Raw genomic sequence first — 72089 nt, forward strand, 5'->3', positions numbered from 1 at the left:
AAATACATCATAGAATTTTCCTCTCTAATAGTTCCCCTGACTTGGGACTACTTAACCAAGATACTACTTACTATTAGTAAGAGGGAAAAGTTTGGTCCAGTGAGTTACATTTGTATACAAGTAAACTTATGAATTATTAGTATGCTCTGTGGCATGGTTCTGGCATGTGCTAACAAGCACTCTCCCAGACAGTGCCAGGTTACAGATCATGGGACAGCATAGGTGAGGGACTGTTCCCAACAGGTGACGTGGATGGGACCATTGTGTTCGTGGAGTGGCAGAATAGACTCTAGCTATACAGACACAAGCTATGCAGGTCCAAACATTAAGTCTGACCCATAAAAGTTAATCTAAGGGAGATGTAGTTATGTTCCATCTTACCAAATATAGTAGTAAGGTTTTTTTTTTTTTGGGGGGGGGGGAGGGAAGAGTTGTATTTATATTTTGCCACACACTGTTTTTCTGAAGTTCAGTATTTTAGCCAATAGCACTTAAGAAAATTGCATTTACTTTGGCTTCGAGCTGGGTTTCTTCTGTTGAATATGGAAGATACTGCTTCCTGATGCTTACCTATGACAAACGCTAATACTCAGATGAATCTCAGCAAAGACTCATATATTTTCTTGTTCCATTGTGACAATTAACTTATAACATTATACCTACAGAAATACAGAAACCACTAATGCCAATATTGTTTCAAAGTCCTTTCTTTATGGAATTTTCATTTATCAAATAAAAGAATGAGAATTTCTGAACCAGACTTTAGGGATTTACATATTTAGGGACCTCAATTAGCTGAAACAAATATAAATGTTGCAGTAGAGGTGATCTCTGCCCTAAAGATTTAGAAATCTGAAAGGGCTGGAAAAGGCAAGCATTAGCATGATCATTTCTGTTGCCTATGAGGACATAGAAATCTGTATCAGTCAGGAACTGGATGCAAGTCTCCCAAGTCCTACTCCTTTGCCTGATAAAAGACCAACCAGTAGTGACAATGAACTATTTTTTTTACAAAAAGAGAGTCATTAATATTCTTCCACTGAAATCAAAGTTAGGGTTTACAGCGAGTCTCACAACTTTTAAGGGATCCTGAAGAAATCCTGCTGAGCCAAGAATATAGTTTTGAGTTTTCGTCTTCCCACTGAAGTTACATCTATAATTTCGGAGCTCTCTGTGCCATCTCTGTATCCACACTACTGAGTCATGAACTCTTTAAAAAACAGGACATAAAGCTAGGGAATTCACTCATATAATACCTGGGGGTTATATCTTTGATTTTTGGCACTGCCCCAAGCAATGAAGGACTTTTAGACACGCTAATGTAATATTTGCATATGAGCCAAAAGACTTCTTTTCTTCTTTTGGCTTGTCTTTATTTACCTTATAGCTTAGGCATTCTCAAAATGCATTTGTGTTGACGAGCTGAGACAAAGTAGATTATTAGTGCTTTTTTGCTTTTTGAGCAATGAAAACAAGCAAACTAAACAAAAACACTTTTGAATTTTTCTAGCTTTATGTTGTGGGTTCATGGCTCCTTCAACATTGTGCTGTCAGCGTATTTTACTAGGCTTTATCATTTTTATAGATCATGAACAGTAGAGGCCTAAATGTTGACCTCTGTTGGGCCCCAGTAAATCTAGTTTTCCACAATCTAACATAGCTTCTCTGTTTTCTGTTTTTCCATCAGCGCTTTATCCACTCCCATGTACTTCCCTAGATCCTGGCAACTTTTAGCTTAAACAGAGACCAGTAGTATGGAACTTTGTCAAAATGTTCTGAAGACCCAAATAAATTATGCTGTGTTTTATCAGCTTTGTCTGCAGCCTCCTGAAGCATCAAGTTAGCCAAGACCTTTTCTTTCTAAATCATTCTTGTTATCTCTGTTAGTTTAGCACTATGTATTTACTTTTATAACATGTCCTTTACTGTATTCCATATTAAATACCATAGTGATGGGACTGCAGTTCCTTGAGAATGCCCTTTTCAACTTTGTGCAGTGCTGTACTGTATTATCCATTCATTTCAGTCTTGGTATGTTAGCTGAATAGAGCAAGCTTTCCAGTATTCTACTGGAAAGCAACTGCAAGTGCCTTTTTTTTCCAGATCTATATTTAAGGGCCCCCAGCTCTTCAAAGATTTTCACTGCTGCTCCACAAAGCTTTAACAGGTTCATCTTTACATCATTTACAATGACTACTGTGATGCCAATGAAGTAAAGTAATCTTAACAGCAGAAGATTTCAAAATGTTTTCAGCAAAGTGTAAAACCCTTGAAAGAGAGTCACGATATGGTAGGTTCCTCTTTTGTCATCAGAGGACAGGTATGCCACAAATTAAATCATGCAACTATCAGGATGTACAATAAAGCTTTCATTCCAGATTGGATTTCCAAAATTTTAAAGGAAGTTCTTTTGGGGCTAAAAGACATTTTATAATGTTTGAAATAATAGGTTATTTTGTGAACCTCAGTGACTTAATATGAAGCCAAGATTTGAAGACTATTTGAACAATTCATTTTTCCAAGTGTATATAAGAAAGTTTCAGTTCTTAAAAATCCATTCCTGGAGCCCATTTGTAAAAAACTTATGGATTTTTCATGTTTTAACTGTCATTTTCTTCAGGCTTAATTTTTATGTCAAAGACAGTCAATTGGTAAGGTAAAGAGCAATTGTCAGCTCAGTTTTGTCCCTGTTTTTTTTTTTTTTAACTGTGATGCCCTTTCATCCCTACCTCCTGCTAGGAATATTGGCGCTACCTTCAGATTTAGGGCATTTCCTCATCTTACAACCACCTGTAAATAAGATGGTATGAATAAACCTTTGGTTTGTTAAACCAGTATTATGAGCAATACTTATCTGTCAAGTCAGACTGCCCTTGTAGCTATGTTTCTGTTAGTTCTCAGCAGCCAGTCAAGGATCTTTTATGAAAAGATATTTTTTTTTAGCCCTGAAGGCTCAATTTGGTTTCTAGACATAGATATCTAGTGCCATTTGAGAAAATTTAAGACACTCTAGTTGACCTCCAGGTACCATCCCCCTCCAGAGAATGTTGGTCTTTTGTAGATTCTGTCATGTCCACCAGACCCTTGCAGATGTCTTAGACATCTCCACTGGTACTACATAATTGAACTGTGCCCTCACGATAGAGTACATGCCACCTAACATGCAGTGAAGATGTCTTTGACTGGGTAGTCACTTTAGATTTTTTTCTATAGTCAATTGAGAGAAATAGGCTTTTCTAGTGCACAGTTCATTTTACCTGTTTTAGATATTTACTTTAGGAAGAAATGAATCATGTCCAGGAGTGCTTATTTTTCTCCATCAATTATATAGGACTATCAAGTTATATAAAGGAAGCTCATCTGTAGACATCAGTGGTCAATTCAGTCACCTTAACATAGGCATCTACAGCCTTTTGAGATGTCATAGGACCTTCCTCCTCCCTTCAGCTGCAACTCTGGAAAGGGAGAGACCTCTTGGGAGTCCCGTGGATCTTGTGATGCCAATTTCTCTGTGGTTTCTCACATCTCCAGATATGTGGGATGCCCCTGTTTTGGCAAATGAATTGAAACCTGATCGATGCAGTTAATGGAGTCTGTAAGACATAGCATAGTTCTTTATTTTAGCAGGATCATAGTAGGTCTCTGGATTCCATTTTATTTATTGATGACAATTCATTTTCTCAATTTATGTGTTTAAAATATGCATCTGTAAGTATTTCAACTGTCTGAGTGTATCTGAAATATCCTCATGGGGCTGGCAGATAAGACAAAGAACTTCTGGGAGACCCATGTTTTCTGGAATGGTAGCTGCAGGCCAGGAAAAATACATTAAAAAGCCTCAAAAAGTCACTATGTATTTATGTTTAAGAAACTGACTCCTTGTCTGGATCTCCACTGACTGTAAGGAGAGTGCACATGCAGACACCTACACTGCAGCTCCCCGGAGCGTAGGTGTCTGAACAAAGTGGAATCCTACCCTTTGGATATAATCTTTAAATATATCCAAAGAGTTGCTTGAAAGTATGTAGATCCAGTGCGGTCACCATATGAGACACCCAAGGGTAACCTGCAGGAGTCTAACTAACTGACACTCCAGAAGGGCATGAATCTCGTACAAATTCTCTATTGTATCTGTTATCCCCATAAGATCCCAGCATGTCTCAAAAGCACAAAATACATGAGTTTCAGCCACTGAATTTCCTCCTGATGTTTAGACTGATTAATTTATTCCAGAGAGACTATGGTACCTGTCCTCTAGAAGAATCTAAAGCCTTGAGGTAGGAACATGGGGCTTCTCAAAGAAATCCTTAATGAGTACACTGATGTTACTAAATAAAAAAGGGCATAAGAAAGAGGTAAAGTACTGTATGCTTGTTCATCCATACTGCTTAGTGCATTCCATGACTCTGTTTTAGACCATCCAGTTTCTTCCAAGACACTTCTGCTAGAAGTAAAGCTAGTCATAAGTGGAGTGAATATCAGCCATCAGATGCCACCTGATCTTGAGGCAAGTACCTGATCCTCTTTTGTTTAGCAATGAAGAGAAAGTCCCAAAAGCCAGCTTATTGCCCAAAAAGTTTTGGATAAGGTTCTTCCAATTTGCTTGGGTGCATGAAGATTGGCAGTGCAAGATATTATAAAAGTAAAGGTGACTCTCTAGTTTAGTAGTTAGGGCACTCACACAAGACCAGTCAGTCTCAAGTTCCAGTGGCTGTTTGTATATTTACTTTGAGCAGACAAAGATAAAATATAAAACCATGCCTGGAGGTAAAAGCTCAGAAAACCTTGCTCAGATGTGCATCTCCTGTATTAGTGAGTCATGCCTTTATAAGCATGCTCTTTCTCCTTCTCTGAGTCAGTGAATTTTTGTATTCTTTTTCAGAAAAGGGAAATAGCTTTGAGAGGAGAGGCTGAAGATGCCTCTTCTCTTGAAGAGCCAGTAGCCTGCTACAAAAAGAATCCAGTTCTTCCACAGCCCAGCTGTATCAGTCACCAAATAAGTCTGCAAAAGAAGAGTCATCTCTGTATCTTTCTCTGTCTACATTTGGGCAGCAAATTTCCAGGACATTTTATACAACGTCTGCTATTGGAGGGGAAGTCAGGACACAGACGGGAAGGCACAGCAGATCAAGCTCCTCAAATAAGAACTGAAAAGCACCAACTGCTTTGTAAAGCAAGCCTAGTAGAGCTGTGATAGGAGATATTAACTATACTATTGACAGAATCACAGAACAGTTGGGGTTAGAAGGGACCTCTGGAGATCATCTGGTCCAACCCCCTGCTCAAGCAGGGTCACCTAGAGCAGGTTGTCTAGGACCATGTCCAGTCAGGTGTTGAGTATCTCCAAGGATGGAGACTCCACAATCTCTCTGGACAACCTGTTCCAGTGTTCAATCACCTTCACAGTAAAAAAGTGTTTTCTTGTGTTCAAGTGGAATTTCCTGTGTTCCAGTTTGTGCCCATTGCCTCGCGTCCTGTCACTAGGCACCACAGAGAAGAGTCTGGCCCCATCCTATTTAAACCCTCCCATCAGTGTACACATTATTATACGCATTGATAAGATCCCCCATCAGTCTTCTCATCTCGAGGCTAAACAGGCCCAGCTCTCTCAGCCTTTTATCATGTGAGAGATGTTCCAATCCCTTAATCATCTTTGTGGTCCTTTACTGGATTCACTCCAATAGTGCCATGTCTCTCTTGTACTGGGGAGCCCAGAACTGGACACAGTACTCCAGATGTGGCCTCACCAGGGCTAAGTAGAAGGGAAGTATTACCTCCATACACCTGCTGGCAATGTTAAATTGCCCCATTAAGACTGAGGTGTTTGAAAGATGAACATGAGTGTTAAGAAATACCGATGGTGTAGGCCACAATGCATTTCAGGTGTTTCCATGATTAGGCAGCAGTGGATAGGAGCATGCTAAGGATCCACATTTTGAATTTAGAGCAATTCTATATCAGGCAACAAATTATACTGTTCAACAGAGTTTCCATATGTAGCAGCTGAATCAGAAACAATCCATTTGTGTTCACATACTTCTGCCTCTAAGCTATTGAATTCAGCTGAGAAATCTATTTTGTTACATCCAGATAGAAGTGAATGAAGAATACCATGGGGAAGTACCTTTGTGCTAGACTCTGTGTTTTAAAAATGATAAGTATAGAGACACCTAAGATATTTGGAGGATAAACCTTTCAGTGATACTCCCAGTTTTAAACAGAAAAGGGAACTGAACCCAGGATTAGAGTATTCTAATTCTCGGGCTATTTTTCCTCCTGGAACCAGTACTGCAATATTACAGTCTACCAAGAAAATCTTGTGGAACTATATAAACAAAAGAACATAAGCTGCTTACTTTAACTGAAGCAAATGCATTAAAAGAAGCAACCATCTGTCACAGTTAAAATCAAACTATAAATTGATCTAAGTGCCTGATCAATTCATCCTGGTCTTCAACACAGTACAGTGTTTCACGGCATTGGTCAGCATGACTCAGTCTTTTAAGAAAAATTCTTGAGGTTGCTGGCTGAACTTCTGGCCTTTTGCTAACTTACCCTGAGGTCTTAACTGCTATTTAAATGTTAGTATCAGAGACACTATCCAAAAAAAGAAAAAAAAAGGGGGGGGGGGGGGAAAGGTGCTCAAGACAAGAGTGGGAAAAAAAGAAAAGAAAACTGACTCAGTTCAGTAATCCCATATGGCCAATTGCTGTAACATTTTATTTTGGCTTTTCTGTGTGAGAAAGTGTAATAAGCTTGCATTGATCTATGGACCTTATTCTTTGGGGAAATATGAGTCACAGATGCATACTTTGGAGACACTCTTAAAAATATTATCTCTCAAGTGTTGTGTGAAGCTTTACAGCCTTCTTCCTGCAAATCTTCCATGTCACTGTTAGAACCAAGTCCAAAATATTTACATCTAAACAACTTATGGCATCTGTCAATAAAAATTCAGTTTGCTTCTAAACATTTCTAAGTGCAACATTTAAAACTGCATAAACAGGAGTAAACTAGTAGCAGTCTAAAGTTGTCATCATTGACAGTTATGATTTATCTTAACTCTCCCTAGCCATTTGGCTAAAGTTTTAAGTAAACACTTTCAGTCTTCCTCATGTTCTCTTTACTGCCACCTCCCACTAATAAGAGATGTTGCCAAGAAAAGCAGCCAGACAGTTCATTTACCTCCCAAACTTGCCTGAAAGTAGCTTGCCTGGTTTAGACAAGGGTCGAAACTACTACTGCACATTTTCAACAGATGGAACAATGCTTCACAAATTATTTACATTAAAGTTATTTTCTTTCAGGATGTGTGTTTAACGAATGGTTAGTTGAATGAAATATTGCAGCTCAGACAGAGAATGCAAGCAATTCAAGCAAGCCATTTATGGTGATAGATGTAGCTGTGATCCTTAATTTTCTACAAAGCAATGTAGCGTTTTGTCCTCATTCTTCACTAGCTCCTTGAATCTGACAAAAGTATGGTTTCTATTTTCACTCTCTTCCTCCTCCACCACCCCCCTCCCTTGCAGGCACAGTTCCATTAATCAGCTATATAGTAATAATATCTTACACTGATAAGACCTTCTCTCATTAGAAGATCTTCAGAGATCTTTACAAATATTAAATGCATAGGATCACATGAGGAACTCATAATTATCCCCATTTTCAAAAAGAAGAAATAAAGGTATTAAAAAGTTTAATGTGCTAATTGAAGCCAGTCAACCAAATACAGGCATGAACTCTGAAAACCCAACTCCTTCTCCTCTGTTCAGTCTCACATACTGTGTTGTTTTTCTTAAAAAAGCATGTGAGGGAATGTCACTGCTTGTAGTTACCACAGTTCTGAAACTTTAAACAGGAGAGTGAATTTCATAGGAACTTGATTTCTAGTAGTTGCTAGAGAAGAGCCATATGGAGTTTCTCCTTTCATGATCAGCTTGAGTTGGACAGCACATCATTGCTGCATGACATCACATTTCTTTAAAACACTTCTGAAAATAACTAGACTCAGCCATTGAATATCAAATTGTTAGGTAGGCTGGCCTGTTGCAAGAAAAACAGAAAGTAACTTCAAAAAGAGGGAAGCATTCCACTTTGAAATACTTACTGTTCCAAATCAACCCAAAGCAAAAAAAAAATGCTCCCAGATCATTTACATTTCTGACATAAGGGAACGATAATATTCTGTTTATCAGTAGACTATTAAATAATTTCTCTGAAATGCCAGACCACTGGTAGGATTAGGAAAGGTTTGTTCTCATTCCCTTGAAAACAACAGGAATCTTCCTGACATCACTAGGCTTCTGTTCAGACCTGCACACCAGGAAAAATCCCAAATGAATGTTTATAATTTTGCAGAATAATCAAGTAACAACGAAGGGTTTTTCTCAAATTGTGTGTTGCTGCACTACTTTCTTCTCTTCCAAGAGACAGCACTTGCCAGGAGAATCTTTCCCCCTTTTAGTGGCACTTCACCACTCTTCCAGGTTGGCAGGGTATACAAGCTAAGTTTCCCTAACCTTTCCTTCGGCTGTAGGCTTATCAGTGGGTTTGCCTGAAAGGTCTGTTTTGTCTGTACGATTGCTCTCCTGAAAACTTTATACTTCATGCTTTATAAATTATCCTGAAATAATTTCACACCCTAGACAAGTTTACAATAGGAACAATTAGAGGGTTGGGGGTTTTTTTAGTTCTCATGACAAACTTTGAAACCTCTACAAAAGCAAAAAAATAAAAAAACTTAATTCTTGAGTATATTAAAAACACACACACACACATATATATACACAATATTCCATAGCTGCTTCAATGTCATAACTTATCTCACTTAACCAAAGAAAGTTGCTTAGGATAGCTTGCACCCACCCTGTCTACCCTTCCTTTGCTAAGGGTGGAATCCTTTCTTGTCTCTTCCACTTGCCTTTCACCAGAAGACTCTTTCTTGACCTTCTATTCAGGGGAATGCAATTTTAACTACAAAGAATTCTTCACCAGATATGTCCTTTTTCCATTCTTTTGCTTTGGACAAGTTTTTCTTTTTCCTTAGAAGTTTGCTCTGAAATGATATTTATTAGAATTTACACCTCTAACTAGAATACCCTTTTGGTGCTTAGAAGACCCTTGGCAATATACAATATTTTCAAGGCTGTTGTTAAATTTTATAAATTGTCTCTCACAAATAGGTTTCATAGTACATACATTTTATCAAACCTATAGGAGTAATTCACATAAGCCAGCTTTAGGCACACAGTGCTAATCTTTCTAGGCTCCCTATATAGCAAATGGAGAGAGCTATGCCCCTCCGTAGAGCAATTTAGAGCATGCGAGTTAGCAGGATATAAATCCATAAAGCTTCTTAGTGGAACTTGCTTTCCAGGAGTACTTAATGCACCCTGGCAGCAATGAAGGCTAGCAGCATATTGGGCTGTATCAACAGAAGCATAGCCAGTAGGTTGAGGGAAGTGATTATTCTCTTTTACTCAGCACTCATTAGACCACATCTGGAGTATTGCATCCAGTTTTGGGCCCCCAGCATAAAAAAGACATCAATAAACTTGAGAGAGTCCAGCAGAGAGCCACCAAGATGGTAACAGGCTGGAGCACTTGGCCTGTGAAGAGAGGTTGAAGGATCTGGGCTTGTTCAGCCTGGAGAAGAGATGGCCTTGGGGACTGAAGAGCAGCCTGCCTGTGCCTACAGGAAGTCCAGACACCTTATGGAAGTGTGTGGCTGGAAAATGAAAGAGAATGGTCATAAACCGAAGTATAGGAGTTTCTGACTGGCTATAACAAAAACTTTTTCACCATGAATAGTCTGGCACTGGAGCAGGCTGCCTGGAGAGGTTGGCTGAGCAGTCTCCATCCATGGAGGTTTTCAAGACCTGACTGAAAAACACACCCTGAGCAACCTGGTCTGATCTCACAGGTAACCCTGCTTTGATTGGGAGTTTGGACAAGACACTTCAGGAGGTCCTTTCCAATCTGAATGATTTTATTATCCTATGAAATTAAACACCAAAGGAATGTCTGGTCTCTATTCAAATGAGAGCAAACACAATTTTAAAGCCCAAATGTCTTCTGTCTTCCATCAGAGTAAGTCAAGACTTACCTGAAGTGAATGGCTACACACTGGAACAAAACTGGTATAAGTGGAACAGAAATAGTCCTTTGGGTTTCATATCAGGACTGTTTCAGGCTGGTGTTACTAACACTAGAGGGAACGTTTTCCTTTTGTGCTGTTATTCCAGAGGATATTTTATCTGCTCTATAGTGTATGTGTTGGGGCACCATGTATCTCTTCAATGTGTAATACTGGGCTCATAACTATATAATATAAAAATGTTCACCCAGTGATATATATATATAGCATGGAGTAAAAAGCATTGTAAGCCACTAAAATCATGGAAAAATGAAGTAGAGAAGCAGTGCAAGAATAAAAATAAACACAAACTCATTTAAACACATACTTATTTAAGTACATCAGGATCTGTGCCCAAGAATGGTCTGAGTATTAAGGTGTGAATGTGAGGGATGGAAATGAAAATATAAAACAAATTTCATTTACACTTATTTGAGTCGACTGCCAGCTCTGCTTCTGGCTAAGAGGTTTGCACAATCCTGAGAGCTAAACTAGAGGCCTTAATGAATACAATATATTTGGAGGATATCTTGGGAGAAAAAGACTACTCATAAAAAATACAAAAAAAATAGAAGACCAAAGTCCTAGCAATGGACTGGGGGGAGTTTTGTTTGGTTGCCAGTCTGAAGGAAGGATAGCTAACATTGCTGGTTAGGGATACTTCAGTTTTTAAACAGCAGCAACTGATAGGAGCACCTGGTGATCAGAAGAAACTCAAGGACAGAGGACACCAGGCACACAAGGATGAGAATGGAGGAGCCTAATTCACACCTGAGAAAAATTGCCACGCTGTGCCCAGCTAAAGCACTGCATAGAATATAGAATCAAATGCTAATATCCTTCAGCCATTTCAGGGGACATTTCTTGAGATGGAACCGGATGTAAACTGAACAGGGAGAAAAGTGTTTGGCCCAGAGCAGTTGGAGTCTGCAGTTAGTAATGTTGTCCCCTGCAATGAAAAAGTGACCACCAGTGGGCAATAATGTCTGAATTATGCCTTCTTTCTGTACAGTTCATTCTTCAAATTTGTGGGTGCTATGCATATTAGATAATATATATGAAATGTTAATATAGCATAGTATGCCATATGTAACTTAATAGTATCCAGAGTGTGCTGAATAAAATACAGTGGAAAATAATAGCTGTATACTGTTCAGTATATAATATATTGCAAGTTACTCCAAGTGTACAGAAACTCATTTATCAAGAAATCCTGGGCAGCTTATTCAGAGAATCCAGAAGTTGCATTCTGTGTTTGATACCATAGCAAAAATATTCAAAACTGAGCAGTGACTCCTTTTATCATGAAGTAAGCATTTAAATATCTTTTGAAGACATCTAATTTCCCACAGAAAATAGAAGGATTCAAACTCATTACTTTCCTTTGTAAATCATAGCCCAAAACAGATATTATGAGTTTATTCTTTTTCCTCATTTTTAATGGTTTCATTATTTCATGTTTGATTGGAGTGGACCAACAATATGACATCCTAGATATCTCTATGGGAAGGATTCTTAGAGCAATGGGTAACAGAGAGCAGTATCATGGATGCTGGCTTCCTTGCCTCCACCCAGATTCATATTTCTCAAGACATCGTAAGGAGATTTTTGCCCCTACTCCACATACTTGTGTTCTCATGTAATGAATGATTCTGGGAATTCATGTATTCCCAGGAGAGCTTTGCTGCTCCCTTTCCTCAAACCCACATGCTGATTGTTAAGAAAAGAGAGAGAGAAAGGAAACAAGAGGAGAAAAGAGTTTGTCCTGTGCAAACATTCATGTAACTCCAGCTGTGGGCCTCAACCCATGACACAGAACAAACTCTTTCGACATGGACTGGCACAAACTTTTCAAATTCATATCGGCCTCCCTCCACCTCTGCTAGTCCTATCAATTTGACTTAGTTTTAGCAGAAAGGCACTATGTTTAAGAGCAAGCAGGCAGATTATTCAGTTGTGGATCTTGTTGCAGAGACCATTAATTTAATTAGCTGTTTTTTGCAAAGGAAGGTGCCCTCCCACCTGAATGCAGTTACACCTCCTGGGTATAATGCAGCTGAGTTATGCCAGCAAATACCAACAGAAGAAAAGTGTTAGCAAAACACCATGCAACATCAGCAGCATTTTAATAAATATGCAAAGGAATGGAAGCAAACTCTGTGCCAGCTGCCTGCACTGACACCTCAACAAATAGATGAAGAATTATTTAGTAAAACAAGTGGAAATTGTGCAAGGACAAAAGAAGAGGCATTTGATATGATTCAAGTTGCCAGGGAAATTCAAAACAGTTATCAGTAGCAAACACCCAATGAACAAATTTACTTGCAATGACACTGTATCTCAGCACTGATCCCTTGTTTGAAATTTTTGTAACTGCTATATAACCATAAAAGCAAATTTCAAGCAGATCTGACACCGCAGGGGAGGAAATGTCTATATCTGATAGACTGTGGTCACTGCTGTTGAGGTGTTTGGCCACAGATCACAAATTTCAAATAACAAGTGCTGACTCATAACTGTTAAATCTTGTAGACAATTTTCCTCTGTTTGCATTGTTTCTTGCATTTTGCAAGATAACACATGCTTATATGAAATAGTAAGCCAACAGTTAATTTGCCTGTTTGTTTTGTGCATGGAGAGAATCACTGAAAAAGTGGAGAATCTCAGTTTGGATCAGAATACCATAGTTTAAGCCCAAATTTTATATTTTATCTTTGACTCACTATAGCATTATAAACTACACATTTTTGCAGCTTATTATGCCACTGTCATTATTTATACAGTATCAAAAATGTATACCAAGGTTCAAAACAATGATCCATAAACTATAACTGAATGAAAATGGGACAGAAATCAATCCCTTCATCTGAACCGCTGTGAGCTTTGGAAAAAAATTATTATAGAAATGTGATGTTAATGGGGAACTTTTAGTTTGGACAGACTGAATCAAACCCACATACCTGAACTTTGGGAAAGTCTGGATCCAGACTTCAACTTTTGAGCTCCAGTCCTCACTGCAATTAATTATGCAATACATGGTTACAGGAGATGTGTAAGGAAACCTCCCCTACTTTTCAGCTGTTTGCATTCTGCACAGATGAAACATTAATCTTCTGGTAAATTCCATTATTATGGTCTTTTCAGGAACAAGTGCTGAAATCACTGGCTGGTGACACAAAGTGTTGAAATAAACATGTATTAAATCATTAATAACTAAGCATAACAGTATCATCTTGGCTGCCTTGTGAGGGTTCAGTGTGGTGTGGGATACAAGTAATGTCCTTTGGTTTCTTCCTCTGTTGACTCTAAATCTAGCCACTCTGAGGCAAGCTTGGCAACTGCAACACCCACATGCCAGTTCTGGAATTAAATTTTCCAGCAATTGGAAAATGAGCTGGCACATTCACTTGGCTGGTTCTAATAAAGGCATTTCTGGTCCAGGTCTAGAACAACCTGTGGGACTGTTTCATGGCCAGGCTGCTGGTGGGCTATTTTGTTTTAACATATTCATTATATTATGAAAGAATTTGCCTGTCTGTAATATGTCAAAGGATTAAAACTAGTAAAAAGGCAAAATGCACTGAATCTTCAAAATTCTTTCTGGCTTTCAGGGAAAATAAGCACAGATAGTTTTAATCTATTTCTTCTACACTATATTTCAAGTGAAGACATTTTATACTCTGTAAGATGAATAGTTCCCTAATGAAATGACTCTGTAGCATTTATAAGGATTATAATCAAATTTTCTACAGAAATATATTAAGTTTCTGTAGGAATTGCTTGAAATAGAAATTTATGTATATTCAGATATTTAAAATATATCCTATTTAGCTGTGTAGTAGAGAGGTTCTATGAGATGATTTCTTTGAAAAAAGACTGTTGAAAGGATATTATATGATTCTATATTTTCTATTAAAGTCTATCAGACTTTCCATAAAACTCTAACAGGATGGGCACTTGCATTTTTTTCCAGTTTGGAAAATAACCAGTGCTTTCATCTAGTTGAAGGGGAGGGGATTTCTGCCTCAAAGAGACAATTCATGTGTTTGGGAATCCAGAAAGTCAGTAAGAGAGATCCAAAACTGGAGCAAACCAGAATCACTCACTTTCACTAATTGGTAAAATCTTTGCTCAAATTAAGATAATGGCAAAAGCAGTGGAAACAGCAAGCAGTCCATTTTATTATAATTAGGATGTTTGTGCCATAGATTGTCACAATCTATGAAGTTTAAAAGTCTTCCTACAGACCAGCTACAAGCATTTTGTATAAATATTTTAAAATATTTACTAAAGAACAAAAACGTACTGAAGTCATATTTAAAAATTTACTTTAAACTGAGTTCAGAGTCTGCATAGCCACTGATGTTTATTCTTTGATCTGAGACAGAAAAACTAAATCTTAAGCATTTTCCATCGTCAGAAGTCTGTTGAGCCATCCATACAGTAACTTTCAGCTTTTGCCAAGTCTTCCACTGCTCAGTGGTGATAAAAGCAGTGGAGTGGGCAGAGAAAGCCCAGGAAATATCCCTGTGGCCTTCCTTCTTAATGTTCATTTTTAGGACCTGTAGAACGGCAAGGGCATAGCCTCCAAAGCAGACTGACACTGGAGATCCATGAGGAAGAAAACCCTACCTTGCAGTAAAACAGCCAAGCAATGGTCTTGTTTGATTTTCTTCTCACTTGCTGAAGTGTTGCATGTACTGTTCCCATGAGATTGTCTAAACCTTGACTACTTGGTGGTGGAGGTTTTCCTCCTTAAGCTCCAGATGTTGGAGTTGTGAGAAGGGTTTCAATTAAAAAGTTAGAGGGAAGGAAGGGCATTTCTATTTCTCAAGATTGTAAAACAACGATGAAAAATGTGACTCTAGTCTGACCTAATGGCAAAGAAAAAGAATGACCCCCCTCTTTCCTCTTTTTTTGACCAAAAAATATTATTTTTTTGTGTCCTGACTCGTGGTTTCTGAGTGATTGAGGCCAGGTGTAGGTGTTGTATTGCCCCTCGATATTCCGTTCATCTATGTGATGCTACTCACTATAGGCTCAGCACAACTTCAGTACCACAAAAACCTCCATGTTGGTATCTATTGGGTATATCTGCTACAGAACAGGATTCCAAGGGCTCTCTGGCTATGCTTCAGGATCCTCTTTCCAGATTCTCTTATCCCTTATGAAACACACATACCAGGTAGTTCTAACCTTAAAATGTTAGGAACTCAGCCCTGCAGGAAATCCCCATCTTTCATTGTTTCTTTTTCATCCAAATTAGGTCAACATTTCAAAAATATTTTTGTCATGAAAATTTCTAAAAAATAAAATTATACAGAAGTATCGAAGTGGTTGAAATCAGTTTGATTTAAACAAAAAACTTTAAACAACATCCACTTGAGTCAGTGAGATGTCTCAGAAGAGCCATAATTTTGGTAATTCACAGTCACATTCTTATTTATGTGCCAGCATACCTATCTTAATTGTATTTCTGACAATGTACATCCTTTGGGAGTCTTGTGCCACTGTTAGAAAGCATTCTTCCCTAGACAAACGAGTTACGGGGAATTAAGTCAGGTCTTAAATATTCCCTTAGCTATGCTGTGATATGAAATTCCAGGGATAACCAGAGATTCCCCATATTGTAAGAGATCTCTTACCCTTCTCGGTCTTACCCTGAGATCGATTGCTATTTATTAGTTCTATCACAATTATGCCTAGTAAATCCTGAAAAGGGTTAGAGTCCTGATATACAAGGTGCAACTAAACAATGTATAGTCACTGCCTCACTAAATTCAGTGCTCAATAGTTAAAATATACACAGGGGGGGAAATCTACCAGCAAATGAGAGTGTTCATGAGTCATCTGAGGTTTCGGTGGACCCAAATATCCACCATGCCAGCCACTGCTGTGTTTTAGGGTATCTCACCAGAAGCTGGTTTTAATGAAGATAGAAAAAGCAGCACCAGGCTGACTGAAAATTTTGATGCGAATTTCCTCCCAGGCATGAGGGGGATAGGAGAGGGTGTAGAGGCGTTTGTGAGAAGGTGATAAGAACTGGTACCATTAGTGAAGTGATGGTGGAAGTTCACTGAACAATTCGACATTAGATTTGATAGGGGGTGTACCAAGGATAAGCCCAAGGCCAAGTGTTTGTGAAGAGAGTGGGAAATGATTCAGTATGAAGCAAGGTAGAATTTCCAGTTAAAGTTAAATTAGTTATAAATTTATGAAAACTGCAGTTTCAATCATCCTAGAGCTATTCCATGCGCAATTTGAATAAAATGAACAGTAAAGCTATCAGAGGAAAATAACATGTCACCTTTTTATCAAAAAGCTTAGAAACAGGAGATTTTGGCATGGTCGCAGAATAGCTAGTTTCAATTCCCTTCTCTGCATATGGAGATTTTAATCTTAATCTTATGCCACCTAAGAAACTGCTGAAATGGAAACCTGTCGGATTTTCTAAAATATTTTCCTCCTGGTGATAGTACAGTTCTAGTTGATAGGAATAATTAAATGTGCCCTGGAGCATAAACCGGGACCCAGTTGTTCCACTTCCTGGATAAGGGGCTAACTACTGGGCCAGTCATCTTCATACTCTTATTCTCTGTCTTCAGGATCATTTAAATTCACACAGTGAACTAGCTCCATCATGACTGATTTCAGCCTCAGCGAGTTTACTTAGTAATGAAGATACCCAGCTGCTAGCTGGTGACTTCAGTTCAAATCCACCGACCTCCAGTTTCAAAACAACATGCTTTCCTCCCACCCCCATAGCCTGTAGTTGTATAAGATATTTTTCTGGAAGGAGTAAGAGATGGCTTCTAATCTCCTGAAACAATCTAGAGAATTGAGACTTAGTCTGACATATAGTCTGGATTTTCTAATCCTGTGCTACTGGAGAAGAGAGGATTAGTACTACCTTCTCCCATGGAATTCAATGAATCTAGCCCTCATTTCCTTTAATCTCTTGGAAATGGCAAAGGTGATTTGTTTCAGTCTGAATTAAATACATCGAATTAAACAAAATTATTTTCATGTTTTCACTGTGTCAAGATATATAAAAACAATCACATTTACTTTGATCCCAATTGGATCAGAAACAGGTTGCCCTGAGAGTTTGTGCAGGTCTCCATCCTTGGAGGTTGTCTAAGACCCAACTGGATAAAGCCGTGAGCAATCTGGTCTGACCCCAGAGCTGACCTTGCTGTGAGCAGGAGGTTGAATAGAGACTTCCTGAGATCCCTTCCAACTTGAATTTTCCTGTGATCCTGTGATCCTATGTTCAATTAAATTTAGGAATTTGACTAAGCTAGTCAAACTAGAAAAATCAATACTTTACACATTCTAATATCTATTTATTACTGATACTACTGTGTGAGTTTATCAAAACTTAGTCTCCTCTGAGGTTATTCAGAAGCTAGTGGGATGTTTGTTTGTATTCATTTTATTTATTTAGTGATTGACTGGCTTCATTAGATCAGGAGGTCAAAGAAAAGATCTATGAGCTGTAGCAGTATTGATGGGTGTCTGCAACAAACTAGGTCACCAGCATCACAAAATATCATGTGAGCTATTTACCAAATGTTGATGCCTGAGTAAAAACTAAAACAAAAATGAACCTCTTTGCAGGGTCTGGTAAACTTTAAAATTTCACACAGTGTTCCTACAAACATAAAACCACATGTCTAATGAGGTTTAGGTTTCATTTAAGCATCCAGAAAATTAAATTTAAGTCAATATCTTGAAAAAAAAGTCACCAAAGTTCCACCCATTTGTAACTTTTAAAAACAAAGCCTTAAAACATTTATCATGGAAGGCTGTAGGAAAATGGTTGAATGCCATTCCCAAGTGATATGAAGTCATGCAAGTTTATTGCCTCTGACTTCAGCTACTATTATGTTATGCTTTCAAAGTGTTCTGAGATGAATATGACTGAAAAATGAAGAAATACTCCTCTAATGTTTTCTTCCTTTTCTAGGATGCTGTTTCTGGTTTGAACACTCTTCTAGTATAAATTGGCATAAATTTAGAGTGTTTCAGGGCAGAAGAACTATCAAATCAGCAAATTTAACCTTGATATATAACTAAATTATAAATTCATTTTTTCCTCCATTAAACCCAATACTTATGTTTAACTAATGCATTCTTTTCAGAAAGACATGATCTGAAGATGTGAATAGATTAAGCATCCACCATTTCAGCGGATCTGTGAAAAGCTGGTCCAGTGATCCTGTACTTTTTTAATGTCTAAGATTCTTTCCCAGTTGTTTTCCATAAACAGTACAATTAATTTGGTTATCACCTTTCTCCTATGTCAATCTTATAAATCCTGACTTCCCTGTTAATTTGAGTTTCAGATTCATCTGTAAGTAATTCAGAAATTGTATAAGAGTCGTTTTGAATCTGGTAAAGAATAGGGCTCAGGAACAACTGTCCCTAAGAGAAAATTACTATGTAACTACAGGACAAAATAATGAGTGTACTGGAGGATGCAATACAATGCCAGTAATATAGAGAAATGAGCTCAAACAGGATTTTAAGAAACCTCAAGATGAAATTAAATATTAATATAATAAATGCCCTTTGGTCTCCGTCTAAAGCTCGGAGCTAATTTGCCAAGTCATCTCTGTATGTTACTTATCTCCTCTGTCCTTGTTTCATTGTTGTGCTTGGCTAGGGCTGCAACTGCACTTGACATTTTTATCAATAACGAGGTGGACAGTTGTTTGTTTTTCTTCTTTCTCTTTCTCTAAATAAGTAACAAAACAAAACAAAACAAATGAAGCAAAACCACAGACCTCTCCGCACTGTGCCGGTTCACCAAGGCTATGTTCTGCTGCGACCCTCAGGACTCCTGTTCTTCCTCGGTATCCGTGTGTCACAGAGCAGGCGGCCCTGCTGCAAAAGCAGTCGTGTGCAACCACCTGCCACATTTTCTTCTGATGGCCTGTACTCAATGCCACGATGGAAGTGTCCTGATAGCACATCACTGAAGCAGAGAAACTATACAGACAGGCCAAAATGCTGCATGTAAAGACTGGGACAGTGGTTTGAAGAGCTGCTAGGGAAACTCCCATAGGGATATCACTCCTGTTCATCCAGCAGCTTCCAAGTAGTATCCAGACCTTCATTCTGGCCCTTCCACCGAACAGTGGAATATGGTACTGCTATACCAGTATCTGCATCTGAGCTTTCAACTCCCTTCAAGACAGATGCAGTTAAATAGTATTGCAACTAGTCACACAGCAAGGATCATAGGAAAATGTGAAGTAGTTCATTAAGTCAAACAAATAATTGAATTGTTCATTAACTGAAAAACTGATAGGAAGAATGTTCTTGATCTGGTCTGAGAAGAAAATAGTTTGCTTTTCATACTAAAAAGACAAAAAAAAACAAGAAAAAAGATAGAGTAGATACTGGGTAAATGCTTCATTGGAGCTGAAGTGAAAAACGTCATTTAATTTCCATGAAATTCTTAGTTTATTTCCTTTTTGAATGGTTTTCATTTAATGTAGGCAAATTTTAAAACTAAATGTTTTAGTTTCTCACAAATCTTATCGGCTTCTTTCTGATCAAAATAATTCAGCAAAATCAAGTCAAATTCATGAAAAGTTTTGGTTGATTGGGATCTGTACCATGATAAATAAATTGTCCAAAAGAAAAACAAAAGTTTTTTTAAAATATGTCTTTTTAATTTTTTTTTCTCTAGAGCAAACTAGACAGTTAAGTATGTTAGAGTATGACTATTTCTAAAAGAAGCAAAAACATATATTTTTATACACTTTTCTAACTAACTGGGAAGCTTTTCAAATGTAAGACAAAACACACAGAGCTGTCTAGAACTTAGGAAAGTACTATGTTATTTGAGATGAGTTTCACTTTACAGGCTGTGTAAAATCTTAATATTACAGTGATATTTGCTAAAGAAACCACTAGGATTGATAAAAGGCCCATTTCTCCTTGAAAATCATCTGTTTATTTAACTGCAATAACAAAATGCAGATTTCCATCTCATAAAGTTTCTGTCTGGAACATTGTTAACATACAGCAAACCCAACTACTTATTAAGAAAGCAATGCAATCAAGATAGAAAACAATAGGTGGCAATATCTCCTAGCAAGCCTAATGTGTAAAGTTCAATGCCATTTGCAATCTGCTGCCATATCCACTATCAATACTTTCCTTCTGAGTCATATGAAGTACTAAGAACACAGATTTAGCGTGTCCATGGAACACAATGTACATCCAGCAGAACGGCATGTGTCCAACCCTATGGAAGGATGTACGTCACTAAGCTCTGCTGAAAGCTATTGGTGCCTCATTCAAGCCAGGGCAACCCCTGAGCTTTCAGAATCTATGGCAGGCAAGAATTTGACATTTGTTTGTTTTAAATAAGTGTTCTTCTATTTTATGCCACTCTGCTCAGCTGCAGAACCACAACATGGTCTCTAGTTTGCTCACTTCAGAGAAATAGTAAATGAAATCATTTTACATAAAGAGCTAATTTATCCCAGAGCTGTTTCTAGGCTACTTTTTTTTTGGCCTTCGTGCTTACTTCAGCTGACTGACTCATATGGGAAAGAAGAGACCAGAGCAATACACTCAGTTCTAGTAACAGCAGTGAGGTTCTGTGCAAATTAGGAAGTATTGCATAAAACAGTGCTTATTGTGGGCATGTAGCTGGAGAAAATGTTTCATTGCAGTATGAAGAAGTAAGACATGCTTTGCTGGACATCAGATCTGAGAGCTGATGTCTGGTCCAATGCGATTCAGAAGATATAGTTGGTGTTGACAAGACAATATGAGACAATGTTATGCAGAATTAAGATGTTAGCCTGGGAGCCACAAAAGCCAAGATCTTTTCCTGGTTTGGTCACTGAACTGCTCTTTTAAGGCCTGCCATGCATTTTCTGGTCTGTTTAGACAGTGAGCCCTCCAGGGTTGGGGTTTGCTTCCTTTCACTACATGCTTGTACAAGGCATCCTGCGGAAGGGTCCTGATTTTCCTGGAAGTGTATATTAACTCCTGAAAGGCACTTCAGGAAAACCTCATTGCCTTTGCACAGGAAGAATGTAGGATCTTTACTGAAACAGTATTTAAACATGGAAAAAGAAATATCATGCCTCATCTTCATTTCCTGGAAGCACTCTACTGTTCACTGGGTCCCCTCGCACTAAAAGAAGTGACTATGCAAATGACTCAGTAGAAGAGAAATCAGATAGTCCCCTCGGGATTTTTCATGCTAAACCAAACATAGAGTAAGGAATCATGCTGTAGAGAGCATCACTTTCCTTTCTCAGCTTAGCTTTTAATCTCATTGATACAGCACTTTTTTTCTTTGGGGGCAGGGGGGAAGGATGTGTGCTAAGAAGAGAAATGAACTTGTGCTTGTGATTCCCTTTCTAGGTTAGTATATTAATATATACACACATATGAAATATATTGTCAATCCACTTTTAAAATAAGGGATCTATGTGCCTGTAATCATAGGTGCATTTTGGTCTGTGGGATCCAAGTGACTAACAAAATGTCTCTCCATCTTTGAATCAGATACTTAAGCTACCATCAGAAATGGGAAGATTTTCTAGCACAATCAAACTCTTTGTATCCAGCTGACTAACTTAGGGAAAAAAAAATATTTTAAATGCTACTTTTTGCAAGCCATGCATTCCGAGCTGACTAATTCTCCAGGAACTGGTACTTCTAGGCATGTGATCAGAGTTAAAACTTGTTTCTCAATATCACGATGCTCCTGTCTTATGTTGGTGTAGAGACATATTTTTGTCATAGAAAGGCCACAGCTGAATAGAGATATAAACAGTGTTTTTTCAAACTTAAGCTAATTAATGAATTATTCTACCACTTTCTACCACTTTGAGTTTGAGCTTTACTCTTCCATGTATTGATTCCCCCCCCCCCTTTAAAATCTGCTCTCTAGTGCAAGCTGAGATTGAAGGGTGGGGTTTTAAAAAACATTCAGTAGTAGTATTTCTCATTAACTTCCAGCCAACTAATTCAGGCCAGCACTCAACGCTTGCGAATATCCACCCATACAGCTAATTAGTTACTTAAAATAAAATGATTTAGACCGTTACATGATTGTAGTTAAGAAAAGACCCCCTCAAGATGCACACATTCATTTAATCAGACCATTTTATGGTGACACTGAACCCATTGCAGTTCAGGCTTGAAAACTGCAAACTGCTTTTCACATTAGTTCTGCTGAGACTCATCTGATGTTACATCTTGACTCCAGTTTTTATTCTCTTTCTTATTCATTCTGGAAGAAGTTGGTACATTTTCTGCAAAAACTGATGACATACCCACAGAATCACAGAATCACTGAGGTTGGAAGGGACCTCTGGAGATCATCTAGTCCAACCTCCCTGCTCAAGCAGGGTCACCTAGAGCACATTGCACAGGATTGCATCCAGGCGCGTTTTGAATATCTCCAGAGAAGGAGACTCCACAACCTCTCTGGGCAACCTGTGCCAGTGCTCAGGCACCCTCACAGTGAAAAAGTATTTCCTCATGTTCAGATGGAACTGTCTGTGTTTCAGTTTGTGCCCATTGCCTCGCGTCCTGTCACTGGGCACCACTGAAAAGAGTCTGGTCCCATCCTCTTGACACCCTCCCTTCAGATACTTGTACACGTTGATAAGATCTCCTCTCAGCCTTCTCTTCTCCAAGCTAAACAGGCCCAGCTCTCTCAGCCTTTCCTCATAAGAGAGATGCTCCAGTCCCCTCATCATCTTTGTAGCCCTTCGCTGGACTTGCTCCAGTAGTGCCACATCCCTCTTGTACTGGGGAGCCCAGAACTGGACGCAGTACTCCAGATGTGGCCTCCCCAGGGCTGAGTAGAGGGGGAGAATCACCTCCCTCGACCTGCTGGCAACACTCTTCCTGATGCACCCCAGGATACCATTGGCCTTCTTGGCCACAAGGGCATATTGCTGCCTCATGCTTAACTTGGTGTCCACCAGCACTCCCAGGTCCTTCTCCGCAGAGCTGCTTTCCAGCAGGTCAACCCCCAACCTGTACTGGTGCATGGGGTTATTCCTCCCTAGGTGCAGGACCCTGCACTTGCCTTTGTTGAACTTCATGAGGTTCCTCTCTGCCCACCTCTCCAGCCTGTCCAAGTCTCTCTGAATGGCAGCACAGCCCTCTGGTGTATCGGCCACTCCTCCCAGTTTTGTATCGTCAGCAAACTTGGAGGCTGAGGGTGCACTCTGTGCCTTCATCCAGGTCATTGATGAAGAAGTTGAACAAGACTGGACCCAGTACTGACCCCTGGGGGACACCGCTAGCTACAGGCCTCCAACTAGACTCTGTGCCACTGATCACAACCCTCTGAGCTCTGCCATTCAGCCAGTTCTCAATCCACCTCACTGTCCACTCATCTAACCCACACTTCCTGAGCTTGTCTATGAGGATGCTATGGGAGACAGTGTCAAAAGCCTTGCTGAAGTCTAGGTAGACAACATCCACTGCTCTCCCCTCATCTACCCAGCCAGTCATTCCATCAGAGAAGGCTATCAGATTGGTTAGGCATGATTTCCCCTTGGTGAAGCCATGCTGACTACTCCTGATCACCTTCTTTTCCTCCACATGCTTGGAGATGGCTTCCAGGATGAGCTGCTCCATCACCTTTCCAGGGATGGAGGTGAAGCTGACTGGCCTGTAGTTCCCTGGGTCCTCCTTCTTGCCCTTTTTGAAGACTGGGGTGACATTGGCTTTCTTCCAGTCCTCAGGCACCTCTCCTGTCCTCCATGACCTTTCAAAGATGATGGAGAGTGGCTTAGCAATAATGTCCGCCAGCTCCCTCAGCACTCGTGGGTGCATCCCATCAGGGCCCATGGATTTGTGGGTGTCAGGTTTGCTTAAATGATCTCTAACCCACTCCTCCTCAACCAAGGGAAAGTCTTCCTCTCTCCAGACTTTCTCTCTTGCCTCCAGGATCTGGGGTTCCTGAGGGCTGGCCTGAGCAGTAAAGACTGAAGCAAAGAAGGCATTCAGTAACTCTGCCTTCTCTGTATCCTTCGTCACCAGGGCACCCACCCCATTCAGCAAAGGGCCCACATTTTCCCTAGTCTTCCTCTTGCTGCTGATGTATTTGAAGAAGCCCTTCTTGCTGTCCTTGACATCCCTAGCCAGATTTAATTCCAAACGGGCCTTAGCCTTCCTCGTCGCATCCCTGCATACTCTGACAACGTTCCTATATTCCTCCCAAGTGGCCTGTCCCCCTTTCCACTTTCTGTAGACTTCCTTCTTCTGGTTGAGTTTTGCCAGGAGCTCCTTGCTCATCCATGCAGGTCTCCTGCCTCCTTTGCTTGACTTCCTACTCATAGGGATGCACTGCTCTTGAGCCTGGAGGAAGTGATGTTTGAATATTAACCAGCTCTCTTGAACACCCCTTCCTTCTAGGGCCCTCACCCATGGGATTCCGACCCAGAGAAGTCTTGCAAAACTAAAAGTGGGGTTAAATAAGCTTAAAATATACATATACTTGTTACTTTAAAGTTTTGAAGTAGAGGAGACTTCTACAGAGAATACAAGTGAAAAATATCCCTCTTCCATAGAAAGACAACAAATAGTTTAAGGGTGCGCCCTAAAAGAACAAATACAGAAATTATTGGGTGTTTGGATTCCTGCATTGTGCAGGAGAGTGGATTAAATGACGACAATAGTCTTAAATGATGACAGTAGTCCCATAAGGCTTTAAAATGAGTATAACTTTTGCCTACTTCACTATCCTTAAGAACAGCATTGAGAAATACAGTAAAAGTTCATTTGCTGTGTTTCTACTGTGTCTGCTGCTAATATCAAACCATGAGCGATACTGTAGAAGTAAGAGAAGATGAGACTGCTGTGTAGGTTGTCATACCCATGCCAGATTTAATCCAGCTAGCATGAATCACTACAGTAGAAAGGCATGATGTTATGGGCGGTATGTGCAAGTTTGTTGGAGATCCTGAATAAGTATCCCCACTCCTAACCCTTGTCATAGTCCAACATTTTCATCGCAACTGCTACCCTTGCTAGCTACATTAAAGTAAGCATCTCAATGTCCATGCTGTAATTATAACCTGACCTTCATTTGATTACCCAGGGGTATCTCAAGAGTGACTTTGTTAATGAAAACAGGCTGCTCTGTGTCCTTAGGACAAGTGCAAGAGAAATTGTTGACTTTGGTCTCCTTTTGGAGGCCTGAATGAGCTTGGACAAAAACTTCAATCTATTCTTGGCTTTTGTGGTATGAGAAGGAAAGATCCCCTGAAGAAAGCAGTGTGATGATAAAGAAATTTTTTCTTGATTTTTATATATAGTATATGTATTGTGCATATCATCGGCATATCTTTAATCAGTGCTTGATTTAGGTAAGAAGAAAAGTGTTGAATGAGGTGTTTACATCTCACTGAAATTGAACCTAGGTTGGGTGACCAGCTCTCTTAAGCTCCTTTAAAAACTCAGCTCTTAAGTTTCTTGAGAAAGTTGTTCAGTTTGAACAAGAAAAGGAAATGGGCCTGGGGGGGATTCATGGGGAGGGGACATAATAAAGGAAATTGAAAACCAAACGCTTTTCTTTCTGTAGCTTCACAAACATTTGTTAGATATTTAATTAACTTCATATTTGGTTTTGCAGGCCGGATCCCACATTAGTAGCTTCAGTTGCTAAATATGTAAATTCCGAACAGTTATTACTTTTTTAATCAGCAAAATTGTTAGCTGTGTTCTCTTGGTGTTGGTTTATGGAGGCCCCATAAATTGGCACACAAACAACCAATGTCCTGCCAGTTTTGTTTTCTATTTTGGCTGATTAATTCAGACACAGAAAGGGGACTAACTTCCTTGTTCCTTGTAAATTGTTGGTGTAATGTTGAGTACCGATACCATCCTCAGTCACGTGGAGACTACAGACTCTCAAAGGAACCCTGTTAGCAATGATTACCTTCTTCTATAAGATAGTTTTTCTTCCTTTCCCAGCCACTTTCCTCGCCTAGGGGAATGGAGCAGATCTATGTTGAGCAGAGCATGTGCTCTTGTCCTCCTTGCTGATCCACAGAGAAAAGGGGTCACTTAGTTCTACTTCTGAATCTCTAAGAGATAGCTTGTGGGTTTTGTTGCCTTTTTTAGCTCTATCTCCATGATTTATGCAATAATCATATTAGCTTTCTATAATATAGAGATTCATTATGGATTAACACTCAACTATCAGATCCAAATGGGGGAAAGGCAAACAGTAAATAATGCCTAAGTTGGAGAAATTTATAAAGAACTGAGACTGTAGAGAGGGTTAGAAACTGGTAAATTTGCCAGCAAAGAGCTTGGCCTTTCATTTTTTAGAAGGAGGTTTTTGTCTTTATTTACTGTATATTAGTGCTTTGATAGCTCTTTGATAGTGCTTTGATAGCTCTCTTTGATAGACTGCTTCTGAAGCTGAAGGAACAGAGTTCTAGCCTTTGCTTCAATGTATGCATAAGTGTATACAGAAACATCTTTGTCCCTCATCACCCTTTGCTTTTGTGTACTTCTGATAAATAACAAAACTTCCTATAAATACCAACTCTGAAGAAACCCAAAGAAAATATTTCAGTCAAGGACAGCCCATTCTTTTGTAAATTAAATGTTAAACAAATGTTAAATTTACTCTGAACTTAAGTGTTCAGTTTACCTATCAATCTGAGTAATGTTATTTATATGCAGATTATCCACAGTAAAGGCAGTAGCAGTTTTGACCACTTTAAGGCTTTAGATGTGGTGAAGAATATCACTTTAATAAATTATTTCTTTACCAAAATTTCATAAAGGATATCTTGCTTTGAGTATATTTAGTCTTTTAAAAATCTCTGTAATGGATTTTTATCTCCTTTTTATTTACTCTTTTCACTTTCATTCTATATTATAAGCTAATTTTTTTTATAAAACCTAGGTGTGTTGCCTAGGCCATTCGTCAGGGTTCTTTTAAGAACGGGGCCATATCTAGTGTTCTTTGTCCACCTAAAACTCTTTTGTCAGTCGGAGGACTGGGAATATAGAAATGGATCCCAGGAGGGATATATAGTAGCTATGAAGAGTATCTTAGTTGACCACAAAGCGGAGTTGTTACTGGCACAAAACAGAGACAGCTCATTAGAGAACAGAATATTGTAGTAGTGGAAGAAGTTTTGCTTCAAATTGCTTTCCAAATGTGGCATTCAGAAATGAGATGGACCCTAACACCCAAAAAGGAGGGACGATTCTGTGGTTAAGTTATGGGATTTTGATTCCAGGAGAGAACTTTGCCAGAGAATTTTGTGCTGATGGACACACTACAGGCTCTGTCTGTGCCTCTGCTTTCTTCTCTGCTAAATGGGAATTGTTTCATATGGGGGATTCAGGCTCAATTAATTATTTTTTCTTTGCTCTAAAGTCCTTAAATGGATTGTGAGGTGCAGCTTCATATGGTCTCATGTCTTCAAAAGAAAAGATGGACTGTGTAAACCTGGATAAAGGTTGATAATTCCTTACCTGGCATGCGGGTTACTTGTGAAAATATTTGTGCAGTAATGTTTTACAGGGAGGTTTAAAAATTTGTTTGTTCTGTTGAACAGAATAAAAAATTTACAGCATTTTTCTGTTTTCAGAAACAACAGTCCTTTCGTATTTCCCAGGCCTCAGTACAGAACATGATGTGACTTACCCGGTCACACAAAATTTCACAGCATGGATACAGGAGCCCAAAAGATGTCAATGTTTCAGTAAAAAGGCTGAGAAGTTCTTCGGTGAAACCTGAGCTTTGCCATCGCTCCTGCCTCCAAAAACAAAAGGAGAATTTATGTCTTCTTATGACAATGTGAGTCATTTGTGACATTTACATGATCACTTAATGCACTATAAACTACTTAGTATATTATATAAAATTCTGATATTTCTCATTGTTTCCTCTTTTATTGCTGCTTATTATAATATAAAAATGCAATCACCTAAATGTTGGGTTTAATCCAAATTCAAATTAAACCTCTGAAACAGTTGGTACGCCCCCTAATTAAAGATAGCTATAATCCCTCTTGCTATAGCAGGGAACTGTAGATAATAAGTAGAAATACTGCATTTCTGAAACTTACTTTTTATGGTTCTAGTGTGTTTTGCAAAACTTTGGTAGGGTCAATCTCATTTATGAGCTCCTTTAACTGCATTTTCCTCATACCTTTTAAACTTCTTGCTTTATGAAGTACACAGTAGGTCAGCTTCATGTAACCCACCAGAAATACTTGAACCGGGTCATAAGAGGTTCAGTCTAAATTGTTTAGCTTTTCCTTATCTTATGAGCCTGTCTTTTCTCCAGCTCTGAGTCTAGGGTCCTTCCTTTTGATGGTCACTTTGCTACATTTCAAAGCTTAAGTCATTTTTTCAGCTCCTTTACATTGTATAACGTTCTCAATGTTGAGATTAAGAGCACAAGAACACAATATCAACCCTTCTGTTTCAGACGTAAGGTCCATCTCTTCAAACATTTGTCTCTAACAGTGGCCATAAGCAGACAGATCAAAAAATAATACAAAGCTTGGCTTTATCCATTCTCCCTGAAACCATGACATGTGGGGTAAATACATTTTGTACTTTAATAACTGCAGTAGATCGAACAAATGGGATTCATTCACCTAACTATAAACATCTACAGTCTAGACATGTACATCTGAGCTTATCACTTTAGGCCCTTATAGTCAGTGGAGAGAAAAAGGCTCCTCTAAAGTGCAACTCAGTTTATCCTAAAGTCAATATCTAAAATGCCTAAGATGAATTTCACTAAAACATCTATTTCTCTCCATTGATTCTGGGGGGGGGGCCCTGAGTTGACTAGGTAAGATATAGTCTGAAAGCCTTTACATTTGGTTAGATGACTCTCACTCCAGGTTTCTAATTTTATTTTATAATAGGCCATCTTCATCTTGTTGTTACTGATACTGCATTTTTTTCATAGACTTAAATGTAAGTCACTCTGCAAAGGAAACTAGTCAAGGCTTTGAATTTTCGCAGGTAAAACCAAAAGTTTCTAGGTCTGCATCCTATTTTATGGAAACATCCTTAAATAGCAGGAGTGTGAGGATGTGCTGACCTTCATTTTGTTGGGCATTTATGTTACCTTTACATGAGCTTAGGTTGTCCAGAAGTACTTTGGATCTATAGATTCCCTCACGATCTGGCATCTTGTTTTCATACTTTCCTTGCAAGCAACCTGGACTCCTGAGAAGGTCAGACTGCTTCAAATCCTGTCTTGTTTGCCTGAGCTGGACACAGCTGTGACAGTCTGGTGGTTAAGAAACTAGTGTGAATCTACATATTAGTCCTTTCTCAATGACTTAGTCCTTTCTCAGTGACTTAGTCCTTTTCAAGCCAATGCCTTACCCACACACTGTGGACAGTTAGTTTCTTTCTCACATGTGTAAAAATGTCTGTATGAAAATTTCATTACAGCTAATATATCTCTGCAAAATACTTGGCTTCCATGAAACAACACAAATGGGTGAAATTCCAGTGTCGAAAGTCCCACCGGACATGCCTCATGAGCAGGGCGCACAAACTGGTCATATGGCTGATCTGGCATACTGGCACACGTGCCACATTATTGGGGGACAGGAGTCAGGTGCCTCACAACAATTTTTATGAAAACTTCTTCCTGGACATGTTGATAAATGATGAATTCCTTGCTGACTCTGACTTTGTGTCATCACAGTCTAAAGCTCCAAACCGCAGTGCGATTTAGGGACCAAAATCCACAGGAGCCCAACATCACAGAGAATCTGAGCCCAAGTACATGGTCCAAAACTGTCACATTAACTGAAATCTCTCCAAGTGAGACCAAGGGTGTATAACTCAGTTCTGTTCTAGCTCCAGTGATCCCAAGGCTTGCCTGGCTGGATACAGATCTTATCAGGACACAAACAGATCCCAAAGGCTAAGGAGTTCTCCTGCACTGTGGTCAGCTAGTGATGTCCCACAGCCAGCTACAAGCATAGTCGTTAATCTTTTCAGTGAAATAGGAGAAAAAGAAAGAAAAAATCAGGTTTTGTTAATATTGTTTTTGTTAATCCATTTAAAAGAGAGAGGGCACTTCTCTCTCTTCCCTCTGAAAGCGCCATAAGAATAGTTTATATTAAAACGTCAAGCAATGTGTAGCTATCTAGTATCTTTTACCTTAGTAGACCACATATATATTCTCAGTGGAATAAGTGGCAAATACAACAAGGACTTCTGAAATAAGAGATGTGTTCAGGCTGCTAGTGACTGCGGTGAGCAGTGGAAAATCTATGCAAGCTCTTTCCAGCCTAATGTTCCTAATGGACAAACCTGTAGAAGTACTTAAATGTGAGTTCAGAAAATTACATCTACATGGATCATTTTAAACGTTTTATTAGTAGTGCATTGATATTTTATAATCTGGGTCACTTAGTGGTATTAATAGAGAAAAAAATAGTTCAATACTAATTGTAGGATGATTCACTGAAAATAGATTTTTATTTAAAGAAACAAAAGCTAACAACTTCTCTCACAAATATGTGTTCTTACAGAAACTTACGTAGACCAGAAAAATACCATTTTTCTTTCCGTTAAATGTTGCTGGCAAACATGTTATTTTTAATTGTGTGAGAACTTAAGAAATACAAATACTCTATTTTTTCCTAAATGTTTCATAATACCCAAACTGAAATATTTTTGCAAAATAGGCATTGAAATGTTGCTTATATTTTAGTAGGAATGACTATGTGTGGTAGTAGATTTAAGGGCGGATTAAACAGGTGTGCATGGACCATCAGTCGAGAAAAGACCAAATAAAATAAAAATAGAAGTTTTTGTGACACTTCAAAAAAGGATGTCATTGCAGAATTATTCAAAAAAGTCCAAAGAAGCTGAATTCTAGGAGCCCAGTGAGGTTTTCTTCTACTGTATGCTGGTAGGAGTTCCTTCACCTAAATTTGGACAACATTTGTCATAAGGCCCCAAACCAGTATTTGTGCTTCCTAGTTGCTTCTGTCTCATTTCTTATGTTGTGTGGCTGTTGGTCTTCGGTTTGTCCTTCTTTTGCAATGCCTACTGAGTTCAGGGGAAAGCTCCTCACTGATGGCAGGGCTCGCTGGCTATCTTAAAGAAAAGACTGTGGAATGCCTATGAGGCTAAAAGCAGGGTACTAGGTAACGCAGTAGTTATCAGACATTTCTGAAAACAGCTAAAATAGCGTTCTACACTTTGGGAAAATAGTCGAAGAGAGATAGTGCTGATGAGGTGATGTAACTTAGCTTTCTGCCTCTTCGCCTACACGCTAACGTTCCCTTGGAACCAGACAGAACTGGATTTCTCTTACTTCAGGTTGCTTGCGCAGTATCATTTTCAGTTCATTCAGCTGACATACCTTCTTCCCCTGAGAAGTGCCACTGCTGCTCTTTTTTAGTCCAGACACACAACTGTTATGAGGGATTGTTTGGAGTTTTAACAGTTAGAGTCCACATGTGAGGAAAAAACAGTTCCCTCCAAACAAACTCATAGTTCCCTGGAGATTATTCCCTGGATCCAGATTGCTAACAGTGGGAGAAAGGCCAACATAAAGGCATAAAATATAATGGAATGACTAAAACAATGTGGCATGGTTCTTAGAATGAATTTCCATAACCCAGTATTCACGGATGTTGGTTGTTTGTTGCACAAGATGTGGTATAAGATGTTAATTATTTTATTTATAATTGTTGAAAATATTCATTTAAGTTTCAAAATAAATGTGTTTATGCCTTCCTGGTTTGTTTCTAACTTCCATTGTCACAGTTAATTTAGTCATATATGTGTTCTCTCACACTTGTTCCAAGTGTAGATATTCAAATTTCTGTACCACTAACAGAACCTGCAATGACATAGCACAGTATTGTAACTATGAGTAGGTCTGTTTTAATAAATAAAAATTTCAAACTAGAAAGAAATATGCATGTAAATAATATATATATAATGTAATATTTGTTTTATAAGTTTGAGCAGGTAGGAATCTGAACAGATTAATTGTCTACAGAAATCTAATTTAGATTAATTCTGGGTAAGCTAAAATGTTTCTGAAGAACGTATTTATACCATCAGCCTGAAATTACTCATTGAAAATGTTCCTATATACTTTGAAGTATGGCTTATTCACATCCAGTAAAGGAATATAACATATAAAATGTGAGTTATACTGGGACAGAGAATTGTTCATTTGCAATCCCTGGAGCTTAAAGATGGCAGAAATATGGCTTTAAATTCAGTTTTCCAAGGAATCAGGATATTATATGCGTTCTTTAAAATAAAATGATAAAACTATTAGTCAAAAAGTACAGATTCACCTGCATTAATACATACTATCAAGGCTTACTGCACTCTAATATTACATGATTGGAGACTGGAAAAACAAGACAGTCTTTTTTTTTTAATAAGTTTCCTTCAAAATTGTAAGAAAAAGTTATTTTTTATCATATGGTAAAGACCGTTCCATTTATAATGCAAGAACAAGAGCATTAAAGAACAGAGTGGATTTAGTCGGAACTTCATTCTTAGTGCCCTAACAAACCTGGAAGAACGAGCTCTGTGGAGAGCAATGGGCAGATACAGAGGATGTTCTGCCTTGTGGCTTTACAGTCCTTGCGCTGTACTCCCTCTGTCTGAGTGGGAGGGTGTTATTTCCTAGTTAATTTAAATACCCCAAACCAGATTTCCACCCAAAAAGGGTAGTCCATTCTCTTCCCATCTCTGCCCACCCTCTTGTGAGGGTACTAGTGCACTTATGGTGCATAAGATCAGAGAACTCGTTAAGACAAAAACTAGATGATTTGTTTGCTTGTTTGCAGGGCTCAGCAACCTGGAGACAAGGAAGACTCCACATGCCTACTCTTCCTCCTCACTTGGGGAACTGAGGGTGAGAACAAGATCAGGAAATGGCAAGAAAGAGTTTGAAATTCCCTTGGCTAGCAGAGTCAGGAAGCGACCATGAATTTATAACTCCATCCAAGGAGATTTTATTTCAAAATCTGATGACCTTTGATGTAGTTTGGCCCAGGCTTCAGAAGCCTAACTACTAGTTCCTGAACCTAGGCTCTAAACAAAATCTTATTAGTGCTAGAGAACTTGACTTAGGTTTTACTTCTAAAGTCCGCTCTCAGAAAGAGGGGAATTCCTTATGGAAGAGCATGGAAACGTCTTTGGTGATACCAGAGTATGGATGGAGGACTGCAATATTCCGACCTGGTCTAAAAGTCCACAAGAGTTTATATATACCCTTACTGACTCCCAAGCAGTCCAGGGACTGAAGGGTCAGCAGAAATTTAGGAAACAGCATGACCTTCAAGGCAGTACTCTGGGAAAATGGTCACCACAAGCATTCAGATTGGGGGTTGTTTCTTGACCCGAAGTGGGAAGATGGGCACCTGTTTACTAGGAACTGCAGAGGGTCAGCAATTCTTTCTACAGACATAACTGGAGAGATTTCAAACAGCAGTAATCTTAGATAAGACTGAACTTTGTTCCCAGATTCAAATAGTCCAGCATTTTGTGAGGGACTCAGAACCGGATCTGAGCCTTTGCTGCTTGGGCTGGTCTCTACACCAAGAACTTTCAGTGGCTGTGACCAAAGTTGGATGTGAATCAGAACAAAGGAGACTGGTAAAATCTAAGGATTTCATTACCAATTCTCTCAACCATCCAACCCCTTTTGAACTCAGGCTTTCTGTCAATTTTCTCTCAGATGATATTATTTTGCCACAGTATACAAGTTATTTAAGGAGTACCTCTTTAGATATCAATCTTTTAAGATAAAGTTCAAGTTTTCTTCTACTTTTTTTTAAAGTTAAAAGGAAAAGAAAAAAGAAAGACCTTTTCTATGTCAACAGAAAGACAAGAATTTTCCACCTTGCTGCTTAATTGGCGATATAATAGTTTAGAATGTATTTTTAAGAGGTTTGGACACACTAGCTAGCATTATCCTGTCCAAATGGCATTAGTGCTTTGTTAACACTCACTTATACTGCACTTGGCATGCTAGAAAACTTCTTCCTGTTATATCATAATGCTAATTTCTAAAATGTCTCCAAATTGTCAAACTGTCATTTAGAAGACATAAATGAAGCATTTGAAGTAACTTTAAAAAGCTGAAATAAAATTAAAATAATCAATCTGTAATGCCACTATATTTTTTTCTAGTAGAGATTGGCATTTTTTTCCTGGTCTGGCTTCACCAAGGTGTAGTTGAGTGCATTCTGAAAGAAATGATGTTCCCAAGCTCTGCAGTTGATGAATTTGCAAGCTATAAGTGTACAGGCGTGAAATCTGGAACCTTCCAAGCTGCACATTTGTACTTACAAATTCACTTAAGATTTATAGCCATTACTAGCAGATGATGTCATCAGCCATTGCACATATTCCCTACCTCATTTTCCCAAGGTGGGATTTAATTTTTTTTTGAGGAATGTTGAACTGGCAATGAGTACTGATAATGAGCAACAAATATCAGGGACAATGTCAAATTATTTTTCATACAAGAACACTATTCCTTTGCGGTTAATAATCTGCAAAATGTTAATGCATCAGCAACTTTGTTACCATGTAAATGCATTTCCCACAATATTTGAAGGTTTTTCTCTTACCTATAATTTCAAAATTGCTAATGCAGCAAGAAAGTGACTAGCTCAGAGAAGCTACCCTCCAGCGAAAGGACATAAAATCAAATCCTGCCTAATCAGACAAAATTCCTTCTAAGGTTGCTAGAAACTTTTATGTCAGTTAGACAAGCAGGTCTTGGCCCATGTTCATTCTAAACAAGTACAATTTAGCCATTGATTTATGTTAATGGGCCAAATTCTGCTCAGGAGGATTTGGGTAAATCTGGAGTAACTGAATGGATATCAACAGGCTTATTCTGGACTGTCACCAATGCAAATAAGAGTAGAAGAATCTGGCTCTTTGCATAAGGTTGCTATTTATTCAAATATGCTCCTACAGGCTGTTCGCATTCTTTCTGCAAATATTTTAGTTGTGACTCAGGGCTATGGATTCAATGTGAAATGAATCACAAAAATATCAGACTTCTAACAAACAGTACCTAAAGGAAAGAAGTCCATATTGAACAGTGATTCAAAAAAAGGGCAGAGACATTTTTTACTGGCTAAAAGTGGCAATCATGAATCATGCAGTGGAACATACAAACTACCTTGTCCATGACTTATGGGCATTTGATTTCTTGCAGGGAACTGCAGAAACATTTCATGGAAGAATTATTGACATATGCCGACATATTTTATAGCAAAATGTTGATGTCCAGCAGTAAATGAATATAGGATGTGCGAAGTACTACATAAAGTATGTCTACCATGAAACATTGCTTCTTCCATCAAATATTACCAAGCTATGGCTAGTGAGGAGGATATGCCATGTCAAGTGATTGAAGTTAACTATATTCTGGTGATGGTCACTTTGCTCCTTTTTTTTTCTGGAAATCATGAAGTCATCACTACTTTTGTTTGCTCCTGCAAATTAACTTGTATATAAAACAATATCACAATAAAACTCCAACATGTTTTGCTATAGGAGCCTGTTCTCCCTGAAATCTCTATTTTGAATACACAGTACTCATCTGTAGTTGTTCCCTTACTGACCTTGGACAGGATTAGACCCTTCTTCTGAGTTGGCAGCAATAGTGTGTGGCAAATTCTTTGTAGTGAATACTATATTGAACACATTTATCCTTTCTTCTGGTTATAGATGATCCAATGACAGATTTTTAAAAATATGTATTACTTTCATTTGTAAAATAACTTTCAATGTCTGCCTTCAAATTTTTCACTTTTGAAAGCATTAAAGTCAAGTTAATGGGGGAAAACTTCTATAGAGACATTTTGGTTTTGCAATCATACTGAAAGATCATGACATATCTCATCTAATGTTCTGCCTCAGTGACAGCATAAAAGCACTTTCAAAGTCATTATATTCCTGGTATTGACCTCTGAAGTTGTCTGTTCTTTCCATTGACTGTAGAAGGAGCTTAGAATGATTCCATTCACACCATAAGTGCTTAAATTGGCTGGAATGAACTGGGACCAAAGTTTCTGAAACAGAGTTTTATTTATACTGGAAATGCCTGTACATATAGATATAGATATTGATACAGAGATATTTGTAGACATATGAAAGTATCACTTCAAAGAAGTGTCATCATTTCTTTAAATCACAAATTGTACCTAGATATTTCCATTGTTTACCATGTCAGCTCACCAACATAAAGCATGATGGTTCATCACAAGAGATATTGTCTGGTTAGGAAATTCAAGGTTCATACAAATAGCGTGGTTTAGGGCTGCAAAAAATGCAGAAATTTCTGGATTGAAATGTTCACTGTTCACTCAAAAGATTTTTATTTTGATCTTCTATTTGCAGTGAAAATGCAAACACATTCATCAAAACTTTCTTCTGGGAATATTTTTTCTAACCAGCTCTCTAACTAAATAAATAAGAGATCTGGCTTTTTCCCATATTACACATTACAAGCTATCAAATATAATAAACATGATAGACCAACACTAACAATGAACTGTAAGCTCTGTGAAGTATGAAGCTTTGTCTGTTTGAATCTCCAATGCTGTTTGGACCAACCTGGTTGTACCACAACATAGTATTAATTAAAATATTAAAGTCACGGCCCAGATGGTCAGCTGCTGTAAGTCATTCAAAGCTCAGTCACTTAAAGGATCTCAGGAAAGAGACCTCATTTTATAAACTTTTACTTTTTTTTACTCTTTTACTTTAAAATGTTGTGAAAATAATAACTCAGAATTTAATTGGGGTTTTTCTGTTTTGTTGGGTTTTTTTGAAACTGGACATCTTCCCCATAGAACCCATCCATTATACTGGGAGTATTCAGCTTGGACACAGACTTGGGTGATTCTGTTTCTGTTCAGAAGAGCAGAAACTCACAGCGGTCAGCTCAGGGTCCAGGCCTTCTATCTGACCCTCATATTACATCTTTTTCTTCTGCATACATCTGATAAGGTAGTTTTCTAAATTTTTCACAATTAGAGTGATACAAACTATTTATGAGAAGATCTGCCAGCCACATAAAACTCACCTGCTTCCATGTTTCACTACAGATTTGAAATTCAGCCCAATTTCATCAACTATTTTACAAAGTTCACAAATCTTTCAGATACACCTGGCTGAGGTATAGTTCTGCATTTAAGCTAACCAAACCCCAGGTGCATGTGAAATCAAAGGAACCTCTTCAGTTTTCAGTTTTTGCTTTTTAATTCAGTTTTGCTCTGTGCTGGCTCAGTTTATTCAGGCTCCAAATTCAAAACAAATCTTTTCCTTCTCCCCGAACTTTCACCCAGGTCTTCTCTGTCTGCCAGAAATGTGATCAAGAGGAATAGCTCTGAAGACCTCACCTCAGGCAAAGCTCCCATTTCCACTTTCCTCAAGGGAAGCTTGAGCTGGCTGAGAAGACTGGTAATGAGCAACAAATAGTAGGGGCAGTCTCAAGTATTTTTAACACCAGAATGCTACTCCTGTATAGTTAGCAGCCTGCTGTGAAATGCATCAGCAATTTTAAAACCGTGAAAAAGATGCTTCCCAACAGCAAGTCAGTAGGCATTTGCCTGCTGTTATTATTTACTATTTTTTTAGCATGCTGGGCTCAGTGCAATACAAGGCACAGTTAAATGTAATCTCTACCCATTAATTCAGAACATGGATTAAGATAACAATATTTCTATCTGAAAGGTTAGCATGTCCAGGTGTATCTGGCAGGCAATAAGCTTAGCACATTCAGTCTTTGTGTGTTTCTTGAAGCATTACACTAAAGTACAGGTGCTTTCTATACTGCTCCATTCTAGGGAGACTCTTATACCTCTTCATCTCCCTACCTTTCTGTAGAGCATGAAGTCATGTAACTACTATCTGTCATAGGCAGTTCATCTTTCTGTACTGAGAGGAGCTATTCTACGTGTATCATTGCATTTGGGTAAGAGTTTTGGGAAGGGAGTGGGAGAGTTGAGTGATAAATATGCTGTGTGTATTTAATAGAAAAGCAGATTGTATTTAATAGAAAAGCAGGAAGGGCATGTGATAGACAGGACAACATGGGTTGTTGGTTTTTTTACTGTTTCTTTTCCTGTGAGAATTAATTCCAGAAACTTGGACCAACCCCTTGAAGAGAACATTTTCTCCTCCACACAGACAAGCATTACCTTCTGGGTAGAAAGTTTTGCTGTGCCTGGGGAGGGGAATTTGCATCCAAGGTTCCCATCCCAATGCCAGAGAGATCCTTTGAAAGCCTGTCTACACTGCCAGCTGCAGACAGATTCACTCCTTCTGCGTTAACCCCCAGCACCAGAAGGGCGGTTCTGGATAAACTGCCAAATCAGGCCTGGAAGCAGAATAGTCACGTTCACACACAAAGGGCAGGGTATATTAGCTTGGGCACCACGCCAAGTACATGCAGCTATACTGCTTCCAGATGCAAACTGGTGAGTCCACACGGTCCTACTCTGCACTGCGTGGACTTACTAATTTGGATCTCTGGACCATACTCTATTTTGCCCGTAGCTATCCTGAGCCCAGACCATCAATCATCTTGTAGAAAAGGGCAAAGACTTTCAATTCACTTCTATTTTTTCTTCCTATAGGAAACCAGCGTAGAGAGAGGACATTCTGAGGTAGTTATGTAGCTTGTGTTATTGGGTTATGCTACTGCATTTAGTTGCAGATTCCTAAGGACAGATGGCTTAATGCCCAGGTATATCACATTACTGAATTCCAGATGGGAGGTGAGAAAAGCCTGTATAAACTCAGACCAAGGCCCTCATATACCAAAAGAGATGATAGAATCTCCTTGTAAGAAACTAAGGGCAGAGGAAAAGGGAAACCAGTTGTTCTTTCTCACCATTGTTGCACTTGACATCAGAAGTTTAAAGGATATTGTCTTAAATTATTACATTTACCATTAGTGCTTAACTCCATTCAGATTCAGGGAGTCCCAACATATTTGTGTTTTGGTCCCTGCTGATCCTGGTCCTTCGCAGGCAGGAGCAGTTGGTGTATACACTGCTGAGAGCACCATGCACAGCAATACAGGTTGGGAGGGAGGAGAGGTGGCATCACACAGCCAAATATTACCTAGGCCATTTTTGAAGAACTGGTTAAACAAAGCCTACCAAATCATTGCCGGCAATGACCAAGCAGACTAATGTTGCCTGAAAAAGACAAAATTTCTCCCTGAAAAGGGGAAAAAGTCTTCATTTAAGAGCAAGGAATCAACAGCCAGGCCTGGGTCTCATACTGGAAAAGTTTTAGAGGCTTCAGAGCAAATCACTGCCTCTCTGAGCAGTTTCTTCACTCTGCACTGAATGTCAGGAGTTCAAGTTAACAAAAGCCAGTGTCATTTGATTCAAAACCATGGCTGTGTTCTTTATATCCAGGAAGAATCCTAGATGTCAAGGAGTAACTAAGATATGGTTTTACAGAAACAATTAGCTTTTGTTGAGGAGTGGAACTCTCATAAGAAACCAATGAAAGATAAAACAACAGGCAAGAATTGTTTCCTACTAGGAATCATCCAAGCTAAATAACTAAAACCAAATCTGGGTCTTGAAATCTAACCACCTTTCAGAAACCAGTTTGAAAAGGGATACAACTAATTATGAAACCACATCCCCATCCTTCGGGCAAAATGAGATATTGAAAAGCTTTCCTTTGGAGAATTGGGGTGAAAAAGCACAACTCAAAACAATATTCAGAATGTCCCACCCCAGCTGGAGAAAGATTTTATTGTTTCAATAATCTCTAAACAGTTCATATTAATTACAACTAGTAGTAGCTGAAATTATGAAACAAATGTTATGTGAAACTGAGAAAGCTGACTTTTTCCATTTTGAAAATATTTAAATACAATAGCTTAAAAAGTGTAAAAACAATCTAATTTTTCCCCAAGTGTTAAAAAGTCAGAGCAAGTGATCTTTCTCCATGGAAAGTTTCAGATTGAAATGATAACCACACCAAGTGAAAATCTCTGTGAAATTACAGATCAGCTGCAGAAGGGAGTGGGAGGAGAACTAGAGATGCACAGCTGAAGGTCATGATCGTTGGCTTTTATCTGTAACCTTCTTTTAGAAACTGCAACAGGTTTCACCTTAGCTCCCTTGTATTAATGCAGTCTTGCCATTACGCCCCAGTCCAGTTTCTCCTAAGGTCAATAAAGAAACAGTCATAAGCTTCAGTCCCCAATGACTGGCAACTCAGAAACAGGAGCTAAGATTTCATGGCACAAACATTTTGGGCCTATGTGTTGCAAATCCTCAGGTATCTCTAAAGTAAATTAGAGATTAAAGTAGGCAAGGGGAAGCAGATGTGAGACCGAAAGTCTCACTCAGAAGGGGAAGGGCAGTTCTTCCCTGCCCACAGCATCCACCTGCTTATCATCAAATAAGGCAAAAACTCTTCTGTTTTAATCTGTCATAACTATTGAAGTAAATTGAAGTTGAGGGTGTTTAGCACCCCAGAGGACTGAGGTGTTAAAAAGTAACATTTATTCCATTCCTTTTGTCAACACTGAAAATAATAATAATCCTCCACTACATTTGTTTTATTCTTTTACATTCCTAGAGTTTACTTCCTTTTGTTAAAGATTTTCCTGGCTCAAATTAAAATTACTGGGATTAGAAGGAAGAATCTGGGAATTAATTACTCCAGTTTGAGGTGACTGAAAGAAAGGAAGTAGCAGAAAATTAATTTAAAAGGCAGCTTGCATAGATGACCAACAGGCAGTAGCAGTTATAATGATGAGTGTCCACAACAAATTTAGAACTGATAGAAACCTAAAAAAAAAAAAAAAAAACTCCTTTTGAAAGGTACTGAAAACTATTGACACTAAAAGTTTAACATGGTTCAAAGAAGGAGAGTATAGGTTATGTAGAAATTTTTCATAAATATTTTCAGAAGCATTTTAATGTGTCTGGAAAAAGGCAAATATACTTTTCCTCGAGCTTCATTGATTTTGTGGGATCAAAGTTGAGGATAATTCCTAGGCAAAACATAGTCCTTTGTCTTTCCATCATTGTCACATCCATTTTTCAGGTTCCACTTACTCACTTTTCTTCTTTTCTTTCAAACAAATAATGGAGCATAAAAGACACAGCAGTGTTTATGATCCCTTACATGAAAACTGTCATGTAAGTTCCTGATGTGTAAACAGTGTGGGATTTTGTTTTTCAGAAGAAAGCTTTGTCATACCATTCAAGTAAAATCACAATACCGGAAAAGTTCTGTGGTACCCTCAGGGTAACTAGCACCAAGTGGAAGTGGCCAACTCATGATTATTCCATAAAAAGTAGGATTCTGGTCTTATCCAAGGATTTTCAGCAAAGATAGTATTTGTAGTGCTAGGTAAAGGAGTTCTTTGTTCAGATAGCATAGCATATCCTTTTACAGCAGAAAGGATTGCTTTACTGAACAACTGAAGGGCAAAATTCTTATATGTATTTGTGGATATATGGTACTTGGAACAGTTTTTGCAAACAATTTTCCTGGTAAGAATTTGTTTTTATTCAAGACTGAATAGCTGGTTTAAAGTGAAAAACAAAACAAAAAAAGATCCAAGAAGCTCTCAAGATTTTTTTTCTTTTTTTCTTTTTTTTTTTTTTTTAGGATTTTAAATTGTATTAGAGCCTAGTGTGGTAATTTCAGCATTAACTATTGAGGTTTTTTTCATATTTTCCAAGGAGAAAGAAGAATTTTGAAGACAGACTTTTTTGTGTCCCCCCCCCCCTTCCTAAGAGAAAGAGCAGGTCAGGTGGGTTTTATGTTTTCAGGAAAAAAAAAATATAGAGAAATTTCCAAAACACTGTCCAGGAGAAACTCTGCTATTAACTTGATTTGCTGAAGAATACTGCACAGTGCTACATCTTTAATTTGGATCTTTAATATAGATCAATATTAATAGAATATCAGCACAATTCCTTTGAAACCATTGTAAGTACTGAGTTTGTAACCCAAGGAGATTATTTGCAGTGAGGAGGCTCGCTGAAGCTTGCTGTGTAGGTCCCATTCACAGCCAACAGAGAGAGGCACCTTCGAGAGAGTGATTTGTCCCATCCTGACACCGATGTTCAAGACATACTGAATTACCCAGGGATCCCCACCTAGCCATCCTTCTCCATCCCCTGAAGAGAGGTCTAGGTGTCAAATTTACACTAGCTGTCAAACTTCTTGATCATTAATGGTAGGGACAGGATATACTTCCACTACAATTAAGTTCCAAAATGCAGAGATGACAAATCTCACAGAGTCCAAAGCTCTGTTTCTCAAGAAAACAAAACCAATAACCTTAATATAATTCAGAAGCGTTCACATTTTAATCAGTGCTACAAACCTGTTATTTTCCACAGTTCTACTGCACACTGTACAAATACATCACAAAAAGATGTTTCCTGCTAAGAGCTTCCATTGTAGGTATACAAATACAGTTTACCTAGGACATTTCATGCTTTTGACTCATGTAGAAATTGTTTGAGTTGAAATTGTGAGCACTTTTGTATCCAGATTCTAAATTTCTGAAGAGGAAAAAATGGTAAGGCATTCTGAGTTTTGATATTAAAATGGATTTTTAGGTACGTTTCCAGCTGAAACACCATGAGCAAATGTATTGCCTGGGCCATACTGATAACTTCTGAACCTTGAAGGAGATGGCAGCCCTTGAACGTATTTTCAGATTCATCCGTAATTGGCACATTTTACTACAGAGCACTTTGGGCTCTGCAAAAGACAGAGATGGAGCTCATTTTCGTGACTTCTGCCATTGCTTGTGGAGGAAGAGCAATAACAACCCAAGTGCTGTCATTTGGTGCAATCCTACTATGGCTATGGTGTGACCTCCAAGATGTTAGTGTGTAACACTTCTCAGGGCACCATCCTGGGACCCGGGAGCATGTGTGTGACACCCACATCACTTAGTCATGTCTCTCAGTACACCAGCTGTGCTGATACCTCTCCCACATGTCTGGTCCCAGAGCTGGCTGTTCCAGAGCTGTTTTAAAGACCTCTGCCCTCAGCAGGTTGATGTTTTCAGGAGTTATGTCTGCTCTTTCTTACATTCGTTATGGCAGAGCTATAACCTCTTCTGTCCCTGACTTCTGCTTCCAATCTACCCCTCAGATTATGCTGTTTATTATTCATAAAGGAAACATCATTATTTTTCTCTATAATTCTGTAATATGGGCTGAGGCAGTCTAGAAAGGGACAACAGGGAAGAAGGTGGATCACTCACTGTGTGCTGAGAAACAAGGAAAGGCAGGCAGAGCTAAACAGAGCTGAGGTCAGTAACAGAGGCTAAACAAAGAGGAGGAATGATGCAGGAGGAAATTATGAGGATTACCAGTTTTCCGTCAGGGAAAATCTATCTAATTTCCATCTCACCACCCCAATTTCACAATATTACTGAGAAGAGTTATTTTCATATTTCAAGGCCCTAAATAAAAACCAGAAGATGGGAAAGATGCAAAAAACAGAGAGCATCCCCAGCAGATCTGGTTAAATAACTGAAAAAAAGAATGTACTAAAAATTAGAGCCGCAGGTTTTGAAAAGTTCCAGTTTCAGTTTTTTTGCCAAAATTTTAGAGAGGAACTTGGCTGATTTTTTTTTTTTAATGAAAACCATTGTGAAAAATATTGTCTAACAATTTGGACCTCATAGAGCGTTGGTTTAAAAAAATTGTATTTTCAAGTAATTCTTCCATTGCAGCTTCTAATATCACCAAGAAAGGTAATATTTAATGGAAATCACATACTTCTGAAATATTTGTATCTAGCATGCAGCATCTAAATGATATTCATTGCATATAATATGTACTGCACATGTCTGACTTTAATTAATACTGAGTGCTCTGTAACTTTGCTAAAACTAACAGCCAGTGTATATTAGTTCATAATTTGGCAATCTGACCACCTAATGCAAAGGAGTTAGGGCTACCAAACAATTTCACATAGTCCACTGGAGAGCTATCACAATGATTTGAGAAAAAAAGACTTTCAAATATCAAACCAAATTTCAAATGGTGCACAGAAGTCAGTGTGAGACACTACTATAATTCAAATGGCTGGAGCTTTTGTCAGGCATTAATATGGAATGTAAGCATGACACTTAAAATGAATATAAAAATTAATCATAATGGCTTTGAATTTCCATAATTGTAAGTCCGATACTTTGCAACAATTTTTCTAAGAATTATGAAACACCAAGGCAAAGACAAAGAAGTAATAAAAACATCATTGTTTGAATATGCTGGCCATGCAACTGATTAGTTACTAGCTTTGGCAAAACACTGTTAACAGTGAGAATTTCAGAGAGGTCAGATTGCCATTGCTGTTAACAAATGCCAGGAACACCATGCAATATAAAGTAGCTGGTTATGAGGAATGGATTGGATGCAGGGTTCATTTGTAGGGTCGAAACTGAAAAATAAGGAAACAGGAAGGAGTATAGGCCAAAAGAGTAAACCAGTATGTGCTAAAAATTAGCTAATGATGTCATTTTCCATGTGCTCTGTTTTCCACAATATGCTGGTTGCATGAACACTGTATCAAATAAATGTCTGCTAAGGCATACTACAAAGAGGTTTATGTATCTCGTACAAAGAGCTCAAGTTATAGATGCCAACAGCTGTGTATTCCTTAAATACCCACCTTATGATAGACCTGGATGGCCTTCCAGCCCTAAAGATTAAAATGTCTTGAACAAGGCAGTGTTTGGCAGCCCATAAAGATGGAGGGAACCTTTCGTCCACCCGATGCATCCTGGCACTTGACAGCAAAGCCTTGCTGGAGGGCCGCGTGCCTGGACGCAGCTAAGAGGTGGTGCGGGGCTTATATAAACCAGACTGCAAAAAGTGGGGCAGCAGAGACTGAGTGGGAGAAGAGTTACGATGTCTTTAACAAAACTGTTTGGTGCAACTATCTCTTTCTTTTCAGCCAGTCATATAATACAAGAACAACAAAAGAGCAGTAAACTTAGAACAAGCATTTTTTTATTGATGTAAAATATAATTGACCACTGGAATTTACTGGAAGGCACAGAGAAAGTGCCATGTTTAGATATAAGAATTAGGACAATTTTTTGACAGTTAATATTTGTAGGTGTGCAATATGTATAATCTTACCTTGAAATTTTTGCTTTGGGACTTAACTATATACAGATGTTTGGACGCACTTTTTCAAGTAAAACTATGGATGTAAGGGTTGCAAGTGGGTGCAAACACTTATTGTTCCAGGAATTCAGAAGTGTTATGGCAGTTTACTATATTTGTGGATCAGGTCAAAGATTGTTATACTTACTCACTCCTGCAATATCTTTTCAAGAACAGGTTATGCACTTATTCTACAGCAAACAAGAAATAAAGATTGGATCCAATTTTCGGCTTATGTACATTTTTATAGCTCTGTGATTTCAGTATACTTTTGCCAATTTGGCCACCAAAGGACAGTTGCTAATGTGTGCTGAAACACCGAAAGGGAAAGAATTTTTTACTAGCACCTGAAGGGTGCTGCTGCTTGTTCTAGTCATTCTTTTGGAGTAGCAGTGAAAATCTCTTCCTTGAAAAATTACTGGGCCCAAGTAGAGGTATGACAGATGACTGAATACATGAGCATCACAGCAGCAAGCAGGAGATCCTCAGCTCTCTTCCAGTCCTCTTGTGTTTTTCTAGCGATTCTAAAGGTCAACCGAGGATACGCTTGGGGGGATCTTCAACTGGTATGAAGCCAGCAGAGATGACTAAATGGCCAGGGAATGGGTGTGGGTAACTACTACTGTGTTTCAGTGATTTCCAGCTGACAGGATTGCCCTTGAAGACTGATTACTGCTGCTCATAATTTTTAGATTTTAACGCCTTAGGATGTTCTAAATTGTGCCGGGGGCCAAGTGTGGAAGACAAAAGTATGAGTCTGGTATGAGCCCATCCTTTGTTGCACTCCTCCCACTGCGCAGCTCAGCCAAACCTGAAATTTGAAAGCAGTGGTGAGTCCAAACCACAGCACATGGTGAGTTAGGATCTGGGGGTGAGCTGGCCCACTGTACAGAATGGAGGGACCACCCACTCCAGTAGCATTGTTTATTCCCATAGAAGTCAGTGGGAAAACTTTAACTTGACTGGAGTTGGATCAAGGCTCCATGTCTGATTCCAGCCTTTTTCTTCATATTTTGAGGGGGTTGTCAGGAATTTGATTAGACTTCTCTAGAGCAAAACAAAAATATTCTAGAGCTCTGAAAATCTCCAACTATATACACATGTGTATATGTGTATATATATATTTGTGTGTGTGTGTGTGTGTGTGTGTATTTATGTAGCAGTATTTATATTTTTGTACCAGGCTCATGAGAACAGACTCCCTTTTAAGCAGGGATAAGCCAATGAAACGTATTGTCAAGGGTTTTGCATTCACTCATGCCTTCAGCAACCAGAAGGTAAGCCCAGCTGTTCATTCCAGCATTCACAGTGTCATGTTTTTAACTGAAATGTCCTGGCACCAGTAAAGTTATAAGGAGTTCAGTGACATGTGTTAATCCACTGATCACTGATTGGAATGGATTTGACTGACCTTGTTGGGTAGGAGAATGTCCTTTTGCCTTATGGTATTAGCAAACTATAAATCTTTCAAGACTGGATAAGGCTGAAGATTAGGGCACAAAGGCTACATGGTGTAATAAGAATACCAAGGTTTTTTTCCTCCTTTAATAACCAGTTTTGAGTATTTATTGCAGTGTCTATTCAGGATGTTGCCATCTAAAGTTGTGTCATCACTTCCACTGAAAAAAAGTTTCCAGCAATATAATATGAGTTTGAAATTTGCCTCTGCAAAATCTGTCTCTGAAAATGTTTTTTTTTTTAATTGGCACAGATACTTCTGCATTCTAAATTTAATTTACAGTGTCTTCATTATTTTGGCTTGGCTATATTAATCCATTTTCATAAAAATAAAAATCCAACAGTCAAGCTTATATGAAAATAAGAAATGAGCCTGAACCAAATCCCCAGAGGAAAATATAAATAGGAAGTTTGCAATCAGGCCATCCATCTGCCTCTGAATCATGTAAAAGTATATAAACTTTAGAATGGGGTAAGACTAAACTTCAGATCCAGACCCTTCAAATGAAGTTACTTCTGATTAAGACAACTTTGAATGCTTGGTATGGAATTGGGATGCACATGTTACCTCTGAACTGTTGTCACTTTTTTCTTGTGTGCACTGGATATCCATGGATGTCAGTGGAACCTCACCCACATGAAATGACATAAAAAGTTATGCAGCAGATGAGGAGAGGTAGCTCGTGGTCGGAACAGAATTCAAGAGCATTGAACTCAATTACAAGAACTTCTCCAGGTAACAGTGGACCTTGGTGCAGGTGCAATGGTTACTGCTGTCTTCTAGCTACCAGAGAAACATTTCCTTCATTGTTGCTGTAAACGCAAGATGATCTCATCCTAGCATTGTTGCGAACATGATAACAGCCTTTCTGCTGATTTACATTACCCTTTTACCTTATCTTCAGAGAAGATATGGAAAAGAAATCCGAGCACTTTAACAAATCTTCCTCAGCTCTTTTCTTACATGACACTGCGCTTTTCAACTTCTATGCTTCATCTCCTTCTACCATTTGGAAGTCAAAACTGCCAGAAGCTCATCTATCCTGTTGCTCTGCTGCAGGAGTCAAGATTGACTTTGGTGTAATGATACAAAGCATGAATTTGGTCCTGTATATTCATAGCATTGCTTTTATCCCTCTGCCTGTTGTCTGTGCATTGCTGCTGTTGGACTGTGAACTGTCGAGGTCTGGAACTGCTATTTATATATTTTTTGATATTTGGGAGGCATCTTTGCACCCTCCCACATCTTGGTTTTTTGGCCAGCCAAAATAAAACATGTAATGTTGAAGAATCTTTATGAGACAATTCTGAGCAGGTAATAACTACAATGTTTCCCCACAATATCATTCCATTAGCAGTGTTGAATGCACTGTTGTGGAGAGCTTCAAATATATAAAGAACTTCAGGGTGCCCTTTGCCGTCACAGGGATTTCTTTCCTGTTGCAGTCTCTTCACAATGTTTCTGCACAACTCTAGTAAGAGAGCTGTGAACATCCTCTTTCTTTAAATCATATGACATAAATCTTTTGCCGAATGAAGGAATTAATTGGAAATAACAACTAAGAGATCACACTTATTATTTTTAACAGCAAAAATCAAGCTGCTTTGTGAAAAAATGTAATTCAGTTACATCTTCATTTTACAAGAAATCTTTCTTCCCATCCACCCCTCCTAAACTACTCCCTAGATCTTTTCCTCAAGGAAATGATGTTCTGCAGAAGTTACAAGAGTCTGCTGGTCATTTCTCTCTCTAAAGAATTATGTTCAGTGTCTTATAACTTTTTCATGGTTCTCCCACGTCTCTGGCATACATAGGTAGTCTTCCAGTTCCCATCCTAAACTGAACTCTGATGCCACAATATTTTACAGCTTTGATAGTTGAATGATCATTAAACTGCTGAGCTGAACTCAGCCTTTGAATTCTATCTGCCTCAAAGACCCCTTGATTCAAGGTGAGCCCCGATATAATCTCTCTATACGTCCTCAAAAGCACAAACTCCCTGGCTTTTACTTCATTTGGGGGAAATATGGCCTCATGGGGAAAATGTTGAGGCTGATAGCATAGGCATTATTAGCTGGACCACAGACAGGGTTTGTGAGAAAGAAAAAAAATTGAACCCAAAGCAATTGCAGAGACCATGGTGTTCTAATTCTGTCTTTTCCTGCCACATCTCCTGCTACTGTCTCAATATCTTAGCTGCATATGCATTGGTCTCCAGACCTCCATCATTAAGGTCACTTTACATATAAACTCTCTGGACAAAGCAGTGAAGTCATAAACTTTGCAAAGGAGCTTCTTAGACTCATTCATTATTCATAGGAAATGAAAGAAAATTACAGATCTTCGAAAGAACAGCCACCACCATGTCAATTTTCTACCACATCTGGCCTTCTGTCATTTTCTCTGTGTCATTTTTCACTCTCTTCAGTCTTCCCCTCTTCAGAATAGTATCTTTATTTGATTAAAAATCAGGTTTTATTTTTTAAAATCAGTTTGTAACACTTTCAGTATCATTACTTTTATCCTTCTGCTAGCAATTTATTTCATTTGTGGTTACTATACTAGTACGGGGTTTATCAGTTGTTGACGGTCCTTTCATTTCAGATCAGACATCAAGGTGAGCTTTCACAGAAGGGTCCATCTAATGTTAATGTAGCCTTTGCAGTGCACTAGGAAACATATAATCATTGTGATACTCAGTGCACTTGTCATTCATCAATTTGGACAGAAGGTGCAGAGCAAACCAATACACTGATTCTTCATTTTCTAGGAGTACAGTGGATCAGCAAGTACCATGGGTAAAAGACAAAGTAGCTAGGAATTGCATCAGTGTGCTTCAGACTTCAGCTAAGCATGTTGCTACAGTAGATTAAGGAGTGCATTGATATTTCAAGAGGTAAATAAGCACAGAAAAACCATACTTATGGGCTAGCTCTTCCACATGTTCAGTGGAAGCCTACATTGCTTTGGAACATTACCATTTATTTGGCTACAACACCATCCCTTGGACTGGGATGCTCTTGTTTAACCACTGGAATTACTCACTTTGGAGTTGAGTAATGTTACATCGTATTCTTTTGGGGCCATTCATTCCAAAAGAAAAGGACCAAAAATATCTCCCTATTTCCTGCTCCTCATTAAAATCATTGACAGAGAATTACTGGTGTTGGCCCACAACAGTCTGTATGAGGCCAGTATTAAAACCTGGAGGAGGGAAGAACCACAAGTAATAACTCTGCTTTTCCCATACAAAGCATACTACACCAGTAATCATTAACAGAGACAGTAGGAGGAAAAAAATGCATTATAAAGCATATTCTTCATTATAGCACTGTCAAGGCAACTTCTGTATCAGTTTCTAGTCTGTGTTACCCTTTGGCATACCAACAGGGTTGCATCAATATCAAGTCTATGAAAACTGTAGTTCCATGCTATGATTGATTTTTGGTACCTGAGAATATAATGGAATTTAGTTATCTTCATTAGCTTTCATACACTGTCAAAAGCAAACCAGTAAATATTTAATGATGTTCTACCTCTCTCCTTCTTTCATTTGCATTTCTGAATGTAGTTTTAAAGAGCTGTAGACAGATCTCTACTAAGACCATAGTAATTGCTTTAGGCAGTACAATCATTGTTATAAGGGACAGAGCTCACTTCCCCTAAATTTCTACTTACTTATCTACACTGTAGATGCTTATTGAAGCTGCCTTTGAAATCAATGAGAAAAAATAGGAGCTGTGAGAATGGCTATTCAGCTGGATAGCTGTAGGTATCTGACTTAACCTGAGATGAATCAAAGCTTTTAAGTGTCCTCTTCTTACCACTGACCATAGCGTGAGCTTATAGAGACGAGTTTAGATGTAAACATCTATATTTGACCAGATGGATCCCATCTGGCTCTCTTTATTTATGTGTATTGTTCAGAAGGCATCTAATTTCAAATGTTAAGTGACTAACAATAGTAACAAATTCTTTACAGAGTCTATAGCTGCAACAGGCTTTTGCTTTGAACATAGTGGCGTGTCCTGTCACTGGTCACAAGTCTCTACATAAAAACAAACCAAAACAAAACAACCCTGTGTAAGTAACTGGAAAGTTAAACCGGGTTTTTCTCCTTGAATTTGCATTGATAAATGAAAAGTTTGGAAGAAATCAAAATGCTTTTATAATTTTTTCACCTACTATTTGCCACAGTATTTTATGATTCAAAAAAAAAAGTTACAGCTGGTGTAGTAATGAACTCTGTAGCCTGTGCTATTCAGGAGCCCATAAAGGATGATCACATTGGCATACAAGCTCCAAAGCAGTCTGTACAGGCTGGGAAAACTGCTATCCCCACATTTTAGAAGGAGAATATGATTTTGTAAGCCAGGCCAGGGATGCAATCACAGGTCCAGCTCCACACCTAAGCCATGGGGCCAGCACTGCACCTGTCCCTTTCAAACCACATAAACTGTCCGTGCCTGTCTTTACACGCCTGCCTGATATGTCAGTTCTCTAGAAATCTCTTTGACACAATTAAACCTTTCAGCATCAAGATAATTACTCTTCACTGGACTGAGCCATAGTGCAAATTCTCTGGCAAAACTGCTCTAACAATGAGGTTTTATTCTGAGTGTCTTTGAGAAGTATTTATTACTTGAGGCCATATACTATTTACAGGCCAGCATACGCTCTCATTGTTTTATGTGAAAAAAAAAAAAAAAAAATTACGCAATGCTGGGTTAGTGTAAGCTTGCTGGAAGCAAATAGAGAACTATTGTGTAATAACAGATGTTATTGTATAGCATTTTTCAACATTTACTGTAGGCCAGCAAACAAGGGCACACTTTGAATGGAGAGCATTGCATTAACATGCCCACAAGTCAAGGCTGTGCTTTCTTCAAGTGCTGCTTTATAAAAAGAAAAAGGATATTGAGTTTCCAGCATGGACAACTCTGATAAAGCCACTAAATGGTAAGTCTAAAATATTGACAGTCACTGAGTGGCATAAATGAGTGCAATATATAGCTGCTAATAATTTCTGAAAGTTTTAGATTAAATAAAAATAGTTTTCATTCCTTTGGCTGGCTGAGGCACTGGAATGTGATAGAGTTGCCGCAGGAATAGCTATGAAGAATAACATTTCTAGGATAGAGAGACAGTGTCACTCATGAAGTTAAATGGCATATATTCTGACAGCAGATGCAGGAGAATATTTGAAGGAGGTAAAGTGTTTTTTGTGAAAATAAATACCTGGATTTTTTCCCCCCATTTACTGAACACTGGATTCAAATGCCTGCTCAGTTAAACTGGCTTTACAACAAGTTACAAAGAAAACTATGAGAGCTACCTCTCAGCTCACGCTGCGACACAGAACGAACCTGTCTTCTGAGAACCGCACTGCGTCCTTGGAACGCACCACGGTGAAGGGAGGTTTGTTTAAATAAATTAAGACACAGTTTCAGCCCTCATACTCTTATTAGCAACCCACAGATCCTGCTCTTGTCCTGTTTCTTTCTGGATGAACTTGAATCTTAGGTCATTTTTCAAAGCACCCAGAAAGAGTGCAGTGTGAGATTAAATTCGATATGTCTAAACCAGAAGTCCCTACAAGCCTTCCCTCCTCCTGGCTTATTTTTAGTTTCTACAGAAATCAGCATGGCACTATCTATTTAGTGTGAAACAGCAGTTGTATTTGAGTTGGAATTTTTTTCTAGACCCAGCATCTGCCCATGCTGAAAAATGGGCACTTTTTAAGCATATACCTTGTGGTAGGACACAGATAACTCTAAATGCACTAACTTACCCTGTTTCTCAGCTGACACATAACCTGCTTCTGGCATAAATTTGTTTAGCTATTTCATGTAACTCTCTCCTGCATTGCATTTTGTTTTGTAAGTATTTTTTTTCCCATATCAGGCAGAATCAAAATAAATCTGACAAGCTGTCAATACAATTAGGCTCTTTTGGTTTCCACTCCCACCTCTTCTCCAGCTTTGATAAAATCTATCTTGTTTCACTTCAAATACTTTCAGAACTGTGCTCCCTACATCATTTTCTTGGCTGGTTATTTCAGCCCCGTCATCATCCTCTTTTCAGCCTTCAGATTACAAGCTTTCGTATTCTGCTCCTGTTTTAATTCTTTGTCTTTGCACACCAGCAAAATGTCACCTGCCACCTCCATCCTTATTATGATCACATGAGGTGGCTAGAGACTGTAAAAGACCACCCAGCCAGTGTGGCCCACGTTCCCTCATCAGGTAATGTTACTGCTGCAAACCTGAAAATATGGACTCTCATCCCCAAACAGTGTTCCCTCTGTCCCGAATAGTATCCATCTATATTGTCCATTAGCCCAGTTTTACCAAAATCAGCACGAGGCTTTATCCCTGTCACCTCTCTGTGTGGAAGACGCTAGCTATAAATATTCACAAAATTGCATCAGGCTCCTCCTTAAAATTAATCTCTGCTGTAACACCTTCAAACAACATGACAATACTTGGGCTAATGACCAAAATTATTATTTTCATTCTGTCAATAACTCTCTCACTGCTGTCCCCATCTGATATGTCCCTTATGACCTCTTATCCTATATTCAAACTACAAGGTCTTTGGGTATGGGACTACTGTTCATCATGGGTTTGTACAGCACTTTACACAGCTGGGCTGTGTTATCTGGCTGCCAGCCACAGGTACCAACAAGCAGAACTTGAACAAGATCTTTAGAGGAAAAAGAATATGTTGTTGTTCCTACTTAGGTGCGCTCTGTGGGACAGTTTCTCATTTTGGCCGTAAAGTGTAAATCTGGAATAATTCCTCTGAAAAGATGCTCTTCTGCACCAGAACATGGTATATTGTATCTACTGTGTGCTATTAAATATGGGGCATGACATTTCGCTTCAGACATTATTCCTTTCAGCCCTAACATTTCAGATTTTGCATGCTAGGCTAGCTATGATTCAAAGCGGCACCAAAATAAATCTCTTCCCCTTGCTTCCCTCTCTTTTTTTTTCTTGTTATTCAATAGAGGAGAAGATGTGCTAATTAAATCCTTTCTTTATTAAAGACAGATCCATGTTTTCAGCAGTTTACTAGAAGTGTAATTTCTAAAAAAATATGGGAAACTGAGAAAAAAATCATTGCTTCAAATAAGCCTTCAGGAAATGATGGTGCTTCTTATTTGCTATCCAGAAGTATAGCAGATACTTCTGCTATACAGAAGTACTTCTGTAATGCCAGCAGGTAAGGGCTATTGGGTTTAAGTTACCCTCAGCCATATCCTATCCTCACAGGACCTCATTCAGATCTTACTCTCGTTGCGTTCACACCATGTCTAGGTGCTTCTGTCAAGACCCCACCAGCAGCAGAAGGGTGAGGGTGGTGGCTGGCAGGAATAGGTGCTGGTGGGGAGCAGAAAAACGAGACAGCCTGCCTGGGTGAGCAGCAGGTGGGGCACCCAAGAGGACTGGTTTTCAGAGGGTGAGTAGCGGAAAGGAGCAGGGTGGATGTGGGTTGCAACGGGAGATTTCAGCTGGCAGGGGACTGGGGCAGAAAGGGGAAGTGGGGGGCTGGGGGCAGTGCAGAGGCATTTGATGGGGAGCTGGAAGTGTCTGTGGCAGACGGCGTGGCTCTGAAATGAGGGAGGTTGCTGGGCATTCAGGATGAGAAGGGGAAAGTGGTGGGAGCTCTGAGAAGATTCAGCTGGAAGGATTCAGCTGTGGGAGATCAATTGAGATGCTTTGGTTTAGAGGCAGGGTCACACAGAAACCTGTTCCCTTCTCCCTCCTGCTTCCTTATAGCTATCAAGAATAACCACATTTATATAAAATGCGTTGTATTCTTCTATTGGAGTAGAAGCTATGGAACAGCCTACAAAGGGCTGGTAGCAAACTCCTACTGCTAATTAATTTTAGTGGTCAAATTAATGTCATCAAGTAATGGGAGTGCTCAGTCCTGGAAATTCCTGAATTGAGATCCTGATTGCAGCTTGAACTGATGGATTTTCAGAGCAGTATATTGTGTTACAGATGCATGTCAGTCCACTGTTGCCTCCTGTCCTGCAGACAAATTATTTGTATGTTCTTCTTTTTTAACATATCATCACACCTATTTTAGAGAAGCGTCCTTGTTCTAGAGAAGCTCTCAAGAAAGCAGGTTCCAAAGGAGTCAATATTGACTGACAAGGAAAAAGTTCCCTAAAGTGTGCTTTATCTTTATTTATTAGATTATTTATTAATTTGTCAACCATGATAAAAGAATTATAAAAAATAATCAGGAATCAGGGATCATGTTAGTGATTTTTAAAGTTAATTAATCCCAAAAGGATAAATGTCTCTTAAAATTTTAACAATTAACTTAAATAACAAAATCAGTCCTTTGTTTTTAGGTTTCAAGGTGTTCTGTCCTGCGGCCATGAAAGAGAGTGAAATGTCACCATACAAGGCAACACACTTTGGTAATCCTATTTATTTATTTCTTCTCCAAATAGAAGACTAAATGATGTTTCATAGAAAACAACAAAATGACAGCAGATTCAATGTCTAATTAGAAATTATAACTGCTTTGATGATATTCTAACAGAGAGATTTTCAGAGGCAGAGAAATCAGGCCACCAACAGAGCACCAGAAAGTAGGTTCTGAAAACTTTAGGGTTGTATTGGCAAATGTCACAAATATTTGTGACAGTGTCTTGAATTTCCTGGTGCCAGTTATCTTCTCTGATCTGTGCAACTTTCAGTGTACAAACCACAATTTGCAAGCATTTTGTGTGTCCTATGTAATCATAAAAGTTAAAGTTTAAACTGTGTCCTCTCTAAAAAGCATGTGGAAATCTACAAATCAGCCAAAATATTGGCTATAGCCAAATCTTAGAAAGAAGCTCCTAAGATCTATAAATAAGCAAAACCTGACAGATTAGCTGAAAGGAGCAAATGTAAGTCTTTGCTGACTCAAATGTTCACTCCTGCTACTAAATAGCGCTTTTATAAAGAAGCAATAAACTCTATCCACCAACTGTCAATGTCTCTATTCTTGACTCCATGTTATGAAGATCACTATCTAGGAATAAACTTCCTCTAAGATAAAACAACAAGACTGCGAGCTTTGGAGACAATAGCAAGATTGTCCCCCAAGCTGAAGACACTAATCCTTAAGCATTTTAAAGAATATAGTGTATTCTTCAGATTGTACCTAGCACAAATATACTTTGTTTAAAATTGGCTCTTGGTAGTATGGGGGATGGAGGAGAAGGTACAGTTCTACTTTTATTTTATTTTTTTTAACAAACCAAGTGGCCAAATTTTGCCCTCAGATTATCTCTGATCGTCTTCACTAAAGCCACATGTATGTGCATTAAGGGATATTTTTCCATATGGTTTTAGAAAGTTTGCTACAGTTAAGTATCTCTTCTTAAATTAGTGACTCTGATGTGGATAGCTGACATTAGATTATTGCAGCTTATGCAAATGAATGAGGACAACATAAATCTAAGCTATATATCAAGAATATAAGAAGAAAAAAAATCTTGTTAGAATAACTACTTTTGCCAGTAGTGCAGCTGGCAATACAGCTGTGATTCTGCAGAAAATAACTTTTATCTCTAGTCTTCTTACCGAGAGCAACAATTAAGTAAAATAGAACCATATGGTATTACTGATGGGAAGGGGTTCTTTGAAATATTTTTCCTTAAAAAAAAAAGGGGAGATGAGAAAGTATACCTTTATATGCACTGGTTCCATTAGATCAATGTCCAAAAGTCAAGGGGACAATGCAGCAGTATGAGATTGATAAAACATAATTGGCTCTTCTCTGCCTGTGGCACATGCAGAACTTATGCTTTTGTGTAGTTGGAGCTACTTATATAATGCAACATGCCTAACTACTTCCAGCCTCAGCTTTTGTCACACCCACTGACGCTTCCTGTTTGCGAGCTACTCTCCTCTGTACAGCTCACTGGGCACATCCATCTACTCTACAAGCACAACATTAGACTGGACTACCGCTCTGCTGCTGCTAAACTGCCTGTGGAAAGCAAGCACAGACATATTGGGCAGTTGGGTCTGCAACTTGTGGAGGGCAGCATATCTGAGCATCTTTGTGAAACCTGGAAGGCGCAGGTTCTCTAGAAGGTCAGACGCTGATGATCACTGACTGGCCAAAGCTTGCAGTGCTCAGGTGTCCCTACATCTCCTGAATGATGCTCTTTAGATGAGTTGGCCTCCACCACCACTGTGTGTCATTGAGAGTCTGCTTATACGTTGGTCATACCATGCTTGTTACAGACTGGCACGCTACACTTCACATTCATGTAGTACGGACATACCTGATATTTGAGAAAGATGGTATCATGGAGTGCAATTTGAATGAGGCACCTCTAAGCCCAGAAACTCTGGTGAGTGCAAAGGGCAAGGGGTAATATATGTGAAGTATGTAAAGTAACACATATTCAAAAACCTCATTAACTAGTGGTGAAAATGATGGATGCTCCCTTTAAAGCAAACACCTTTTGTAAGTTTGCTCCATATATGCAAATTTACGAAAGGGTTTGCTTTAAAGGTAGGAGAAAGCAGACGGCAAGTGTGACAGTGAAGATGAGTGGAGAAACTGATATCTTTAATTCTCTCTAAATGATAATTTTCTAAAAAGAGATTTTCAAAAGTCTTTTTTTCCTCCAGTCTTTTTGAAGCAATAGTCACCTCTGCAATGTCAATGTACTGTATAACATACTCATGTCAATCAGTTTGGCATAGAGGGCATTGACACTGGTGAATCTGGGCGTTTGTTCACACAGATACGGGGGTTTGATGTATGCCTTCTACACAGCTCTCCAAGAGCAAGAGTGGCTTGTATCGCAGTGACACTGTTGGCACAAGATGTGATTCTTTCATTTCTGCCCTCTGAAATGGTGCAGCAGAAATCAATCTGAAGAAGTTGTCAGTGGAATAACTCCTCGCAGCCTTCCGTGTTGTGAAGCCGACACAAAGCTGGCTGCCTGGCTACAAGTATTTGCTCGCGTAACAGGTCTGTCAGATTTGAGAATATCATGTGGATCTGAGACAATCATTGAAGGGCTTTGGTTCTTGTCAACTTGTGACTTACACAACCCTGTTCCCATATGTTTTGTATTATTTGAAAGAAAGCTGGATCCATTTTACTTCAGATGAATACTAAAAAAGATAAACATGAATAAATCTGAGAAAGAAAAATAATTCGGTATTTTGTCTTGCAAGACTGGCCTCCTGGGATGTGGAAAAAGGCATCTTCCTCAACAGGAGCAGTCCTGGTGTGGGTTAAAGATTATATCTTAAATTCCACCAGGGTAAGTAAAATTGTGGTGATGCAAACTTACTATCTCATTCCAATTGGGGAGTTAGGTTTTGTCTCATTTTCAATTATGAGAAAACTCCTGGATCTGTTCTTATTTTCTCTTTTCTCTGTCTCAGCCTTGTCAAGGCCCATATAAGTTTTCAGCATATGGAAATATTCCCTCTTTCACACTGACCAAAGTTTCATGACAAATGAGGAAACATGTAGGCCTCTTCAGAGCACAGAAATCCAGCTTTCTGTAAAATATCCGGTCCGACTTTAAATGAATGAAGAAAAAACAAAAGTGTTTGCAGTGTTCTGTGAGGAAAATCTAACCCCCAAAGTGCGTCAGAATTTAAAATTGTACTGGGATTTTTGTGGGTTTTTTTCTTTTCCAAAAGGCCTCTATAGCCAAGGAAACCAATAATATTTTACTGGAATAAGCTTGTTTGTTTTGAACTGGGCTGACTCAAACAGTAAACTTCACAACTTTGGGGGTTTTTTTAATTGTTTTGTGAATATTTTGCCAAGTGTTCTTGCTGATAATCAAAGCAGTGGTCACTCCCTGGAGTCTGCTGGGAGATGAGTTTTAGTTGCATCTCTGTAGATGCTCAACCAGGCAGCTGAGCATGACAGAACTAATTTGAAGCTCAAATCTTTCTCTATCAGAAGAAGGTAGGACTTGTTTTCAAATAGTCTGCTCCTAAATAATGCTTCTTGCATGGCTGTGACTCTGTAATGTGGAGAAGGGCTACACAAGGTTAACAAGAACTACACTGATGGGATAGAAATCCAGACTATTACCAACTTACTTGAAAGGAAGCTATAACCCTTTTAGAGGCAACTAGACATTTTCTTTCTGTTTAGGTGTGAGAGGAAGGGCCTGGGGAGAGATTGTGCTAGTTTTCTTTTAGCTTTGCAATGCAAATAATTTCTGTATAGCTTGTTCAAACTGCAAAGGTGAGATTATTAGCTAGGAATTCTTATCTGTTGTTAGCCAAAACAGAAAACTGTGATAGGAAAAAAATGGAGTCTTGGTTCCAAGAAACATTCTAGTATTTCATAGTTTGTTTCATCCTGAATTTAGGATAAAAAGTTAAAATATTGAAATTGTTCTCCAAGGGGAAAGCTCCAACTACTTGCAAGTCACTGATCACTAAATATTATATTTTGATATATTTTTCTGAAAAATACATTGATATCCCTGAATCTTAATGCTTTTATTTTGTTTGTTGAATAGGGTAGATGCTTGGTATCAAAATCAGTTCTACATTAACTGTATCACCTCCAGAACCTTATTGTTCTATGTGAGCCTCATTAGTTCATAAAATCTCTGCTTTCTCCACATGGATCAAGCTTCTTGGCCACACTATGTTTCCTGCAATGTATTATCAGCTTTATCAAAGGGAGACTTTAAACTTTTCATTTTAAATCTGGATGTTTTGAGTCAAGCCAACAAGCTAGTAATGCCAAAACCCAACAAAGTCGGGGTTGGACTGACCTGAAGCAAAACTTTGGTCTTCAGTTTTCCCAATGGCAAATAAAATGTTTTTGGTTACACTGAAATTTCCTTATGGAAAAGTGAACAGTACACTGACAAAAATGGCTCATGAACTCTCACATAAACCATGTGCGTGAACTGTCCAGGCACTATATTTAGACTCTAAGACAGGTTATTTCCCTCTGGATATTGGGTATATGTGCACATATACACACATAGATATATATACATATATATATATATGCAAAAATAACCTATGTATATATCAATTCTTGTGATGCTTTTCTGGTTATTTAAGGTTAAATCACATCACGGATTAAAAAAAAAAAAAAAAAGTGTATCTTTATAAGAACATGGGGGAATGGAACCAAGACCTTTTCATTATTCTGAAATGAGGAACTCCACCAACATTTTGTTGGATAATTTATCATGCTGACATTACCATTTTGAAATGCTGTATTTTCTTAAGAGACTTTTTAAACCAGTTTTTATCTCTCTCTTGGTAGCAAAAGAGACTCTGAAACTAGTGGATGTATGTTAGAAAATGTTTACTTGAACCTAAAACAAACTGTTCATCTTGGGTGTAACAGAAATGCTCTCTTTTTACATTACCGTTCCCATGTCACTCTCCAGCAACTGGCCAACCAAAACACTTACTTACAAAGATGAACTATACCATTGCAAGCTCCTTGGCTACTCTACCATTGTGTTTCAGTCGATAAATTTGCATTTAGCGCTTAATTTGTTCAGTATGCTTTACTAATTTGGCAATATTTGTTTTGGCACATAAAATAGAAGGCAGCTGCTTTAAATGTCCTGCTAAGTTCTTTGTTTTGTTTTGAGGGGTTTCTTTCTTTCTTTTTTTTTTTTTACCCTTTTCTTTTTCCTTCATAAAAGGATCTAAGATATGAAAAAGCTCCAGTGTCGTGGACAGGGCTGAGTTTCCTGTTTATGAGTCACCATAAATATGAAAGGTGCTGGTTGACATTTCTCAGCTGAGGGATTCGACACAACTCTGTGTTGAGAGCAAATCCCCAAGCAGGGTGGTCTTGCGTTGACTTGTCGACCTTGTACATTGTTGAACGGAATCACTTTTAAAGAACAGTCGTTAAAGGAAAAGTCAGCTTCTCTAGCAGCTCTTCTTACTGTTGCTCTATTAAGAAAAGTGTGTTATTGTATCATTGCTGTGTCAGAGTAATTGTTGACTCATGGTTTTTAAAGGGGGAGCAATTAGCAGCATGCACTTGGATTTATTTTTCATTCATAGAGCTGTTAATCTCCCTCATTTCCTAATGTTTTCATGTTCCTTTTCAAAACCCAAGCAGACAAAGTATTGTGTAACTGTAAGGTGCAACCAAGCTAAACAGGAGTGAGATTTTTAGTGTCTTGTGTGTGCACATCTGCCTAGCATGTCTCTCAGCCACATCAGTGATTTCAGTACATTGTTTTACACATATACAGTCAATTGCAGATGCAAAAATGAAAATGTAGATATGGTTAATGTCTGCTGAAGAGATGAAAGCCAGATAGAGGAGATGTATATAAAGTGTATACACAGAGGTTTGTGCTAAGATATGACTGAGTCATAAGTAAGTGTGAAAAAATGAATGTGTCACTGGTAAGAGTGTCGCTCAACCTGTCCTCTCTCCAGGCTGTGGAAAATATGAATTACCTAGACAGTGTGAGTGAATTTTTTAGCCAAGTGCTAGCAGTTCTTGGTTTTAGCATTAAATTGCCCTAGGTCAGTTCCCTTGCTGTAGTATGATGCTGCAATGTCTGTAATGAAATCAGCAGCAGATATGCAAAATATCTGTAAAAATATATATGGGAAGACAAATAATTATGAGATCATTTCCAGTAAGATCTGAACAATATATTCCTTTATGTATATTTTATCTTTTTTAACTTGGAGAGGAAAAATTTCAGTGCCCACAGCAATAAGAGAAGGATATTTTCAGGACCTTAACATTTCTTGTTTCTATATTTAAGGTTCACCAACAAACAAACAAACAAACAAAAAACCCCGAACACATGTTTTTGGTCCATAATACTTTGGAGTTGTGCACCCCTGAATGACAATATAGCTCGGAGAATGGAAATTTGAGAAGGTGAAATAAGAAGGAAGAAGTAGAAAAAGAAGAGGAGAAGAGAAGGCATCTAAAGACACAAGTGTAGGACTAATGGCTGGCCTTGGCTGGCAGCATCATATTTAACTTTTCTGGTTGTCAAACTGCATTAGTTATAAGTCTAGCTTTATTGCCTTCTTTAAAATTTGCTTATAATGAAATACACATTGATAAAAAGAAATACACAGCTACTGTCTGCCAGTAAAGGTGCACGTTTTCTGCATTTAATTGCCAGTAGCTGTGAAAGAGGTACTTTTTATTTTTCCTTTTCTTCTTTTTTTTCCAAGTTTATATCAGCTAGAATATGCAGGCAATACTCCAAAGAGCCACGGCTTTACTTCTCACTTAGCCAAAGTTTGGCTGAATAGCTCAAGCACTGAAGATGTTGCTCAGATATTATAAGCCTCTCCCCATCTTTCCTTTCTTACTTGCACTTGTACCTTAGATCAACATAGTAAATCTGCATTGCTGAGTAAAAAGTAGGTAAAAAAAAATTAAATCAGCTTTAAGTGATTATTTGATATGCATAGCTTTGGATGCAAGTGTGTTAAGAACATGAAACATTATGCTACCCACAAAATCCTGATCGGTATCATAAAGCCATTGTATTGGGTGACACACAAAACATCATCCAAAGAGTTTGCAACCTGTAAGCATGCATAGGACTGCATTCTTGAAGGTAAAATTACCTGTGTGGACAGATGTTCACAGAGGTGGGACACACGATTTTCATATTTTCTGAGGAAGGAGAAAGGAGAGGAAGTACATTATTTCACTCTCTTTTTTTGTTTTCCTGTGTTCCTTAAAGAGGCAGTTCTCCCAGTCATTGTTATATATGTTTGTTTCTATTAAAATTATCTAAATTAAATGATCTTAAAAATACTACATCAAGAATTCAGCAACCTCAAAGATTAATCCCTGAAAATGAATACTCAGTGAGACGGTGCCAGGATCAAATAGCTTGATTGCCAACCTCTGCCCACGTCAAGAAAAAACATCCCAGGTTACTTTCATATGTTGAAACAGGTATTCTGTATTTTTTTCCCAGCTTTGGTCTAAATCTTTCTTACATTTTTAAAGCCTGAGTAAATGGGTAATATTTTTACATAAAACCCTGCAGTGATGCTCAGAGCAAAGGAGAAAACACACCATTTAAACCATTACAAAGACTTCTACAATGGTGCTGTTGGCCCTATTCTGTTTTGTGGCTCTGAACTGCTGTTCATGTTCGTGTGATGTTATATTCACCAGTCATGATGTTATATTCACCAGTCAATTATATTCACCAGTCATTTTATTCCTTATAATTAAATAGTATAAGAATAAATTCCAGGTAGAAGAACAGTCAAATTATTGTCAGTTTTAAAATGCTCTATCAATAAAACAATTCCATATAATGTATTTGTATTCTGTGCTTTATTAGCCAATTCATGACTTTTGTGAAATAAAAGCAAAACTTTCCCTAACTGTGGTGAAGCCACTAGTATTTCCCGTTTCTAAGGGATTTGTTCAAGATTTTTACAATGGTTATCAGCTGCTGGATTGAGTAGAAATATAATAGGGATAAGATTTTGCAAATATTTCAGAGAAATTATTCAGAACACTTTCTGATAGCACAGTTTTAAAGAACCAGAAAATACATTTCTTTTGATGGTCTGACAATGATAACATGTAACTCTGAATCCCTGCATGCTCTATTGATATGACCCATAAAAGGCCCATAGTTCCATCTCTTGTTTATATTCTTCATTTTATTATCATTCTCTTTCTAAGGTCAGCAGCACTGGTCTCACAGAGACCATTAGCATGCTTTTGCTTATTTAATTCACTAACTGCTGAAGTGCATGCTGCTTTTAGTGGCACTCATACAACTTCAAGCTCTGAAAGGTTTGGTTTCATGTACTTGAACTCAAGTGACACAAATATTTCAGTGGTGAATCAATACTGGGAAAGGATGGTCAGTAAGGTAGGGAGTGTTTATAGAAGATGTTTCATCACTACTAGTAAAACATGTCTTATTGTTAGTTCAGGAGGTGCTGGTATTTAGCTCTTTGAAGGAGGCTTCTGACAAGCCAACAACTTTCAGCCTATTAGTAAAATAAAATTAAAAAAAGAATTGCACAAGGTTAGGATGGTAGCCTTTGCATAATTAACCCTTTAGGAATTCTGATTTCCTTAAAAAAGAGATTTCTTCTGTTCCCTCAGCATAAGCAGTATTGACTATATAGGAGTATGGATCATAACGTACGTTTTAGTATTTTATTTGACTTGAATACAAAGTAATGCTTGATCTTTTCCTCCAAAGAATCCTATTGTAACATTTTTGAGAGCGCTCGGAAGTTCATTGCTGTCTCACATGCCATTCCTAAGTGGAACAGGAACAGTATTTTTGTTCACCCGCTCCAAAAACACAGACGCCTAACACTGAACTCAAACTGAAATGCCAGTAGCTGTTAAGGCAGTTCTGATTCAGAAATACCATTCGAGGGAATTAATTCAGCTTTACAATTGTCATTTCCTGGCAACATAAAAAAATCCAAATAAATAATTTCATAACAAAGGTAAAGGTCTGCTTTTTGCAGCACTTCAACATAAAATTACCTTTTATTTACTTACAGTAGATAAATAAAAGGAAGGAAAACAATGTTATAAAATGTTTCTTTACTTCAGTGTTACACCTGGGTTGAATGATTAGATTGAAAGGCAAATGAAAAGCTATTTTTGGTTTCCTGTTAACACCCCAAGTGCTTCAGAGGAACTGAAGCCCTTGGAACACACTTGTGGCTAATCCAGGGTAATATAGCTGGCAGAGGGACCAAAAGAAGATTACAGTCAGAAAAACACAAGGAGGTCTTTGCCAAGAAATGCAAACAAAAAGGAAATATTTTAAGAAAATAAACAAAGCTACTGAGTAAAACATACACAGGGAGGAAAAGGGAACAAAAGAACATTTGAGTCTTGATGTCTTAACATTTTGTGGCAACATATGTGATAGTCCAGCCAGAGTGTGTGAAAGAACGTTACAGCTGTGTAAGCTATGAGATATCCATAGACGCCTTGAGATCAGCAAGCCATCGGGAAAGCCCACCTAGTTTGCCAGCTTTGCAGGTCTTCTTTGACTCTACTAAAAATAATAAGTTCCATCCAGTCCTATCCATATGATTGCACAAGCTACACAGCAAGTCAAGGGGCTGTTTGCAAAGGCTGCTTTAAATAGAAACCCCCATTCCTTTTCCAAGGTGCGACGGTTTATAGCAATTTCCTAAGGCTATAAACCATATATTTTAAAAGAAGACAATCTTCTTCTGTTCCACCTAGTCTATTCTAGTCTAGCCTCATTGTGGCTATCCGCCAAGGACCAGCAAGTGGCTATTAGAAACAGAAGAGTATCACAAATATTCAGTCAATTGTATGGCAAGCCATGGCAGGAGATGAATAGCATTACAGTGCATTAAGGGAAAAAGAGATCAACGAATATTATGACCAAAAAGAAATACACTACAGTGAGAATACTCGCATGCCAAATTCTCCATTCACATGTATGGTTATGACTTCCAGCTGGTGGCTATACCATCCTACTAGCTTCTTCTGGAGCCCGTTCTCAAGTTGTACACGTTGCCTACACACTGCTTGATATTATGGCTCCTATTAAGAGAAAGCTATCTGCTCCTCTCTCCCAAGCTCACTCCAGCTCTGGCCCTATGGATAGAACATGCTTGAGCTGGTTGTTTCAGTAATCCTTGGCCTAGACTTGACTTCAGCTACCCAAGGAAACGTATAGGATCCACACCACTGAGGTGGTGCCCTCAAAGTGTGCACTCTTTCTCCAGAAACATATGAAAAGGATACCGGATACCTGTCTGTGAGGCTGAATTAGGCTAATTGAAGATCCAGGATCAGTATCTTTCCTTTGCCCAGGCTATATGCTTTAGGATATCAAGACAGGATGAAAGACTGAATGAAAACAGACTATGGAATTAAAGAAATAATATTTATTTAGCTGTTGCTTGTTTTAATTATATCAATATAAAGACTATCATAGAAACATTTTTTGATGTATTTTGTCATTTTTGCAATAATTTAGAAAGAGATTCCATTCTTTCTTTATACAATTTCAGGAGACTTTTGTCAAAGCAACTTGAATATAATTCCTGTTTCTACTTGCTCTAGGCTTATGCAGTGTTGAAAAAATATCTGTTGTCACTGTTCAGTATAGAATCTCTTATAGCTCTGTCTTATAGCTCTGAATCCTGCCGTAACCCTCTGAGTCCTAAGAAACTACCCCTATTACTGATAACAGGGTCTACATGCTTAAGTATATGAAGGCTTAGAGTTTTAAAATTTTAATCTGTGGGAGGAAGAATGGTCATATCTGTCTACATACATATGTACAAAATTTACACAAGCTGGCCTTCCTCTGAAGTTTGCACTGTAATAGAAAAGTAATCAGTATTTTGGGAAAAGAGGTTGAATTAATCCAATAGATTAATTTGTAAGTACATGTACTTTAAGAGCAGGGGGAAGATTTAAAAACACCCGCTCTAGCGATGTTAGATTAATTATTGTTCTTACTATCTGTCCAGCTACAACAAACCTACAACGGCCTCTATGTCAATAGATGTGTTTCAAATTTCACTAAAGACTGAGGACAGTTTTTTAAATAGTAGCCCCACTTAAGACTTGCTGATGTCATTTAGCTTTCTGCATAACACAGGCCCAAGAAATTTAGTTCTTCTTTAGCTCATAATTTCTCTTTTAGACACTGCCCATCTTTTGAAAAGAAACCTATTCTTAATTTAAATAATTTCAAAAAGTAAGACAATGTATCACAGCCTTATACAAATTGTTCCAGTGTTTAATGATTGTCACTGTTAAAAATGTGCTAACTTTCTAGCGTGAATTAGTTAAATTCATGTTCATATATAAGATGTTCAAAAAGTTGTTCCTTATTAAAAATTAGAATATCTTGCCAAGTACTTCACTCCAGCCTTCACTTATATGTACTTAATTGGTGTAATTTCTCCAGTGTCATTATAAAACATGTTTTCCAAACCTTGAATAACTCTAACCATACTTTTATAGACTCTTTCCAGTTTGCTGGCATGCCTTTAAATGCTAGATAGTAGGAGCTCAATTCAGTTTCTTGATTCTAGTACTATTTTAGATGCTCTGTCTATCATGCCTAGTCTCCAGCTGCAATTTCAGAAGAAGCCTCCTTTAGATCTGTGGCTACATCTGCCAGTCCTGTGTGGACATCTCAGATACTCTAGGCATTGATGACTCAAAGGGCATTAGATGCCTCTGTTTAGGCAACTGAACTGAGCCCTAGAAACATGAAAAGTTTTGCAAATGCTATCTGCACAATTAGCATAATGTGTCAAATCTGTCTGAGTATTACTTGGGCCATATGCTGGAAAGCAGCTCTGTGGAGAAGGACCTGGGAGTGCTGGTGGACAACAAGTTGACCCTGATCCAGCAATGTGCCCTTGTGGCCAAGAAGGCCAATGGTATCCTGGGGTGCATCAGGAAGAGTGTTGCCAGCAGGTCGAGGGAGGTGATTCTACCCCTCTCCTCAGCCCTGGGGAGGCCACATCTGGAGTACTGCGTCCAGTTCTGGGCTCCCCAGTACAAGAGGGATGTGGCACTACTGGAGCAAGTCCAGCGAAGGGCTGCAAAGATGATTAGGGGAATGCAGCTTCTCTCATATGAGGAAAGGCTGAGAGAGCTGGGACTCTTCAGCCTGGAGAAGAGAAGGCTGAGGGGGGATCTTATCAATGTATACAGATATCTGAAGGGAGGGTGTAGAGAGGATGGGGTCAGACCCTTCCCAGTGGTGCCCAGTGACAGGACGAGAGGCAACGGGCACAAATTGAAACATAGAAGTTCCATCTGAATATGAGGAAAAACTTCTTCAGTGTGAGGGTGACTGAGCGCTGGAACAGGTTGCCCAGAGAGGTTGTGGAGTCTCCGTGCTTGGAGATATTCAAAACCCACCTGGACAGGGTCCTGGGCAATATGCCCTAGGTAAGCCTGCTTGATCAGAGGAGTTGGATTAGATGATCTCCAGAGGTCCCTTCCAACCTCAACCATTCCACGATTCTGTAATATGTCTGAAAACAGCGCTTGTTTTTCAGCTATAGCATCACACGGAGAACTCACGCCCAGCTGGGTACCTGTGACAACCAAATGTTCTTCTTCAGTAGCTACTTTGTAAAATAGTTTCCCTTTTTATAGGTAGAATGCTCATCCTGTTGTTTCTATAGCTATGACTGCATTTTGTAGAATTCAAGTTGCCCACCTGACTTGAATAGAAAAGTGACTAAGACAAGAATCTCACTTGACATATAAATGATCTATTACTATTCCACTAATTCTTGTGGCATCCAAAGCTTTTATTGCCAACAAATAGTTTCTTCTCACTTAATTCAGCCTTGCTTCATTTCAAGCTCATTATTTCTTGCCATATCCTAAGTGGCTAAGGAAAACAAATTATTCCCCACTTCTTTGCAGCAGGCTTGTACATATTTGAACACTGTTATCATGTCTCCCCTTAGTCTTCTCTTCTCTAGACTAAACAAACCCTCTTCTCTCAATCTTTCCTCAAAGGTCATATTTTCTAGACCTCTGATCTCTGCTCTGGACTTTCTCTAATAGCTACAATTTCTTCCTGAAGTGTGGGTTTCCAAAATCAGGCTAAGCTTTAGGAAAGGCTTAGCAGTGCTGAGTAGAGGGAGTACAATTCTTACACTGAACTTTTTGCATATGTACTCTCTATATATATGATTCTTGCCTTTTTTTCAAAAGAACATGACATCATCTTCCCAGCGTCTTCTATTGGAGATGGCCAAGAACAGACTGTAAAAGTATTTTAAGATGGAGTAAAATGCCAGCTGAGAATTTTTATTAGTATTTGGCACTAATATGTAGTTGAATCGTGTACAAGACCATGAGCTCTTAGAATCAGAATTAATTTTCATGACATTCTGGGTTTTTGTCAAAAGAAAATTATGTTTAAGTAAAAATGTAAGTTAGTAGCAGTAACTGCCTTCACTGAGATCTGAACTATAGACCACAACTAAAATTATTCCAAGTGAAATGTTTTAAATATCAAATGAACATTTTTTAATGTTTTTTTCCTGAAAGTAATTTAACAAAAATTTTGCTGCATGCCAGAGATAAGTATATATAGATATCTGATATTGCATATCAACAGAATTTTTTCTTTAATAAAGCAAAGCTTTGTATATGCAAAAAGGAATACGCTGCTTTTGTATCATTTTACTTATTTAAAGAAACACTTTGCTTCTGTTTTGAACACATTAGGTGACTGCAATAACTTTCAACTTGAATGAAATTAAGAAAACCATTTACTTCACACATCTCCATCTTTCTAAAAAAAGAAATTTGGATGTGGACAAAGAGAAATTTTCTGCAGAATGAAAGCTAACTTATTCACCTGCACTATGTGTGTTCAGTTGTTGTTTAGACCATTGCACAGAACTGAAATACAAGAACATCCTGATATTTCTGAAGCACTAGCATATGTTTGCTGTAAATATTTCTCTGTGCCATTTATACTATATCATTCTTTATCTTATGTACCTTCAGATTCCTTTATCCTCAATCTATTCAAATCAAATAAATACAATATACTTTGACTCAGTACATCTTTCCACAGCTGTTTTACTGTGAAAAGGCAAGCTTAGCCCAGCACCCTGCATCCTTGTCCTTCCGACACCAATGTGCACGGCTAACTATGTCCATATGAGTGGTCCCACTAACTTCAGTCAAGACTCTCAGACGTTCCGAAGTCACTTAACTCGATCCTGCCCGTCACTGGGAGGCATTACAGATCTAGGAGTGCACCGAGGGCTGGACCGGCCCCACACAGAACACGTTCTGCTCTGGCAGAAAGTGGGGAAAGGTTGCATTTCTCAGGGTGCAACCTGAATCAAAACTCTCAGTTGGGGGACACAGTTTTGTGTGTACGACATGACTTCCAGCACCCAACAGGCTCTCTTAAAGTACAAATAAGTAATAAGAATAACATAAAAATGTGTTTTGCTTTCTCTTTTAAGCAGTTCAGTGCAAACTGTGACATTAAACAATGGTTTCTTGTCTCTTAAAATCATAGCCTTCATAAAATGTGCTGCTCCCTCTGAATTTTTAGAAATGAAATTACAGAAATGATGTTATAACTTGTCTCAGTTCAACAGCAGATGAACCTGGATTAATACATCTCTTAACTCATTAAAGAGAAGATTAGAATAGCAGATAAGATACAGTCTCTGGAGCACAAAAGGCACAGGACTTTCTAGGTTCTATCCACTTACAAGTAATTATAAAGTAATTATATGTGCAAATATGAATGGATTACAAGCCACCATTCCTCTAAGCAAATTTAAACAGTACCCTTGATCTCTATCAGTAAGTCTTTTTCTGTTAACTAATAACACATTGCAGCCAAACCTTTCACTGCCATCTGTTCAAATGGAAACATGTGGTATTAGAGTTCTAATACTGTGCCCTTGGTAAAGATATACCTTAGAGATTTCTTTTGGAAAACTTCATAGTTAGCAAACAATTTGTGGGCAGTTAATTCGCTCCCTTGCTGGGGTTTGCATTCCCACGTGTGAAATGTGCTATTCTGATGGTAACGTTAAATTAAATGAATGTACATAGGATCATATTTACATAATATGGATTGTATTTACTCTGTGGGAAACTTGACTGTCCTGCAAAAGACCATTACTGAACAGAACAGAGAGTATTTGAATTTATTTTTGTTGTTCTTGAGCTCTTCCTGTAGCTTAAAGTTGTAGAACGAGATGTCCTGTTCTTGCATCAGTTCAAGCCTTATTACATCCTAAAAATGAAAAACACCTTCAGTACATGCAAACACACATGGAGCCACACACACTCATCTTGCAGCACCAGTTCTCAGGGGGCTGTGCTGATTGAAAAAGCAACATGTATTCACACTATAAATATATTTCCTTTTGTTTTTTTCTTTTCCCTTTTCTTTTCCCTAACAATCTCAAAATGAACTACTCTGAAAACATCTTCAAAAAGTAATGCCAGATTGTGAGACACTTATGGTGAATAATGTCTTTCCTCATGTAGTAAAGTACTTCTCTTGTGAGTATGGCCAAAATTTCACTAATTATCTTAGGACCTGAATATATGGAGCAATATATATCTTTTGCGATCAAAGGTTAACAGTATGAAAAGCTATTTATTTTTCAACATTACAGCTCAGGGAATGTTAATCTTAGTGTGTAGCAAAGGAAAAAGAAGATCAAATGATGAACACATAAGAGCATTTTGCAGACACGGCTAGGTGCTTGTTTTATCTGAGTATGGAAAAAGGCAGGAATACTGTTCTTTGCTCAGTCCTTGCGACACAAATTAATTCAGCTGATCACCTGATCATTATCATAATAGTAGTTCAAGAAATGAAGAAAAGATTAAAAGCTGGGTAAACCCCACAAAATAAGTGCCACAGCTGCAGTTAGAGTTCTCAAATTCTTGCCTTCCACATCTATTTTGTGTACATTAGGCTGTGCATCACTTTCTTCTCTGCCAAATGTTTGGGCCTAGCTCTGCTTTTTCTGAAATGTGGGGGAACCCTATTGGGTCAGGTTGAAGGACACTCTAGGCAGCATCCTGCCTCTGACCCTGGATGAGGTCTATTGCTAGGAAGGGAAACGGAGGGAAAGAGTACAGGAGGACCAACCTGCAGCAGTATTTCCTTTGTTACGCCATAATTCCACTTTCCAGCAACCAACATCTTAGAGGATTGGAGAGAGGCAAGTCTCTCAACACACATCTCAGTATCTAAGTCTTCCATGATTTTAAAATAGTTTCTAAACCCATTTGTACTTTTTAATTCCATGTCATGTGGCAATGAGTTCCATGCTTTAAGTACGCGTTATGAGAAAAAGTATTTCTTTGGCATTAAGTTGTGTGGCAGCTTTTATTCGTAGCTCATGATACAAAAGCTGGACATATATTTTTACTTGCAGTTGAGTTAAATTTCTGATAGCAAACTCCCATACATTATGTTTTCAGAAGAATATTAACAATATTTGCAAAATCTCTCATAACCTTCCATTTATTATACTGCAGCTCTGTGGGTTATCAGGGTTTCTACCCACACAGGAGGTTAGATGGGACTCCCTTCTTTAACGAGGTACCACTCATTACCATGCCACATCTTTTCAGACTGGTTCCTGGCCCCGGCTGCATTTGCCCATGCAGTTGGGCTTCCTTCACACATGGTAGCTACACTCTGCCATCTTTGTGGAAAAATTTCTTATTCTTTGCAAATTACAAAGTAGGGATGAAGTATAGTATGGTTTGTATGCAACCCTGC

The sequence above is a fragment of the Apteryx mantelli genome, chromosome 3, assembly GCF_036417845.1.
Source record: "Apteryx mantelli isolate bAptMan1 chromosome 3, bAptMan1.hap1, whole genome shotgun sequence".
NCBI classification, from domain to species: domain Eukaryota; kingdom Metazoa; phylum Chordata; class Aves; order Apterygiformes; family Apterygidae; genus Apteryx; species Apteryx mantelli.